This window comes from Electrona antarctica, assembly GCF_951216825.1.
Source record: "Electrona antarctica genome assembly, chromosome: 3".
NCBI classification, from domain to species: domain Eukaryota; kingdom Metazoa; phylum Chordata; class Actinopteri; order Myctophiformes; family Myctophidae; genus Electrona; species Electrona antarctica.
The window spans coordinates 37,728,255-37,800,343 of record NC_136808.1 but is presented as its reverse complement, the minus strand read 5'-3'; the positions used below and the strand labels follow the sequence as shown (position 1 = coordinate 37,800,343).

Sequence of the window (72,089 nt, the reverse complement as noted above, 5' to 3'; positions counted from 1 at the left end):
TGCTGAAGAAATTAAGACTGCGTCGGAGGGAACCTAACTGGGGGATCCCGAGGCCTTCCAAAGCCAGCGTGTTGATAGAATCTCCCCTATCTGTCCCGTGGTCTCCTTCCAGCTGGCCGTATTCCAAACACCTCCCTAAGGAGGTAATCTGTATTTGTATGACAATTATTTGTAAACTACAATTTCATGATCGTGAGAACCCTAGTGAAACGTTGCTCAACTTCTGCCAGTTGGTCATTATCTTATCCAGCGTGATGTATTGTTCAAGGCTACCTTATAGCCTAACATATGGCTGAGACCTTTGGGTTACACGATGGCATGCTAGTATATCTCAGAGCTTTCCTACTATAAAGAGGACAGCTCTGTTTTAAATATATAGTGCTATCATGTCTGTGTTGCTCAAGGCCTTTCTCACACAGCAGACCACCCTGCTGCTACAAGACAGCGTTTGTGTCAAAGAACCTTAATTCACTCAAGACCGTTCAACATGTGACTCCCAGCATGTGGACAACATTTAGACACAGATGGTGTTTTGGAAGAGGTTTTTGCGCTAAAGGGGATTCCTCTGATTCCAATCTTAACAAACAGCTAATTCAACACTGACTTGTGTAATATTTCTGGACATCCACCGGAGGTGATGTAACCGCCATCCGTTGTTTCATTAAACTAGGATGAATGCCCATGCGGAAACCTTGGTACTTGGTGAGTGTAGGCTAACAGTATAGTACAGAAGAGGGAGAAGGGAGGGTGAATGAGGGCAGGTGTGTCACTCACTAACCACATGAACGCCAGCTTCCCTATCTGGGCATGGGGGGCATACGTTAGTCGTACCAGTAGTACGACATGCATGGTCGGTTAAGACTCATCCGTGGCTCCGACATGCGTGGCCGGTTAAGACTCATCCGTGGCTCTGCCATGTGTGGCCGGTTAAGACTCACCCGTGGCTCTGCCATGCGTGGCCGGTTAAGACTCACCCGTGGCTCTGCCATGCGTGGCCGGTTAAGACTCATCCGTGGCTCCAACATGCGTGGCCGGTTAAGACTCACCCGTGGCTCTGCCATGCGTGGCCGGTTAAGACTCACCCGTGGCTCTGCCATGCGTGGCCGGTTAAGACTCACCCGTGGCTCCGACATGCGTGGCCGGTTAAGACTCACCCGTGGCTCTGCCATGCGTGGCCGGTTAAGACTCACCCATGGCGTGTGCAGTTAGGGTTGGGTTAGGGTTTGGGGTAGGGTGTCGGATTATTGCGTGTCGTACTATTAGGATGTCGGACCAAAGATATGCACCCTCTGGGCATGTAGTAATAGGCTAACATTCAGCAAAGACAGTCGATCTAAATGATCACAACATGTTATGACGCGTTGTGATGTTGTAGATGGCTATATTCGGCGAAGAGATACAGAAATAAAGCTGGATAAGCCCAGGGCAGGGCTGGGGGACCTCCGACAACGAAGTACATAGGGGCCAGGGCTTTTCAGATGGGGAGCGACACAATGCCTGCGTTCTCGCTTGGATCAGCGGGGTCGCAGCAGCAGATCATTCGATTAATCAAATTAATCAAAGAAAGTAATGAATAATATAATGAGAAACGAATCGATAGTTGCAGACGTTAAACGTTAAATACGTATAACCATGTTACAAGGCAAGTTTTGAGTGCCTGCACACATATTCATTCATTCTTCCTCTTTTTTCCTATTGTCCATGTCCTTGTTAATGGTTTTGACAGCCTCCGGTAAGCTTTTCCTGAGCCTTGAGCCCTGGGCTATGAGACACCTCAAACACATGGCAGGCCACATCATCACACATTACAGTCCATGTTCAGGGTGTTGCCTGTCTTTTGACATCCTTGTTTTCGCTTCTCAAGCATCTGCTCTTGTACATATCGAGCAGGCGTGGGGTGGGTAAGCCTGTCACAATTATTACATAATGGCCTAATCGCAATTATTTGAGACCAGTAAGACGCCTTAAGGCGACCGAAGGGCTGACACAGTGTACCGGAATAATGTCACTTCATTATGTCAGCAGAAGTTTGATTTTAAGTTGTCTCAAATAAGCAGGGGTGCACAGGATTCGGCCACCTACTGTAGGCTTTCTTGGCCTACCCACCACTACCACGATGTTGTCACATCAGCAAACTTGACATGGTGCCGGAGATGTTTTTTGTTTGCCTTAGGAGGCACTTATTGCAACACTTTCACTCCATTTCTTATAATGTTATATTCTTCAAGAGATGGATTCAAACTTCATTCATTCACAGCATATGCAACCTATGGTTTTCTCTTACTACTACTATTCATTAATTCACTACTAAAGCCAAAAATTTGAGAACCGCTACTCTAAGGAGATGTATATTAATTTCTAGTCTTGTCAAACCTCTAATTCACTACCACAATCAGAAACGCTATAGTCACGTGTGAGGTTCCCACATGGAAAATGATTTGGCATTAAACAATCAACAATTAACCAGGACTGACATCAACCTACATGGACTTAAATGACTGAACAGGACTGGTATACATCAGGACATTGTATAACAGTCATCATATCAGACAGTAGACTACACAACAGACAGTGGACAATCACACAGCTTCACTTAAGTTAAGGTTTCCATTGTGAAGATCGGCAGGGGAATTCAGCATTCAGGTCTCACATGGCATAACAACAAAACTCAAACCACTCCTGTGGAAGTCTCACTAAGATCATGAATTGGTACCTGGTGCATTTCCCTGCACTAATGCTCTCATTCAGCAGTAAATACACAGTAATTACAAGGCTGACACCACATTAGATATCCTCCACCATCATTAAATGAGGGGGTGTGCTCACATGATAAATTGACTGGGTTAAGCCTGGAGCCGGCGGGATCCTTCATGGTAATTTACAGTGATTCTAAATGGGAGGCCAAGTCCTCTTTCATTTTTGTCTCAGCGCTAGAGCTAAATACATATTTCAGAGCTAGGGACTTGCTTGCAAACTGAGCCCTAAACTTAACCGGGAGTGACACCGAGAGAGAAAAGGACCTAATGAGCCTTTTGTTTGCTTGGAAACCTTGTGTGGTCCCGCCTCGCTAATCCCTTTGTTTGTGAATAAAATATTTATGTGTATGAATGGAGATGGGTTGCTTGCAATGTTGGCGATCAAGCTTCTTAAGCGTCATACTCTAGAGGTGCACTCCTGGTAACCCAAATCATTTGAGACATGAGGATGAGCTGCTATCACTCTAAAACAGAAAATATGTGTGCCTGTATGACAGCCTATATAGCCAAATCAGTGGGTCGGGAGTGGGACCTATTTTTGGGTCTTTGAGCCATTTTTATGGGTAACTATGCCCTTTTTTCCTTTCCTACATTTTGTTTAATTATGATTTTTATAAGATTTTATAAGATATTTTAAGATTAAAAAAGAAATCCCCAAACAAAAAAGGGATTCCAACATTTTTCAAAAGAATTTCATAAATAATATACGCTAAAAAAATACTTAGTACCCAGTGAAAATAGCAGATCTACATGCTGTGTGAGCAGCTAGATCAGCTATTTGTTAGTTGCTGTCCCAGGGAGACATGACATTTATCTTCTGGGTTTCAAGTTAATTTCAGAACAGCATTGGCCTAATAATGAACATGTTAACACTTTTACATTTCCATCTGGTGTGCAGGTCATTGTGGCACAGAAGACACACAGAGGGAGGCAGCCTGGATTGACCTGCCCTACATTCTCTGGAGACGAACAATGTCCATAAAGATAACACGACATGGATGCTTCAAAAGCTCCACCCCACTACCATGACAGCATACATTTTTACAGTGGGAATTGAGTGGGAATGGAACCCCTGACCCTTGCTGTGTTAATGTTACACTTCAGAGCCACATCGGCAAAACTGAAGTTTTAGACCCAGTATGATTGGGAACCAGACTATCACTATTGAAAAATTCCAACAATCTCCAAGCCTAAACATTCTCAACTCCAACTAACACCGTGACACAGACCCACAGCATGGCAACCTTACAATAGGCCATTTTATGAACATGACAATAGGCAATTCTACTGCCGTCACAATAGTTTCTCTCACGGAGCTATCCGTCGAACGCTTGCTGTTCAGTTGTCTTTTCAAGTAAATATATTGCCACTGCATCACTGCCAACTATTGGATGAAAACATGTACAAATCAAATCAATTAAGTTAACCTTTTTAACTGCTATTGTTAATTCTGAACATCACATTTGGATAAAATAATACTTTCTAATTGCAGTAAGGTGGTTCCGTTTTTTCCGGTGTCGCTTTCTTTTGGTCCCCCCAGTTTGTTTTTTAGTCTAATCAGTTGCTATGAGTTGGAATAAAAGATGGACATACCAAACTAACTATACAAGAAGTACTTGAATAAACTCATACGCCGCATCAAGGCTTTTATTTTGGGTAGGCCCTACAATTATGATGCCCTTGATCGCTGGGAATTATTTTGGGTAATTCTGATTTCGGTTTGCAGGTCCGGCCTGATGACTACAACATGACATAAGTTATCTTCCACTCCCGACCGGAACATAAACCCCAAAATAGTATACCTCCCAGTCTACATTTGCACAGACGTGAACTCTGTCCTCTGCATTACCTAACTCATACATGGGCAACTGGCGGTCCGGGGGCCACATACGGCCCCCGGGTAATATGCACTCACTACTTCTGGAGTGAGTGTGGAACTATATAGTTGCCCTCTCCATCGTAGTTGCCCATCCCTGACCTAACTAATGGACATGCAGTGTGGACACTGCTTAGTACAGTCAGTGGCATGGGAGCAGTTAGGGGACAAGGGTCTTGCTCAGGGACACTTTCACACACGCTTTGATTACCGGACGTCCTCGCTAGTCGATACCCATTCAGCTATGGCCGTCCTCTAAAAACCTCTCAACTAATGTTGCTCCATAACCGCACAAGTGGAGTGATGATTACATCACATTCTGACTTCAGAAGCAGAGGAATGCTGCATAACATAGTTTTCACTGATGCTCTCATATAGGTATTATAGTAACTGCTGCTAATCTCAAATAGCACAGGGGATTGTTAAGCCTTCTTTATACTTAGTTGGCAGTTGCACATTGTGTTGCACCAAAATCAGAAGCTTTACAAGCTCACAATGCGTTGCAGCACGATGTGTTGTGAGCTTTTACAGTATATATTTTCACAGCAAACAAACACACTGCACAATCTATTATGCATAAGCTATAATATAATAATGACATGTAAAATTGCAGTGTACAGTTTTACACTGTACAAACTACATTAGTTACTTTTCACAATCGATCAAAAGATCTGCAATTCTGCATTATAAAAAGATACAAAAATAAACTAATAAACAATAAAGTGTGTGCACATGTGTTGAGTGCCTCATTGGCATTGGACATTTCTGCATCCACAAAATCTAGAAAATGGGTCAGCATCACCCTTAAACCTCCCTGCGAGTTTATTGGGCCAAGAAGTGAAATTGATATGGATTCATTTCAGTTCATTTACGCATAATGTGGGGCACTGGCACTGCATGGTGGCACTAAACCCCACAGAAACTTGAGACGTATCTACATATGCATATGCCCACAGTAGCCTTTCTTTACCTCAAACACGTCACTGCAGCAGCAGCAGCCACAAGCTATACAGCCCAGCTGTCACACCGAAAACGGTTACTTATATAATCATGTGACTCCAAAGGTCGTTATTTAGAGCTGTATTGCGCAGCGTAACTGTGTGAGTGTGGTATCATGTCACCTGAACATTTTCGTTTGGTTTTAGGTTTATTTATGTCACATTATTCTTCTGTTAGCATTTATAACGGCCAACGGTGCCATGTTTTCCCAGTTACTAGTCTACAGTAGTACAGTAGGTCAACACTTGTGTACCTTGTAAGACCGAAAGGGTCTTAATCTTATTATAATGTATAGCTTTATGACATGAAATGTGGGTTTCCCATGCAATAATGTGATGCAATGCACACACAACCCCAGCATTGTACCTGAGATGTAGGCTATCTAACAACATCCAAGCTTTCCTACACAGTAATTACTGTGTGCGGAGTCATGGCTCTGTTACTGTGTCTGTGTAGGGCGTCACATTATTCGATAGGTTACCAACAGCGGTGAAACACCCCGGCAACTACGGGCAAACAAGTAGCCTCGCATTTAATGGTTCCCATGTTATGTTATGTATCATTTCAACTTAATTGTGTAAAAAAATAAAAATATCTATTCTGTAGTATATTCCATGACACCATAAGCGACAGGATAGTGTTTTGTACTTACCTCGTTCAGACTTCAGCCTCACTCACTCAGTATGCGCCAACAGTTTTAGGAAACAACATTGCCTCCTCCTCCATGCAGTTCAGTTATCCTCTTCCACTATTCTGACTTTTTGTTTTTAAAAGGCAGCCAACGGCGGGTGACAACAATACTTTACAAACGCAAAGGCATGGACAGCGGTGGGCGCGGGTGTAAAATAAAAATAAATGTTTGTTATTCTTCTCGGAGCTGCTCTGTTTTGGAAACATGCAGAACGAACACTTCAGTTTGTTAAAGTTGTCTCCCTGGACAACTCCGATGGGCGGGGCTTTAGCACTCAGGTGGAAAAGATGTTTTTTTTGTCCCCGTGGGCGTGAGTTCATAACCTCGCATCACCAGACTATCCACAGCGAGTTCATAGAAACATGACAACTTTCCTGCAGTATATTATTGTTAATTTATTTAAATTAACCATGATATACTGCAGGAAAGTCTAGCATGTAAAATGTGTGTAGTCATTCTACAAACATGTATATATTGAATCGGTGAGTCTGGACTCTGGAGACCCAAAACAAAAGTATCTGTGAATGTGTGTTGTTGTTAATAGCCCAGAAAGAACATAATGTCTGGAATATTGGATTCTGACTTCATGATCTCGTGAAACCAATTAAGAATCAGTGGTCTGGTTTGACCGTTTAGCTCTGGTCCACGTGTATATACAGTATAGCTATAACTCTATGGGTTTGGCACTTTACAAATTAGAACAAGATTGCCTGGCCTATTAACAGGCTAAAACATATTGTTTTGGCTTTAATACCTAAAACATTTTGGCTTTAATACCTAAACATTTTTTCTCTGTTATCTGTTTATGTTGAAATGTTTCACATTCACATTCATTTTCACACAATTATGTTCTGCATTTATGATGAATTCCTGTTCTGTTCTTTGACTATATAGAAGTGTCTATTTGTACGTCTCTAAATGTTTTGATGAATTGAACATGGTGGACCCTCTTGTAAACAAGTGTAATGCTTAATTGGGTCGTCCACTCACAGTTAACAGTCTTTGTATTGAGTTTGTGCTTGAAATGTACTGTAATTCTGCAAACTGTTAATAAATATTTCAATCAATCAATCAATCAATAATGGTATCATGTTATTTTATAACTAGATTATTTTTATGCAGGACAAAAACCTGTTGTGGTTTGCACTGCCCTCTTGTGGTACAGGGGGGTGATTACATGGTAGTGATGGTGTCTTGAATGAGAAAGAGAGAAGAGACACTTTCTCCATTCCTGAACACTTGCTGATTGTGTGGATGATGGGGCAGAATTTGCAACTCTGCCCCCTCTGGCACCCCAGATTGTAATTTGTGACACATTTTAATATTGTGTGCTACTTTTTAATTATTCCAATTCTATTGGCGTCAAATCTCACATGAATCTCTGCCAACTTTCCCTGACTAAAGGAAGGTCAGAAAAGAAATGTGACCTTTAAAATACAGACAAATAGTTATACTGTTTGCCTTTGTAATGCATAACAGCACACTCGCTCAACGCTGTCACAGATTTGGAGACAGAGAAGACAATATAAGTCTAACTTATGCTTAAGTTGTCCCTTGATGGTGTCACTCAAAATAACTGATTTACAAGCAAAGGTATAAATTAGTCAAGATACTAGAAATACTGAAAAATAACACAATGCATGACTCACTTGTTTATGATTGCGTGCACGCATCCGCCTGGGTGACGGCAGACTGCTGGGCTAGCACTGGCACTTTGGCATGGGGGGTCAGATCAACATATGGAATGAATTCTGTACTGGCCATATATAGAGCGTGTCTTGAGTGTACAGGGTTTGATGAGGTCAGATCAACATAATGGAATGTCAGAACAGGTCAGCTCCATATATGGAGATCTAAGGGTTTGAGGTCAGATGTAGAGTTGCTGGCCGGCTCCATATATGGAGATCTAGGTGATGATCCAGTCTTCTCCATGTATGGTTGGTTATCCAGGGTTAGATGAGGTCAGTGTCGTGATCTTCATATATGGAGATGGCCATATATGGTGGCGTGACGTGTAACAAGGCGTGATGTCACGAGGTATGACCATATATGGAGGTGTGTGTCACGAGGCGTGACCATATGGAGGCATGACTAACGGGAGACGCAGGTTTTACCTATATGGTTGCAATTGTTTATTGCCCCAAAGACCATGCTCCGTCAACTGACACTAACAGGAAACAAGAAATGTTGAGAATGACATTGCTTTTTATATTGTTTAACAGTCAGTCAGTCAGTCAGTCAGTCAGTCAGTCAGTCAGTCAGTCAGGCTGTCTGTCTGTCTGTCTGTCTGTCTGTCTGTCTGTCTGTCTGTCTGTCTGTCTGTCTGTCTGTCTGTCTGTCTGTCTTTTGCATTTGAACAAAATGTGGTATTCATCCCTGATGCAGTTGGCATAGGTTATAAATCCTCTCGTCCCTATACACTAGAATGACTAGATCTTTACATTTGGCAGGCTACTATTTGATGACCCTATAAGATTACTGGCTTATCTATTATTTACACAATAAATAATTTAAGTTTAAACTATTGTTTGAATTCTCCAGATAGATAGATAGATAGATAGATAGATAGATAGATAGATAGATAGATAGATAGATAGATAGATAGATAGATAGATAGATAGATAGATCAAAATAGTCAAAAAAGGCAAAGAAGTTTAGGGATAAGGGGTTTAGCGGTGACGAAAATGGAGCCCATAGGCTCCTGCCCTATGGGCATTACAATAGGCTAGAGATACAGTATTATAATATTGTGTTGTAGAGACAAGAATGTGTTGTTCAGTCACTAGGTGGAGTTGTCCCTGGATGAGCAGGACAGGCATGCAGTTCAGTTGATCCCATCAATAGGGATTTACCACACACGCACACACACACACACACACACCACACCAGACATGAGTGCGTGGGTGCATATATGTGTGCGTGTGTGTACACAAGCATGCTCAATCACGTGTATATTTATGTATGTCTGTATGTCTTCCCCTCAGTGTACTATCCGTTTCAATAAAGATAAAAAATGGTGGACTGTACTCTGCACTCACCTCTAACAAATCCCTTGTTAAAGTTCAAAAGCAGTACACTAGGGCCTAGGGTGTCAAGCTACCGCCACCTTCAAATCCGACCCCACCTTGTTCCTTTTTACCCTCTGCAGTGCCTTCCTGAACTGTCATATTTCTAAACTGGACACATAAGTGCAAATGGACATAGGAAATAAAGCATTTCCTAGCCTGAATTTAATAACAAAAACACCAGAACTTGGAGGAACACATCAACACCAACCAACTCTAACTCATCACTACTTCCCCATAATCTTGCATAAACTCTGCAAAATGTCTGGATATGTGCATTAGAAGGCTATGGGATGCCTCATTGGATATTACTTTGCAAGGCCACACCCAACTCACCCTGACGTGGGCCAATAGGCACAATGAAGTGTCTGTAATCCCAACATGTCCAGCGTGACAAAGGCACATGGATGAAGGACACAGACAAAAGGGGACAGTCACGGGAGTCATGGTTAAGTTACAGAAACACGCACGACACGCATAAAGCTTAATAATAAAGACAATAATAATTGAAAAGGTATATTTCGATGGACAACTTAAATTGTCTCTCTTCACATTCACAATCATTGTTAGGTTAAACATATTAACAGAATGAGGCTTGGCTGGTCCAACAAACAGCCAGCAAACGTGTGCTGTGGGAACCAGAACACGAGCATCAATTACAAGGGCGTTTTACCTAGCTGTACTAAAGAAAGATGCAGTAGCAGAAAGTACTTGCGAGCTAGCCAGATGTATGGAGGACGACCTAGAGGTCTGCCCATTAAAGTCAAACAACAGGAACTCATTTGTGTTTGAAATGTCATAGCTCATATCAAGGGTTTACATTGGCTTCATATTCTGGATTATTGGTTTAAAAAATACCAGAGCACATGATTGGTGGGTGGAAGTGATGGACAGTGTGACAGGTAAGAGGGCAGGACTCTGGGAGGAGGGGTTACACCGAGAGTGGTGAAAACAGAGAGCATGAGGTCTAAATTTAGCCAATGGCTCTGTTGGGGTGGAGCTAATCCTCTTTGCACTCAAATTATCTGGCCTTGGGATTAGGGAGCTTTGCGTCTATGGAAGACATCTACTCTCTAGAGTCTATAATGACGTCCAGTTACAGAGCATACCAAGTACACTGTTTGGGGGGGCAAGAAACTGTGCTACGGATGTAACTGTATTTTTGAGGGGTGGTATCCCCTCCGATATTCAGCTCTAATGTAGATTTTTGTCCTAACACAAACATTAAATGCCATTGACAATGAATTGAGAATTGACGTCATAATGTGTCTGAGCAAATCGCCAATTTGTGCTAACACAAACATGAAATGCCATTGACAAAGAATGGAGAATTTACGTCATATGGGTCTGAGCAAATGATGATGTACGATGATAAGAGCGTCCCTCACTTCACACGGGTGTGATTTTTTACATATATTACGTATATTACACATATACATTATCATAAAAACTAATGATTTGTATTTATTTTATTTTAATATTTTGTAATTTGAGTTTTAATTTTTTTATTTTTTAACATCCTACAGAAATGTTGCTTTGATTTAAAATGTTCTGTATATTAAAGCTGCACTGTGTAACATTCCTCTTCTACCCCAGATATGAACCTGCATGTTTCCTGCGAAAGTGCTGACATTTTCTACCATTGTGCTAATTGAGCTGGCCTGCTTGCTCAGGGGATTGCTCAGGGGATTAATTGAATCTTGATCATCAGGTCAAAACTTTTGTCAGATCCTGTGTCTAGTTGAGACATGACCTTTGACACGATCAAAATGTCTCAATAGAAGAGCAGGGAAACAAAATATAACCACCCCAATTAATAAGTTATATTGTTACTTAACTTATTATTATATTATTATTAACATATTAACATACTCTATAATACGGATTGGACAAAATTACATTTGATTCATTAAAAAAGTTACATAGTGCTGCAATAACACAGTAATATGAAGCCCCCTGATGCACACATGTTCCATATAGCCAGCCATTTCACCACCAAAGCAGCTGTCCAAGACACATGGGTGTGCACTGTGCAGAGAAAATCTGGCCCTGGCTTGGCATCATAATCTTCCACCCTGAGAGGGGTTCAACAGCAGTTTTCCATGGAATGTCGGGAGACTGGCCAGTGGTTACATGCAGCCATCATGGAAGAGTGACATATTTATTCACAAAATGTGTGAATTTATCCGTAGTCGGGTCGCAGGGGCAACAGCTCCACCAGAGAGCTCCAGATTTCCCTCTCCAGAGTAACATTAGTGACTTCCACCTGGGGGATCCCGAGACGTTCCAAGGCCAGTGAATCGATGTGTTTCCTCCAACTGCGCCATGGTCTGCCCCAGGGTCTCCTCCCAGTGGGACGTGCCTCGAGGACCTCCCTAAGGAGAGGCCCGAGAGGCATCCTAACCAGATGCCCGAACTACCTAAGCTGGCTCCTTTACAGGCGAAGAAGCAGCAACTCTACTCTGAATGTCTCTACTCTGTGTGCATTTATTGATAAAGACATTTGCACTTTAGTTGTCCCTGCAGAATTGGCTTCACATTATGCATTAGTTCAGTGGTTATCAACCTGTGGTCCGAGGACGACCAGTGGTCTTTGATGGGGGTTCCAGGTGGTCCGCAGCTAAATGATGGAGAAATGGACCCTTACAGGTCCATTTGGTTTGGTTTCATTTTATGGTCTCAAGAGTTAAATTATTGTTAAACATCTGCATTAGCCTACTGAATTTATAAGAAGTCTACACAATTTCAGAATTTGGAAGAATTATTATTTTTGATCAACGTCTGTTATCTCTCCTTTAGCATGGAATTGTGGATAAAATCCTATCCAACGATAACAAAATATTATTGTTTTGGGTCTGAGAGGCTAAATCTCATCAAATGGCGGTCCGTGGCTCAAATGCAGAATAAATAATGCACCCACTGATTATTAGTTAATAATCTATGACAGGGCACTATCAAAGCGTGTCCCCATCCTCAGTTTGTCGTCAGCGGAAGCCGGTTGCTTTTAAAACCCTAGTGGAGCATACCATTAGGTGTTGTAGTATGGGACAGTCCTGCAATACTTCCTGTGGGGATGAGCCTAGGGATGGTGGTGGTGGAAGGGTAGGGGGGGATCGTGAGGTTGAAGCCTAATCCAGCTCTCTCTCAGCAGCACCGTCGGCCCACAGGCTAAACTACACTGACATGAAGGCTCTGCAAACACGGATTGGATTTTAATCTTTTATTTATTTTATTTAGTATTTTATATTTGTGGTGTTAACCATAGATGTTTTTACACCCCATTGCAGGATATTTGTTTAATTTTTGACATCAAGGGAATAACAAGAAGTTGGGTAAGTTAGATTTGTTTTAGTTGTGCTGCTGAAAATGACAAAATGTTTTAGTTACAACCATACTGTTGTTCATCAAAGGACAAATTATAAGTAAAAGTAATCCCGTCTTCATGATTTGTTCTTTGGATAGACAGATTAACTAATATTTGTGCTGAAAATCACAGAAAAATACCAAAATACCAAATACCAACCTTAATAAATTATGCACCAGCTCGGTTTGTGAGATATGGTTGCATAATTATTTATGTTAATTATGTTTATTTTATTCATTCATCTCCAGTCTAAAATAGTACATACATGCAAAGTATATGCCACTTGTTAATATTACATTTAACAACAAATATCTCTTTCAAAAAGTATATTAGTCAGTTAAGGACGTTATGATGACACGAAGGTATTTTATGTTATTGTATTTTATTGCATTGTTATACCATACTGTACATGTACAAGTAGGAGTCTGCAACCAGACTTTATAATACAGGATTCCACATCCCAAACTCTAGACTATCTTGGAAAATGTAATCATGACCTGAATGAAGATTTATTCAATAGCCCTAAAATATAGGATTCAGAACACTGTATTATAATGTAATTTTGTCAATGAAGGACTTTAACGGCCATTCATCAAAATGTGCAAGCAGGTGTCTGTTCCATTTGATAAGAGCAATATTATTTATGTTCAGTGGTAGATATAATTGTTTGTTATTGTGGTGGTGGGGGTGTTGGTTGTTGTTGTTGTTGTTGTTGCTGCTGCTGCTGTTGTTTAAAACTAAACTGTGAACTGTTTGATTGTACCGTTCAATAATCCAAACACATTGCCATTCTGTGCAATCCATCGACCAGGAATATGTTTAGGGCCCTGAATGAAAGGTACTGTAAGGCCATCTTACTGCATGTACAAAACTAAATGAAAACTGGGAGGATTGTCCCTGGATTACATTTTGTGACTGTTAGTTAAATCAACTATCTCATAGTTGGTTCTACCATCACAATTTATACTGTATAGCGGCTAGTCTGTAGCCTCTGTAGCTCTGACCTTTGTACTCCATATGATTTATACTTAGTTACACGCCAGTGTCTCAAGCTGAAAATAGCCGATCTACAAGCTCACAGTGTGCCGCGCTGCGCAGCGTTGTGAGCTTGTAGATCAGTTATTTACAGTGTGAAGTTTTACGTGCTATTGGATTATTGTCTTAAACCCAAACCACACCAAAGGTCGGGTTGGGACAAAACTGTTTTTAAGGTAGACCCTAGACCACACCAATACAACTCATTGAGTTGTAATGAGTTGCATTGGTGTGATCTACTGGGCTTTATACTACTTAATTGTGGCTGATATAATGCTTCAAATGTTTTACCGGTATGTGACATTAGATCAACAATACACGGAGAAGACTGGATCATCACTTAGATCTGCATTGTACATACATTGTCATTTAATCTCATAGAGTCATAGTAGGATCAACAATCTATCTGACCATTGCACAGCCTGAGCAGAATGGTGCATTTCTACCATTATCTACAAATGGTACTTGTTGCACTTTCCAACTACTTTCGACTACTTGCTCTGCCCTGTAATGGAAAGATCTCTGGTTAAACATGTGATAGATATTTATTATTTTAACTTTAAACTGCTATGTTTTACCGAAAACGAAAGTTTGCAATCAATACGTTGTGAGCTTGTATAGATCTGCTATTTCCCCCGGATGTTAGGCCCAGAATAGGGATGCTATAGGGTTCAAATGTGTAGTCAAAATGAAAGTGTATGCCACAAACATTACATGTTCCTTTGTAATTTAATGTATTAATGGCATACTACATACACAATATATTATTGACCCACAGTGACTGAGTGATTACCAAGCAGGTCAGTCACAGAAATCATCAGAGGGATTGACCAATGATCTCTGCAGGCCTTCAGTGGATTATGTCACTATAATATGTTTTATTTTTTTATTTTTTTGGTGCAGTGGGCAGTCTGCGCCCCTTTTTTACTGAGAGAATAGGAAAGCTGAGAAGGAGACAGCTATGGGAGACAGACAGTAGGAAAGCTGAGAGGGAGACAGTGCAGGAAAGACATGACAGTTAGAATGAGGAAGACAGTGCAGGAGAGACGGACAGCTTTGAGTGAGAGAGTGAAGCAGAGACTACATAATTGAATCCTAGACCAGGGTTGTCTGTGGTTCCAGAATTCAAAATCTCATGTTGTCTGTGGACACATTGTTTACATTTAACATTCAGAGTAACTATTCAATGTGTGAGAAGTTGCAGGTCAGTTTACTATTTAACAAGACACATGCCTGCAGCATGGACAGATTAGACAGTGAAGCAACTAATCGATTATTTAAAAAATAAATGACAATTGATTTTGGGGGGACATTTTGTATTGTAGGTGAGAAAATGATTTTGAAAATAACAGATCTACAAGAAAACAACACATGTGAGCTTGTAGACTGATTTTTCCTTGACGCCGTTGTACGATCAACGATTTAATCAACGATTGATCATTTAATCATTTTCTTCAACCCTATTGTCAGTGGAAGAGGTGTCACTAATTTGTCATTTAGAATTGATGATGAATGTGAAGTCTTGAAACCCAAATCTGTGTAGAAGAATTTGTAGTGAATTGACAGTCAAATGGTCTACTATTTCATGAAGTCTTTTGAAATTCAACAAAACCCATGTTGGCAACAATGTATTGGCAGCTGATGCGATCATACAGTATCACTGTTAATTCAAGCAGTGGTGGAAAAAGTACTCAAATCACATGTTTTACTTAAGGAAAGTATCAATACTGCAATGTAAAAGTAGGCCTACTCTGTTAAGTAAAACTCCAAGGTATTGAGTAAAATAACAAAAGTATTGGTGTTAAAATGTACCAAAAGTAGAAAGTAATCATTAGGCAGAATGTCCCATTGTTTCAGGTGTTCAAATGTCTAAAATGTATTTAAAAATATTTTATGAAAAAATAAAAGAATAGCAGATCTACAAGCACACAATGCGTCGAAAATGTGTTTTACATAATGTCTGCCTCCTGGTGGCGCTATAAAGAGCAGATGTGAAAAATTCCAGGCAAAGGTTTTTCCTTGGCCTCTAGGGAGTTGGCATACAAAGTTATCCACAGATCCGTGCAGTTAGAGGTAAAAACACTTTTCTGCCAGTTATAGCGCCACCATGAGGCTGAGTTGAAAATGTTCATGTGGAATTTCTTCCTCGGCCTAGTGGGAATGTGCGTGCACAATTTCACGGAAATCACACAATGTGTTCATGATTTGCAGCATTTTGTTTGAAACTGAGCACTCCTGCTTGCTTTGGAAGCCAATCTTAGCCAATCAGGATGGAGTCTGAGAAATCTGAAAGACCCGTTTCGTTGATTGGCTCTAGAGAGACTGTGTACCAATTTGCGTGATGTTTGGACAAAATCTGTAGGTGTACTGTCCAAAAACTTGTTTTGCACAAAGCGGCCTCCTGGTGGCGCTATAACAGGCCGTTCTGGAAATTTTGGGGCAGAGGTTCATCGTTGGCATCCAGGGAGTGTGTGTGCAAAATTTGGCATCGACCGGGTTAACGGTGCCGGAGATTAGATGATCACAGACGGACGGACGGACGGACACACGAACACACGGACGGAGTGCAAAACATACTCTCTCCCCATGCCTTCGGCCTGGTGGAGACAAGGAGACAATAAATATACAGGATACATTTCATATGGCTTCTCCAACAGCCGAACAGTCAGCGTCATTATCTTTCTAGCCAGGACTAGGGTACTAACCGCAGATGGAGGAGACCTCAAAACAATAAAATAAACAAATAAATTATATATGTAGGCTAAATTTCATATACCGTGCGGGGGAGAAGAGAGAAGAGAGAGAGAGAGAGAGAGAGAGAGCATTGCGTTTAAAATCATTGAGGATACAGGTTCGGTTTTAGGACAGATAATTTCCCTGTCCTTTATAATTGTGCTGAAAACCTTGACCCGTCCGCCTGCCCCACGGGTCAACCCACGGGACTGCCCAGTACTACTCTTCTATACCTGTGTCTATATTGACCCATTCCACAGAGGCATTTGCGTTGTACAAAGATATTATATGCAAAGTAAAATACCACAGAATTGATTTGCCACTCCAAATATAGGCCTACTTGAGTGAATTGCTTTTCTCAGACACAAAGGTGTTTGGTAAAGTCATTTGTGAAATTGCTGTTTCCTTTCCTAATTTGCAGGATGGTCTATTTGTTTCATGTTCATATTGATTTTTCTAGGTCCAGTGGCACTCTTTGACTTCAAATGTGTTCAGTCAGAGTATGAGTAGACCAGAGAATGACGTATTCAAACTTATTTTTGGGGCGCCCGCTGGCCAAGTGGTCCAGGCACATGCCACATACAGGCTCTGCTGGCCTGACAGCGCGTTGCGTGTTCGAGTCCCGTTCATGACGACCTTTGCTGCACGTCTCCCTTCTCTTTCTCCCTCTTTCCTGTCTGTCTTCACTTACTATCAATAAAGGCAGAAAGGCCAACAAACAACAAATCTTTGACTTTAAATGCATTAAGCCAGAGAATGAGTAGACCCTGACCTATTCAAATTTGTGAGTATGTACACACAGTGAAATCCTCAGTGAAATGTCTTTCTTTGAACTTTGAAATATACTGAAGTACCACAAAATTCATATGTATCTATCCATAAACACAAACAAAGAGAGAATCAGAGATTGACAATTTGACAATTTGCCTAGCTCCCTGTGCATAAAAATACACCCCCCCCCCCCCCCCCCATGACAGAACATAAGCAATTGCCTAGCTTGCCTGTGCAAGTGTCCTCACTCCTCACCCTCAGTCAGAACTAGCCTGCGGCACGACAGTGTGATATGAGTGTGATATGAGTCTGGACAATAAGCCAGGCTACCTCAGAACACCATCAGTGATCATGTGGTAGAAGTTGTTTACCTTTGCAGCTTGATTGATTGTACATTATCCTTCAAGTTCACGGTATCTTTTTCAGCCAGTCTGACTGTAACTTTGTACACACACTCCCTGGATGCCAACGATGAACCTCTGCCCCACATTTTCCAGAACGGCCTGTTATAGCGCCACCATGAGGCAGACATTTTTTACCTAAAACTGCACCGATCTGCGTGAAACGTTGCATGCACACTCCCTAGAGGCCAAGGACAAACATTTTACCTGCATTTTCCGCATCTGCCTTTTATAGCGCCACCAGGAGGCCGACTTTTGTAAAACACATTGTTTGATATTACTCCTCCAGATTCTGTCCAAAAATCTCACAAATCGTTACACAGTATCTCTATGGTCATGTGCTGAAGTCGGATCTGTCCCATATTTCATATTCCATCCTAATTGGCTATAATTGGCTTTCACAGTTTGCAAGATTGAACAAAAGCCTCAAATCATGAACGCAGCATGCAATTTACGTGAAACCTTTCACACATTTTCTTACTAGGCTGAGGAATATATCCCACCCTTTTCACATTGGCCTATTATAGCGCCACCAGGAGGCCACAACCTGACCTGCCCTGGTGGAGACCTGTGCCCTGAGGGGCACTTTTTCTAGTTTCTTCTTTTTTGCCGATGGTTCCCAGATTGATAAGACCCCCATGGAGATCCATGCCCAATCTGGCTATAAGCAATACCCATTGCCGTTCCACTTCCACCCATCTGTCTGATTGATTGATTGATTGATTGAAGAATTTATTAACAGTTTGCAGAATTACAGTACATTTCAAGCACAAACTCAATACAAAGGCTGTGTCCCTTTTATGCCCATATGGAGATTTCTGTATCTGTCTCTCTGTGTCCCTCTGGAGTTCTGTGTCAGGCATGCCCAAATATGGAGTGTTGTGATGTCAGAACAGGCCAGCTCCATATATGGAGCCTGGGCACTTGGGCACGTTCCCGAGTTCCGTGCATTACAGACGTACGTACAGACGTACAGAGACGTGGTGCATTTATAGATAGATTATTATTATTAATAGTATTATTATTATATTTTTACGAATCCAACAATCTATATTAACATACTGTAATTCTGTAACCTGCTGCTGGTATGGCAGTTCAAAACTGCTCTTTCCAAAAAGTTACCTCAATGACCTGACTAACATCCTATCAGTCAGCAGTAAAGTAACCTCAATGACCTGACTAACATCCTATCAGTCAGCAGTAAAGTAACCTCAATGACCTGACTAACATCCTATCAGTCAGCAGTAAAGTAACCTCAATGACCTGACTAACATCCTATCAGTCAGCAGTAAAGTAACCTCAATGACCTGACTAACATCCTATCAGTCAGCAGTAAAGTAACCTCACTGACCTGAGTAACATCCTATCAGTCAGCAGTGGTGGAAAAAAGTACTCACATTCTTTACTAAAATTATCAATACTGCAAAATAGAGTCTGGAATTCAAAATGTACTTGAGTAAAAGCTCAAACGTATTGGCATCAAAATGTACTTAAAGTACCAAAAGTAGAAAGTTCTAATTATGTACAGTAGAATGTTCCATTTCAGGATTTTAAATGTATAGAAAATGTTATCTTTTGAAAATAGCAGATCTACAAGCTCGCAATGTATCGCATTGGATCATCTATTTTCAAATGGCCGAAATGTATATACGGCTGAAGTGGTTAATCAATGTATATTTTGTAATAATTTTCAATGTACAACGTAACTAGTAACTAATGTTTTCAAATACATGTAGTGGAGGAAAACGTATACAATATTTGGATCCGATATTGGAAATTGGAAATACTCAAGTAAAGTACAAATACCTCAATATGGTACTTAAGTACAGCACTTAAGTAAATGTACTTAGTTACTTTACACCAGTGCCAGCCACCCACCCTCTTCACTGTGAGATTGTATATATTCTGGCTGCTGCATTTACTATGAAATCCTGCGTCTCCTGTCCGTCACACCTCCATATACAGTATTGTTGCCAATCCATCATGCCTTGTGACATCACGTGACATCATGGAGACCTTTAGATCTCCATATATGGATCTGACCTCACCTCATGACATCACGTGACATCATGGAGACCCTTAACGCCTCCATATATGGTCACACCTCATGACATCACGCCTCGTGAGTCGTGACCAGTCACGACACCATATATGACCATCCCCATATTATGAAGTAAGACCGTCTCCTTTAGTTGTTTTTGGGAGAATATTGGTGACATGCTGAACTTGTAAATGATGTCCTGAATTTTTTTTTTTCTTGGATTGATTGATTGATTGAATACTTTATTGGCAGTAATCAGTACAGGGTACAGTCAGACAGAAATGTAATCAGTACAGGGTACACTGGTACAGTCAAACACACGTCCAATGGAATCACCGGAAAAAGTCCTTGCGGTCTTGTTTCCATTCAGGTCCTGGGTATTCAATTAATAATCATGACATGAAAAATAACAACAAAAATCAAATCATCATAAAAGGTAAAAATCACACCTGTGTGAAGTGAGGGGCGCTTTACCAACCCTTACCATCTTACATCATCGCGATATCATATAATAACATCATATGCCGATTTGCTCAGTGACAGACAAAACAAACATTAAACTCTGTTCATTGTTAATGGCATTTAATGTTTGTGTTAGTGACAAAACAAACATTAAACTCTATCCATTGTCAATGGCATTCTTAATGTTTGTCTAGGAAAGACAAAAATTAAAACTGTATAGGAGGAGCTAGCACCCCTCAAAAATACCAAAAATATGTACAGGTTGGGGAACAAAGAAGGGGTTATAAGGAGATGGGTGTAGTCACTAGACTAAGGGAGGGGTGGGGGGGTAATAATTTCCTCTCCCTTTGGCATTCTGAAAGGAGGATTTTTATGCCTGTTTTAAAGGACACCAGGGATTTGCATTTTTTGAAAGAGGGAGTCAGGGCATTCCACACTTGGGTGGCAGTGCTGTAGAAGGAGAATTTGCCCATGTTTGTTTTGAAAATGGGTGGTACCAGATCGTTGTTCTCGCTTCCTCTTGTATTGTGTCACTCACTTTTTTGAGGTAGTGTGTCAGGTATGCGGGTACAGAGGGCATAGAGGGCAAAGCTGCATTTCAATTTTAAATGTCAGTCCCAATTTCAATTGCTTAACTCTGTTTTCTACCCCGTGCCACCCTAGACTATCAAAATGGGTTGCAAAAAGATGGGTCATGGGCCTCAGACCGAGGAGTAATCGAATTCGTTTGTTTTGGGAGGTTTGTAGCTTGGCCTTTAGTGTCATAGGGATGTTTGAGAACCAAGAGGTGCAAGCATAGTCAAAGTAGGGCTGAATTAGGGCTCCAGCTAGAGTCTTAGAGCACACAAACAAAGACATTCTGCCCAGAAATCTTGTACTTTTTTGATTACCCTTGTTGCCATGCTTTCACCTGTCTGTTTGTTGTCAAGAATTGCAGCCAAAATATGTAATCTCTTCTTTGCTGGAGATTGCTATGTCGTCAACTCTGACCTTGAAATCATTTCCATTTACTTTACTGAGAGCATGTTTGGACCCACAAAGAATGGATTGTGTTTTTCCGAGATGTAGTGAGAGTTTGTTATCGGTAAGCCAAGTTTGGATTTTGGATTTGGTTCTGAACTGAGAGCCTCCTCAACCTGCATGTTGTCCTCCCCCGAGATCAGGAGTGCTGAGTCGTCAGCAAATAGGAACAATTTGCAGTTACAGGCAGCATTCATGTAAAGTAGGAACAGTAACGGCCCTATAGAATGCTTCCTTGGGGAACCCCACAGTTCCCTGGGAGGGGAGGGGACATGGTTCCTTTGATGTCACCCAATTATTGTTCTCTTCCCTCCAGGTAGGATGTCATCCAGTTTAATGATGCACTATCAAAACCGATCACCTTCAGTTTGTCCAGGAGAATTGAATGATTTACAGTGTCGAACGCTTTTGGAGGTCCATGACCATGCCACAGTATTTGCCTGAGTCTACCTCACGTTTAATGTAGTCGTTCAAATACAGTAGGCATGCGTCAGTGGAGTGGGATGTTCTGAAGCCAGATTGGAATTCAAACAGCAGTTTATGCTCGTCTAGGTAGCTGCTGATTTGTTTGTGAATTAATCTCTCTATAACCTTTGAGGTGGAACAAAGGATGGAAACGAGGCGGTAGTTGCCAGGTTCTAGTTTGTTTCCTTTTTTGTACAGAGGGATTACTCGCGCCACTTTGAAATCCTGTGGTACGTGACACTGACTGATGGATACATTTGAAATGTGGGCTACTATTGGAGCAATAGAGGCTGCCGCATCTCTGAGGAATTTGGTGGGGACGTTGTCATGACCGGTGGCTTTGTTTGGCTGAAGGGCGATGAGTTTTCACAAGTTTAAAAGAGAATGCATCTTTTTTAGCTCCTATGCAGAACTTTATCCAGCACTTCAGTCTTGTGTGCAGCATTCATTATTTTATTTTTGTATGAGATTCTAGAATTATAAAGTCAACTTGAGACCACTGTTGTTTTTCCTCAGTCTGAGTCCGTTTGATGTATGTAGGCTTTTTGAACTTTATCATCGCACATCTGCGTCTCGCTGCAAAAGCAATTGCCCTCCGGCGACATATAAGACGGGGAGAATTACATTAGAGTTATTTTAATCAAAATATAGATAGAGAATAGAGATGGAGAGCGTCAGACGATCAAGTGAGACAGAAAGAGAGAACGAGGAGAGGGAGTGAGCATGCAGTCTACAGTGTGAGTTATGTAAGCTCCATCTGTGCCTGAGTAGTCCTGTAGCATGGGCAACTGGCGGCCCGGAGTCCACATGCCCTCACCTTCACTTAATGCGGCCCGCAACCGCAAGTTCATATCAGAATATTGATATATTATTGATTTCAGCTGTTAAAATTCCAAACATGGTTTAATTACTTTAGCTTAATGATAGTATTACAATCTTAGTCTTTTTTATGTCCAATGCAATTTGCATTTAAATTCATAAAGTAAAACTAAATGTATTTTAAATTAAATAAAAATGTTACATTTCAGGATTCCATTTCCAATAAAAAAATCACACCTGTGTGAACTGAGTGGTGCAACTCCCCTCTCCCCCTGCCTCTCTCTCTCTTTCTGTGTAATTAGCACTAGGCAACAGTGCAACACTATCTCTCTCTCTCTGTTTCTGGCACAACAGCGCCACTTTTGCCCCTACCCTTTAGATCAAGAGTTATGAACGTTTTGTTTTAAGATTTTCGGTCTCATCCACTAAAACGATTTCCAACCAGCATCGAATGTTGCCCAACAGGCCTGTGGAGCGATGCGCTCTGTTATGATATCATTAAAGTTCCATCCTTTTATTAATCTCCGTCCTGAGCGTCGAGCGTTACTATGTGATAGGACGGAGACCTCTGTTTATGCCACTCAGGGTGTTAATGTATGTTTTGTATTAATGAAAATCTATAAAATAACTAGTAACTAAAGTTTTCAAATAAATGTAGTGTAAGTACAAGTAAAAGTACAATATTTGGATCTGAGATGTGCAAATACCTCAACATTGTACTTAAGTACAGTACTTAAGTAAGTTTAGTTAGTTACTTTCCACCACTGCTTACTGTTATGTAGAAATACTTTGTTACAAGTAAAAGTCCTGTATTCAAAAATGTACTTTTTGTTACAGAAAAAGGCCCATTTCACAATCATGTGAATTGTTAGTTATGCCTTAATGTTCTCATTTATGTCGCAGCTGATAAATGTTAGGCTGATTTTAATTAGGCCTACTACTATTTATCATTTAATTTACCATTTAATGTATGTTCTGAATTAATACTCTAAATCTGCAGCCAGATTTGACAAAGTTTTACTTTATATAACATTCGCAAGGGGCAAGAAACCTGAGTGCACGCATCCGCCTGGGTGACGGCAGACTGCTGGGCGAGCGCTGGCGTTTGGCATGGGGGGTCAGATCAACATATGGAATGAATTCTGTACTGGCCATATATGGAGCGTGTCTTGAGTGTACAGGGTGTGATGAGGTCAGATCAACATATGGAATGTCAGAACAGGTCAACTCCATTCATGGAGGTCTAAGGGTGGCAGTGTCTTGAGTGTACAGGGTTCGATGAGGCGTGATGTCACGAGGCGTGATGGACTGACAACCATATATGGAGGCGTGACTGACAGACGGATCAATGGACAGGTTTTTCAGGTTTTCCTACGGTCGCAAAAAGATATGTGAAAACAAACACAGGGAGGTACTTCCTTGGCCCACTGGCAGTGTGCACAAGAATTTTACACGGATTGGACTATATAGTTTAGCTCTGGACCCCGATGTCAGACTCAGACTCATGACTGTAGGACTGTTATACGTCGGACCAAACACATGCACCGGGACACACAGAGACACAGACAGACTCACAGACAGAAAGAGGCCTAGATGTCTCCCCTCCTATATGGAGGCATGGAACTACGCCATAAAAAGATCATCTGAATCTACTTTATCATACATTACATATACTGTAGTACCATATTCATACATGATCCTTCTGATCTCCATGGCTGGGATAACTTATGCTCTTTCTATTTGGTTGACTATATTGTTGGCGATGTATGGAACTAGGAATTCTATCCTCGCACCTATATGTTATTCTGGATGAGTGACTATTGTAGTGGATTATTTAGAATTGATGTCAGTCTTTAAGAAATAATCAAGGTAGAGAGTGGAATGAAACATTTAATACAAAAGCTTCCGGATAGCCCAGGGAGACTGCGTGCAACGCAGCCTCCAGAGCTGTTTACATGTGTCCCTCTTATACACAACAAGAGACCATAAATGCACTGGAGGTGTGGTTAGTGGACATGGTCAAACAAGGAGCTATGTAAGAATACTTCATCTGACAGGCAGCCAACAGGTGAAAGCCTTGTTTCATATTCATAATTCCCATTACACTATGAGGTAAATACATACACATTGTGCTTGCAGTGTACAAAGGAAGTTCACATTAAAACCCCATTAACTGCTGTGATTGTCACAGACACTCTGCAGTGCCATACAGTATGTCCCATATTATTATTTCGAGTGAAAATCACTTTACTACACATTATACTTCAATGGATTTTGCATTACTGTTTTGGGAATTCAATGCCACTGTCTTGTCTGGACTTGTTTTCTGTCCTGGGAGCATTAAATGGAATCCCACACTCCTCTCCAAACACCATAATCCATCACTGCCATTGCCACACCGCTTTGCTTCAACAGAAAAACAAGCTCTCTCAGTCTTTCAGTCATTCAGTCAGTCACCTTTGTGAATTCCATCGCGTGGAAGCAATAAACTGAAGTAGGGAGAAAGCGAGTGAGAGAGAGTGAGAGAGAGAGAGAGAGAGAGAAAATTTCTAAGCTGGATTAAATTCGCCAGCACTCTTGTTAGCCATATGACAACAGGAGGGGTTGCCCCCGGTGTAGGCCTAAACTAGACTTTCTGTCTGTCTGTCTGTCTGTCTGTGTCTGTCTGCGTGCGTGCGTGCTGTCTGTCTAGGTACCAATGTGTTGAGGATGCAGCTTGGTTACAAATTTAAACTGCTTGTGTTCATATTTGGAAGCCTCATGTAATGTCCATAAATCAGTTGTGAGAGGCACAGGCCTGCCCAGATTGCAGGAATGCCCAAGCCAAGAGCTGCTAAGGCATTGGCAAAATTCTGTTCAGTGTGTGTGTGTGCGTGCGTGCGTGCGTGTGTGCGTGCGGTCGTGTGTGTGAAAATTCTGACCAAAGCACACCAAACCTAACCTGACTCCGCCAGATGGGGCAGGCCACAAAACGGCATGGCCAATCAGCAGCAGCTATCCCGCCTCTAGCTGCTGCTGATTGGCCAGGCCGTTTTGTGGCCGGGCATCAAGTCTGCCTGAGAGTTCCCAGATGGGAGCAGGAGGGGGGAACCCAGTGTACTCTCTGTGCCCCATCTGGCGGAGTCAGGTTACACCAAACCCAGGCCGAACCAAATTAAACCATGTCAAACTAAACTTAACTGAACTTAACCCGCTATTGTGGAAGTTGCTCAGTGGCGTTTTGAAGCACCTGCAAGAACGCTCTACTTCCGCATTTGACCACCAATAGTTGGTGGTCAAATGCAGAAGTGCAAACAAGCGCATGTTAAACCCAAGCTGTGCTGGGTTTCCTTGTGCGAAATGCACAGGCCCACCTGCAGTTCCAGATTTGAACAGTAGGCTTCACAGCTTCACTGTTGGCCAGCCGTTCTGGGGGCTTGGCCAAAACTAAAGCAGAACAAACATTCCTTCTGACGTCCTGTCTGCTCACTCCACATCCACCGAAGAGGCATTTCCACACTACTAAATCATACTGAAACCATACACATACTGCATACCATTGAACTTTAAAGATATGTATGACATTATCCTGCGGCTGCCCATAGCAATGCGTGGGTATTGTAAATGTTATTGTATGTCTGTCTGCCTGTCTGCCTGTCTGCCTGCCTGCCTGCCTGTCTGTCAGTCTGTGTCCAGAGCTAGTCTCACAAACCACTGGATCGCTCAGCGCCATATTTATTTTGCATACTTCCAGAAGGTCACAGTTTTCACATGTTTCATTCAGTTTTTCAAATGTCGTCTAACATTAATCTTATAATGCAAACCAAGATCAAACCAAGTGCATATTTGGAGTCATACATCACTACGTCATAGTTGACATAACAGGCTGGCGACATGAACTCCAAGATCCATATTAGAGATACATGTATTGCATATATACCGAGATCCACACATATATTTAATATATATATATATATATATATATTATCATTATTTTTAACAATTAATCTATGCCAATGATCTTAAATCCCTTTTAACCATTGGAGCCTGAAATGAGAATTAAATAGGTGTGGATCCCCTAAATATATCTCATATTGTCATGGTTTGTAAAACTCAATTAATGATCGATAAATAGACAATACAATAGTGATAGCAGGGTACCTCTGAATCACTGAATTGTGTTTTCTGATGACCTAATGCAAATGTTATTTGCCTGGAAGCCCCTTCAACCGCTGCACACACCACTAACTGATTGTGCACATCTGGTTGAAATACCTGGGTCTTGATTCATTAGACGTTGCACTAATTTCTACTACTCTTGGACTGAGGAACAGACCTGGTCAAGAAATTACAGTAATCTCTCTCTGGACAAGGAGGATTAGTGTCTTGTGTGTGTGTGTGTGTGTGTGTGTGTGTGTGTGTGTGCAATATACTCCCACATTATATTCTGTGAAGCGCATTGGGTTGCACAGGTATGTTGTATGTTTGTGCTACATAAATAAAGTTGGATTGATTGATTGATTGATTGATTGATGTCAGCTTGCGACGCAGTCCCGCCCCCTTTCATGACGACGCCAGGCCCAGAAAATGATTCCCCAATGCATTTTTCCCATAGACATTTCAAAAAGTATTTATTTAAAGACGGTTCGCCACGGACAAAGCCAACTCGAGTCGTGACAACTCATGACAACAAACACGATATTTTGGACCAAACAATTACAAAGAAGAACAAAAAAAGTGTTGTAACCTGCCGTTTTCTTCTTTCTAATTATTTGTTCGGCCCAAAAAATGTTGTTTGTTGTCATGATTTGTCAGGACAAGAGTTGGCTTTGTACAAGGCTTAAAAGGTCTTTAAATAAATACTTTTTGAAATGGCAGGAAAATGAACGGAGAATAATTTCCTGGGCCCTGGTAGGGGGCGGGTCTGCGACGCTCTATAGGGACAATAATGTATTGCTGTAGGCTGACTGTCTGCAAGATAATTCAGAGACCTGACATGCAGTACAGCATTCTAGAGTGGATTCTGGAATATCAGCAATATGCTATGGAGACTGTTCCAGAATGGCGTGTGTGTGTGTCATTGTAGAATAAAGCAATAAGCCACAAGGTGTCAGGTTACCGGGTATTTTATAATGGCTGAGAGGCGTAGTGGCGTAGTCACGGTGTGTGTCAGGTTGGGGACCCAGATGCAGAACAAGCAGGCAGGCAGGTAAAGTCCAGTATTTATTAGACAAAGAACACTTAACAGCTTACATGGTGACGAGGCAACAGCAGGACAAAACAGGCAGGAACACACAGTAACATCAAACTTGGATCTGGCCATGTGAGAGCAGAATGAGTCCAGTACTAGTGTCATCAGGCAACTGCAGGCTAATGACAGAATGGAGACAGGTGTGTAACAGGGGATGAGGTGAGACAAGACAGGCAACAACTAGGCAAACAGGAAACACTAAGACAACACTACAAAATAAGGGTATACAGTAAACAGTTCACAGTAAGATCATGACACCGACCCTCTCAGACAAATGCCTCAAATGCCGAAAGAATAATGGGCCTTCATATGAAAAAGGTTGAAAACCACTGACATAATATGATTAGACTCAGAACTCCTACACAGATCTTCCCTGTTCTTACTCTGTGTTGCATACACGATACGGTACAGTATATCTGATAGTTATCTCAATATTAAAGTATTTGCAGCATGTATTGATGTAGCCACGTTTGTTTGTTTTTTTTAGGTTCAGCATGCTGCTCAATTTAGACCAGAGGAACTAACGCTGTTTCACTCCAGCTGTTGAGGCTAAACTAAATAAACTCATCCAGACACCATAACAGCTGCAACCTCTTCACAACTGGAACACACCTGTAGAGCAGCTGCAGCATTAACCCTGTGAGTATATAGACAGAGTGGGAAAACGGTCTATCACATTTACATTTAAAGGCATTTTCTGATGTTAGTCACTAGAAAGGAAAAACAACAGTGGTGGGAAAAGTACTACATGTTTTACTTAAGTAAAAGTATCAATACTGCAATATAGAAATACTCTGGTACAAGTAGCCTAAGAGTCTGGAATTCACTTCACTTCACTTTCAATGTTTTATTTTGGTCTTCAGTTCATGTACAATTTACAATTTACAATTTAGGCATTTAGCAGACGCTCTTAATCCAGAGCGACTTACATTAAGCAATAACAAAAAGCATGGCATACATCACATGTATAAAAAGTAGTTATCATGAATCATGCGTAAACTAAGAACGTAACAGTGGAGTATCTACTATACATACTATACTATATAATATATTATACATGTGTACTATAAAGTGCTATGACTACATAAAGTGCAATTCTAGAGCTGTCTACATAACAAGCTATAAGTCTGTTTAAAATACTATCTAAGTCTACATAATGTGCTATCTAAGGGGGCTAGGCTAGGGCAAGTGCTACGGCCATGGTGGAGTCTGAAGAGGTGGGTTTTCAGACTACGGCGGAAGATTGGGAGTGAATGAAACAGTATATAAATAAGATACATTGCTTTTACTGAATTCAAAATGTACTTAAGTACAAAAGTTACAAAAGGTATCAAAATGTACATAAAGTACCAAAAGTAGAAAGTACAACTCATTGTGCAGAATGTCCCATTTCAAATGTTTTCAAAAGTTTTCAAATGTATAAAAATCTTTTGGAAATAGTAGATCTACAAGCTCACAATGCGTTGCATAGCAACGCAATGTGAGCTTCTAGATCGGGTATTTTCAAATGGCTGAAACATATATAGTGCTGAAGTCATTAATGTATGTTTTGTAATAACAATCCAAATCTACAAAGTAACTAGTAACTAAAGCCGTCAAAAGTACAATATTTGCATCTGAGATGTAGTGGAGTATAGAAGTAAAAGTATTGGAAGGTTTATGATTAATTAAAAATGGTGGACCCTGTTGAAAACAAGTGTAATGCTTTATAATGGTGTCGTTGATATGTACCCATTCTGCATACTGTTAATAAATCAATCAATCAATCCATCAATCAATCAAAAGACTCAAGTAAAGTCTGTCTTCATAGGGGCAGCAGCACTCCACTGACATCAACACACAGAGACAGCAGCCCTCCACCCCGCCGAGGGATCCTGCCCATTTAGCCAACAACAGACAGACAGACGACTTTCCCCCACACAATAAAAACGGCTACGCTGTTGAACCCCCTCTCCCTTCCGGCCCTACACTCTATGCAGAAGCTATGGATGACGACCCCTACCAGAACAACGTCAACCAGCAGGGGAGCGTGGAGGGTGGTGGGGAGTACACGCCCGTCGTAGAAGGCAGCGGGCCGGACGGATACCCCTACCAGACCGACTTCCCCCAGAAGGAAAAAGACGAGGATGCCGTCAGTGGAGACACAGAGGGACACGATGAGGACGATCAGATGTACGAGGGGGAGTACCAGGGCGTCCCCCACCCCGACGAGATCAAGGAGGCGAGGAGGGCGGCACGCATCGAGGCCAGGTGGGTCATCATCATAAACAGGTGTCATCATGTTGTTTGTACACGGACAAAATGTGTCCGTGCTGTGGCAAGACTTGTCCTTGTACACGGTAGATTCTAGATTTTGTTTTTACATGCCTTATTTTGTTCACAAGACCCAATTACTGAATGCCAGTCTCCAGGTTATATTCAAGATGGCGTGCCATGATCTCCCCCCCCCCCCCCCCCCCACCCCAAAAAAAAACATAGGAAGATTTTTTCAAAAAAGTGTACAGAAAGTGCACCACCAGTTCATTAAGAGTATACCTGGTTTTCACCTTAGCACCACCCACCTGAACTTAAGCCTCGCCCACAGCAGTTGTTGTATGATAGGGGGAGGGGTTAGGGTTATTAAAGTGGTGTATTTCGACAAATTCCAATCCCCCAAATCTCGGCAAACTCGCTCACTCACACTCGGTCATGGTGGTGTTACGGTGAAATGCTGAAATATGTGACAATCGTGTTGACATCACATAACGTCAGTGTCTGAGCGTAAATTATTGTGGTTTGTTTATTTGTTCTACCTAGCGGTAATTAGGCCACATATTAAAGACCTCCATGTAAGTTATGTGAACTCTGCAAGAGGGTCACATATGTCGGCAGGTCACCAATTTCACCGCAACAACTCCATGCTGGAGTGAGCGAGTGTGAGTGAGCGAGTCGCCGATATTTGGGGGAATTTGGCTTTGGCCTTTTGACTCAAAGGCTTTCAGCTTTCAGGAAGAAACCAAAAATACACAGGGAAGACATTTTAACCACTATTCTAACCACACCTGGATACAACAACCGTATCAGTGAGAATAAAAGGCGGTTAAAAAGACCTCCCTATACAAATTTCCACTTAAAAATTGTTAAGGAACTAGCAAACCTGAGGTCCAGTGGGAGGCTGTTCCAGAGTCTGGTACACTCGGAGTTATGCAGGCCCTTGAAATAAATAAGTTTGACGTGCACCACTGTTCCCATGCAGGAGGAAGGCCAAGGAGGCTGCGAGACAACAGGACGAGGAAGAAGATCTACCAGAGCAGTATGAGACCATCATGGAGGATTGTGGTCACGGTCGCTTCCAGTGGATGCTGTTCGTAGTTCTGGGCCTGGCGCTGATGGCCGACGGTGTGGACGGCTTCGTGGTGGGCTTCGTCCTGCCCAGTGCAGAGAAGGACATGTGCATCTCCAACGCCGACAAGGGCATGCTAGGTAAGAAGCGTTGGTTTTGAGAGCAAGTGAGCAGTTTTTTTGAGGGGCGCTAGTCCCCAACTCAGTTCCCAGCTTTGTGTGTCTGTGCGTTTGTACCACAAAATATGATGATTTGATTGGCTGAGCACAGAATGTGATGATGCATGATGATGATGTATGGTGATAAGAGCACCCCTCACTTCACATGAGTGTGATTTTTAGTTGTCTTTTTAATTAAATGTAATTTGGATTTTTGTAACGTTTTAGTCATCTGAAATGTTTTAGTTTTAGTCTAGTTTTTGTCGACTAAATGTTATCTTAGTCAAATAAATCTTCACGGTTATTTTGTCAACAAAATATTATTTTGGTGGGCCTTGATGGCATCTTAATGGCTGATTGTGTGTGTGTATGTGTATGCATGTATAATATGTATGTATTTATGTATGTATGTGTGCATATATATTATACCTTGTCTAAGTTAAACGCAAGTCGGTCTTCTGTCCATTATCTCCTTATGTTCTTTTCTTTCTCTCTCTCGCCCTCCACTTTAGTCTCTATCTTGACCAAATGGACTACTTGAATGTACTCTCGATCAGTGTTATGTATACATTGTGTGATATTTATTTTTGTTTCATATTTTGGTGTCAGTGTGTTGGCACAGGAGTATTGAAAATTGTGTCAGAATAATCCTGTGAGGGATGGGCATTCATACAAGCTTGGTGAGCTTGTAGCTGTGAGCTTTTTCATCATACCTTTAGTTGACGAAATCAACACTGTGGGGTAAGAGAAAAATGTAACTGAATTAATTGAAATCCAAGCTGGCCAAATTTATTTAAATGATTTGAAAGCCAAGCTGTTGTGATGCAAATATTTAGTGTTGTGCAATTTTGCATCATGGAGGTCTGAGTGTTTGCAGGTTTTATTGCAATGCTGAGAAAGGCATGCTGTGTAAATGCGATTAAGGGCGTGTGTGAGTGGTGGCCACTTTAGTTATAGTGTGGGGATCTAACCTGTAACCTCATGCATATCAGAAGCCTTCAACCACATGGTCACCCTAGTGTCATCTGACAACTCACACATTTTAAGAGAGATGGATTAGAATGGCAATTTGCACTTGCAGTATCCCCATACTGAGTCATCAATGGAGGTGTACAGTAGGTATTTGTCCCCATCTCTCAGCTCCCCTGTCACGGTGTCACCCCTGCCTACACTGTCTGCGGTCTGCCTTTCATCTTTCCAGGCTCCACTGCACTTTCTCCTTCTCAGCTTTCCTACTGTCTGTCTCATGGGACTAAATACAGCTGCAAGTGTTGTGTTCACTCACCCTTAAGAAAGGCAATAATACAAAATCCCAGAAGCCTTGAACAGCTCACAGAATCCCTGGCATTATTTCAAGGCCTAACATTTAGCTACAGATAGTTGCTATGGCAGCTTGCACATCGCGTATCGTCTCCGCCAGGCCAAAGGCACATGGCCAAGACTATTGGCCCTATCTTGGGGGTGCCTTTATCCCGAAACTTCTTTGCCATATTTTACTATCTTGAAAAGCATTTTAAAATAGTTCAACTAGCCGATCTACATCGACACGTTGTGAGCTTGTAGATCGGCTATTTGAACTATTTTAAAAGGTTTTTCAAAAGAGTCAAAATGGAAAATAAGTTTAGCGATAAGGGGTACGGGTTGGCGCAAGATATAGCACTGTATGTTTTTGCCCGTATGTCAGAATTATGGGCAGTATCCATGCACACACACTCCCTGGAGGCCAGAGCAGAACCTCTGCCCCAAATTTCGACCTATTATAGCACAACCAGGAGGTCGATTAAAAAAACTAAATGTGATCAAGACGAATCTGTCCAATTCTTCATATTTCATCCTGATTGGCTAAGATTGGCTTCCAAAGTTTGCCGGAGTCATCTGTTTCGAACAAAATGCCTCAAATCATGAATGCAGATTGCTGTGGAACTTTGCACGCACATTCCTACTAGGCCACGCAAGAAATCGCCACAAATCTGTGTCGCAGTGCGATCCGAGTGGCACACACACACTTGTTGTTTGCCCACTGACCGTTTTCCGTGCTGGGACGGTTGTGTTGTTGTTCCGACTTGAACTGCGCACAAAGTGTGCACTCACAACTTGTTACCGGATCAAACATATAATATAGATATTATATTGTGAAAACGTTGGCCTATTGGTTGGTCTAGAGAAGAAAGGCCTTGGGATCATCATAAGATTCATTCTCCATGATGGGGCACAGCCAATATAGCAATCCAGCCAGTCGTGTTTTTGTTTTTTTTGGCTAATGTGTGTACAGGAATAAAGTGGTGAACCAGAATGATGATATGAAAAGAAATTAAGACTCCAGCACTGTGAAGACCTTTTTTCTATTTTATAGCACACAATGCCTTTTTATGATTCATAAAACAGCTCAGCTCACCCAGGGTTCACACAGCTCCAGGTTTTGTCTCTTTTATATCATCCTACCATTTACTCATGATCACACACTTTCAATTGGCTCAGGATAAGAGGGTCTACTAACTAAATTACACACATTGTATAATAATTGTAATCCCAAATTAGATTGTATCTGCATTCTGCAATTTATTTCTCAAATACGATCTTTAGTAGTGACTTAGAAAATACATTTTCAGGTGGGTTGCCAATTTCAGTAAATCAGGAGAGAGTATACACATTCATCAGCTTCAATGTTATAGTTTCAGAATTCCAATTTTGTCTGCTTATTCTCTCCACCAGGCCGAAGGCATGGGGAGAGAGTATGTTTTGCACTCCGTCCGTGTGTGTGTGTGTGTGTGTGTGTGTGCGTCCGTCCTTCCTTCCTTCCGTCCGTCTGTTACCAGCTAATCTCTGCCACCGTTGGCCCGATCCATGCCAAACTTTGCACACACACTCCCTGGATGCCAACGACGAACCTCTGCCCCAAATATTCCTCAACGGCCTGTTATAGCGCCACCATGAGGCCGATTTAGGCAAAACACATTTCTGTAGATTACTCGTACACATTTTATCCATACATCACACAATTCGGTATACACTATCTAGTTTATCATGTGATCAACACGGATCTGCACCATTTCCCATCTTCCATCCTGATTGGCTAAGATTGCCTTCCAATGCTCACATGATTGGTCCGTTTCAGCCTCAAGGTGGCGCTATAACAGGCCAATTCCTGTTTTTAGCTATAACTGCATCGATCTGTATACAACTTATGTATGCGCACTCCCTAGAGGCCATGGAAAAACATTGTCCCTGCATCCCTCCACATCTGCCGGTTATAGCGCCACCATGAGGCCGATTTCTGCAAAACACATTGCTTATGTTAGTCGCACAGATTTCATCCAAATGTCACGCAAATCGGTACACATGATCTCTGTAGTCATCAAGACGAGTCTGTTGGATTTCTCAGATTCTACACTGATTGGCTAACATTGCCTTCCAAAGTTTTCAGGAGTGGCCCGTTTTGTACGAAATGCTGCACATGTCCTGCTCATCCAGAATTCTATCCTCATGCTATGAGTGATCTGGCTCTGCATTTCCTCAACAAAATGAAGAAAATTGTTGCAAAAAAATAACAAACAAAAAAACATGTTTATATTACTCCTAAACATTTTGCCAAACATCTCACACAGTCCTATCCTCCTGGTGGAGACCTGTGCCCAGAAGGGCACTTTTTCTAGTTTGATGTACATTGGTGGCCATTTAAATTTTTTCCCCCATATCAGCATATTCAAAACATTTGAAATCCAGTTAATTCCTCACACAGTATTGATTTGATATAGCAAAATAAAACAAAGAAAAAACAGCAATTGTAAGACATTCCGATTTTGGCCATTTTGGAAATTGGGCAAAAAATATATCTTTTTTTAATTTGTAGACTTGCCACTCGAACAAAAAATTTTCTATAGGCCATTATCTACAAATTAGAAGTGAAAGTTAAACTTTTACATGAGTTGTAAATGACGGCGTGTCTAGGGACCCCACTAAGTGTTGGTGGCTGAGGTGGCTATTCAGCGAAGGCTTTCTCCAGAATCTTTAGGAGGGACCTGCAGCGGAACACGTCCTTGAAACCCTGACTGAACACGTACAGCAGCGGGTTCAGGCAGCTGTTGAGGAGAGCCATGGTGAGGGTTATGGGATCCCCGTAGATGAGCACAAGCTGAAGTGTGTCACTGGGCACCATCAGACCCGTCTTAGAACACATAGAAATCAGCCGTATGATGTGGAAGGGGATCCAGCACAGGAAGAACGCGGCGATAACGCGCCGTGATTTGCCGGCCCGCTTCTTTCCATTCCTGAGCCGGTAGATGATGACGGAATAGCAGGAGACGATGACGGAGAAAGGAACCACGAATCCCACAATGAAGTTAGTGGTGACGCCTGTGGTGGTGTATACATAGTGGTCGAAGCACAGGACCATATCACCGTAGGTCTCTGTGCCCCTAAAGATGAAGTAAGGGATGCTCAGAGCCAAGGCCAGAACCCAGACTCCCAGACTGACCCAGGATGCCTTTTTGACGGTGGCGGTGGTGTGGCGGTGGTTCCGGGTCCACACTGGACACATCAGACACACACAGGCGTCCACACTGATCAGCACAAGAGTGAAGATACTGGCATACATGTTCATGAAGAAAACCAGACCGTCCATTTTGCACATGAACCAGCCAAAAGGCCAGTGTAAGTCCAGAGCGCTCTTTGTTATTCTCAGCGACAGGAAGGCTGTAACCAGGAAGTCGGCCACAGCGAGGTTGAGGTACCAAACGGTGCTGACGGTTTTATTCATCCTGACGCCCGTCACCCAGATGACCCCACCGTTCCCCAACACGCCGAGCACCAAGACCACGCTGTAGATGACCACGGACATGATGCGGATGGATTTGATGATCCCCATCGTCCTGAAACCCAAAAATAAGAAAAATAATGAATATGAGATCATGCTTTGTTTTAACACGCCGTGTATTATTATTATTTTTATTATTAGTATAATAATAATAATAATTATTATTATAATGAACACATTTGCTACAAGGAGATTTGATGAATACGCACGCACGCACGCACGCACGCACGCACGCATGCACGCACGCACGAACACACACACACACACACACACACACACACACACACACACACACACACACACACACACACACACACACACACACATGAAATGTTTATTTATGTCCACATAATGAGAAGTACAGGAATAAAAGCATAGTTACCTGTTTCAAAGTGTTGAAGAGACGTCAGCCAGAGAAGAGTCTTGGTAGAAGTGTGGCCAGTGAACAGTGAGGAGGCAACTTTATACGTGTGTGTGTGTGTGTGTGTGTGTGTGTGTGTGTGTGTGTGTGTGTGTGTGTGTGTGTGTGTGTGTGTGTGTGTGTGTGTGTGTGTGTGTGTGTGCGTGCTCTAAAACAGCTTTCTGACAAGTAAACATTTAATATCCCTTATGAAAGTATCTTTTAAGTATTTTTAGTAAGTCTGTGTTCTAATCTGAGGAACTAACCTTTGGAATCTTTAAGTGAGAACTCACATGCTTGTTGTGTATCATGTAATCTATTTTAGGTCCTTTGTTTGCTCAGTGATGTCTAGCTCTGTCCTAAGACAGTAGTGACTGTTTCTACAGCTCTTTATCTGACCTCATCAATCCACAGACCCTCATGTGACATCATGTGCACGCACGCACGCACGCACGCACGCACGCACGCACGCACGCACGCACGCACGCACGCACGCACGCACGCACACGCTGAACACCAATTACATCAGTCGCGAGGTGAGGGATGAATTAGTCCAATATTATTTACTTCTAAATTTACAGAAAATGGGTCAGTGACGTGACACAAAAAAAAATGTTTTAAAAAAAACTTTAAATAACATAAAATGATTTACTTGTGTTCTACTCACTCTCATCTTTATAGAAACACATTTAGTTTTTAGATATTTAATTGGAATCAGAGTTTATTCAGCATTTTGTTGTACTTCATGGTGTGACATGACAATAAATGGTGCATTTATATAGCGCCTTTATCCAAGGCGCTTTACATAGATGCATTACATTCACACATTCACACACCGATTGCGGCGGAAGCCATGCAAGGTACCAACCAGCACATCGGGAGCAATTTGGGGTTCAGTGTCTTGCCCAAGGACACTTCGACATGTAGACAGGAGGAGCCGGGATTCGAACCGCCGACCCATGGATCATTGGACGACCTGCTCTACCTCCTGAGCCACAGTCGCCCGTCAAGTTTAACGTCGTTCAACGTCATCTCATGCAATCGGATAGGACGTCTCTGTTTGGATGTATCGGACTGTCAGTCAGATAGGACATTTCTGATTGGATGTATGGGCTGTATGGGATGTATGTAACTCTTATTAGCCTGTTATAGCGCCACCAGGAGGCCACAACCTGACCTGGCCTGGTGGAGACCTGTCCTGTTATAGCGCCACTAGGAGGCCACAACCTGACCTGGCCTGGTGGAGACCTGTCCTGTTATAGCGCCACTAGGAGGCCACAACCTGACCTGGCCTGGTGGAGACCTGTCCTGTTATAGCGCCACCAGGAGGCCACAACCTGACCTGGCCTGGTGGAGACCTGTGCCCCGAGGGGCACTTTATCTAGTTTATAAACTGTATCTCTCCTGATTGGGTGAAACTATTAGTATCCTGACCTGAAAATTAATTTTGTATTTACTAAAGAACTGGAGAGACCGGGAGACCCATGTTACAAACACTCTGGCAATGATTTTTATCAGAATGTATTTAACACTTATTTTAACAAAAACAAATATCAATTCCACCCAATTTAACCATAGCACCGTTTCAGCAAACCACCCCTACATCCTTCTTGTCAGGTAGCCTACTTCGGAACATGCTGAAGAGATGTAGAGAACTGATTTTTGAGTGGTTCAACCACTCCCTTACGGAGCTATGTGTGTGGGTGGCTGGCTGGCTGCATGGTAGCTGGCTGGCTGGGTATGAGCCAACATGGTTGTTTTTAACCACATGTGCGCAACCTATCGCACACACAAACATACACGCACATATTAACTGTATATATGATGCTTTTGGGTGTGCCAGTACAGTACAGTGACAGTACAGTACAGTACAGTATAGTAGAGGGACCGCCGCACGGTAACTCTGTCATTTCTCAACCATTTCGGACGCGGGGCGACACGCCGGAACCGGCCCGGCCCCGTGGGTGCGTTCCTGTGGGTCTGGAACTCACTGCACCACTCACTTCACACGGGTGTGATTTTTTTAAGAAAGAAAGAAGCATTTCATATTATGTAATCTTATTCCACAAGAGCGCAGCATGTGAAAGCAATGTTGCATTACAGTACATGGCCTTGCATATTCCTCTGTGACCAATGGCTCTGCTCTGTTGCTGCAAAGGCAGAGAATGTAGAGACTGCATAGTTTAAAAAAATGATGCAGTCATAATGTGTATTGCTTGAATACAAAGACAGTGATTCCTTAACTTGACAACATATAAAATCCTGTGAAGGTCATTCAACATTCTGCATTACTATTGTCTTAAACACAATCAGAGCAGAAACAATAATAATCCTGAATTATATTCTATATTCTGTTACATACTGACAGTAAAACCTTCATTTATTCATTAACTCTGAGTATACAGAAACAGAACCAAAATGGACCCTTTTCACGGCTCTCAGGGTTGTAGGATTTCACTGTGTGTGCCTTGTTGAATGACAGTGGTGTCGTGCGGTGTACAGCCAGCCTAGTAATCCAGAGGGGAGGTGCACGCGTGCCCGTAAGCTCCTTACTGCCGGTGTAATTAGGGCTGCGTAGTAAAAACACAACGCTGGGTGGTATGAAGCAGTGGTGGAAAGTACATTTACTTAAGTACTGCATTTAAGTACAATTTTGAGGTACTAGCGTATTACCAATTTCCAATTATGACGATTATGACACGGTAATAACCATCTTGGAGGTAATCATGTTATTGTTATGTGCGGAACCAGATACCAATTTTCACCGCTGCAGTTCATTGGAGCGACTACTGGCCAATCATAGCTTGCAGCTCAATATGGCGTCCGCCAGACGACACATGCCGGAGAGGCGTCTATACTGTTTTTATGTCTCTGTGTGGACCGTGTCACACTGTAACACTTGAGGTGCACGGGAGCTTAATGCTTCTTCACAATCCAGCTGGCGCTGTGATGTCACCAATCCTGTGAACCTATCATGGTCCAATATGCAAATTAGCCACTTGCACCTTGTTTTGAGCAGTGCACACTGCATATAGGCTGGCATGGCCTGTGATATTTGCATATATCACACTCACAGGCCATGTTTTACTCAGCAGTGACAGACAACATGACAGGAGTGATGTGTTTTCCATCTAGTCTAAAGTTAGTCACGTTCCTACTCTCTATCATAGCCGGACTTAAGGAGGCTGAAGGAGTCTCCTGTATAGTGTTGTATTGGTATACTGTACAGTGGAGTGTGAGATCAACTGTCTTCATGTTTGGTTGGAATGAAAACTCTGTGCATCATTTGGACAACATTATGTATAAAGGACCGGTGGTGGGTCACACACAGTGGCAAGAGTGAGTTGTTTTTCTTCGATTTTTTCTTTTACATCATGTCACAAAAGAGACAAACGTTTCCGCTACCCAGCCTTCCTTGAAGGTCTGGACTGAAGAATTTGACCAAGTTTGAGAAAAGCTTTGTCACCCGAGAGCAGTGACACAGCAATTACTGTAAACACAGAGTCACTGACGCATCACTGCATACGCGTGGAAGTACAGGATTAAAATATAATGCACAGTTATATGGCACAGTTCAATCATTTAGCTGACACTAATCCAGCTTCATTTACAGTGAGTAGGCCTAGACAGCGGTGGGGACAGTGGTGGAAAAAGTACTATAGACTTAAGTAAAAGTATCAATACTGCAAAATAGAAATACTACAAGTAAAAGTCCGGAATTCAAAATGTACTACCCTTCACATTCAGTAGATCCCGTGATCTTTTGTGGTCAGATGTAATTTCCTTGGGTCTAGTATAGGACTATAGTAAATAACAATAAAGAAACCGCCGTAAAAAAAATTATATTTTTTTTCTTTTACATATTTAGCCACTTTTTTGAATGCTCCCGCCTCCCGCCCCTGTCAAATAGGTAAAATCGCTAAAACGAAAGAAAACAGCAAATGAAAACAAATTAACACTCATCTTTCACATTCTCTAATAACGACCTAAAACACGAACCTTGGTTGAAACAAGAAATTATCACTATTCACTAGTGATATTTGTCAGGTGAAAGAAACGCTGTCTCCGCAAGCTCACAATGTGTCACACCGTTACGCATTGTGAGCTTGTAGATCAGCTATTTTCAAATGACCAAAATGTGCATAGGCTGCAGTGTAGTAACCAAAGTTGTAAAATAATTTTAGTGGAGTAGAAGTGCAATATTTGTCTCTCAAATGTAGAAGTCCACTACAACACATGCACACACTTTGAAAAAGCCTGTGTGCTCGGCCGTGAACAGCGCTGTACCCAAGGTCCAAGCCACCCGCCGACAAAACAGTCCCGGGGGGCACAGATATGGGTCGTGGCACCACGAAGGGTTAATCTGGCACTGCGACCCTGCCAAGCATTTGGAATTGTAGGAGTTGAGACTTGTATGACATCCATGTAGGACTCGTTTCCACAATTAAATATTGTGAAAATAGCAGATCTACATGCTTTTTTGGGGGGGTGGGGGGGGGGCACTTTAATGGCAGTGTCCGCCATTTAAAACCTCTTAATCCCCATATATATACATTGTTGATCGGGGCCTAGGGCTCTATACTTAGTCCGCTCCTTTCCCCCCCCCCTTTTCACTAAATCTCTTCGCCCCACAATAGAGATAATATGGGGATCATGTGTGGCTAAAGACTCAAGTATCCTTCAGCAAGGACTTGGAACTGCATTGCAGGAGTGTACAGTTAAAGTAAAATCACCAATAAATAAGTCATAATTCATCATAATCATAATTTCACGCAGTATAAGACCCAGGGATCTTCTCAACAGCATTCAGAGCCACTTCATATGCCTCATTTACTCAAGTGTATGCTTTCTTTTGACAGCTGTTGAATTTACTGGAAGCACTGTGTTCAGTTGTCCTTTTGATTGTGTGAATGATTGATTTACTGAATTACCTTTTTCAGTGGTGAAAGAAGTACTCAATTGTCATCACATAAGTACAAGTATCAATAAGGCAATAGGCTATAGAAAGTATTGTATTCAAATTTGACTTGAGTAATCAATCAATCAATCAAACTTTATTAAAGACACAAGGTCCATAGTGACATAAAAAAACAAAACATACAAATACAGAGACAAACAAAAGGCAGACATTGTCTACATAAAATCACAAATGCATACTATACAGGCTTACACGCCAATGGTTCCACAGTTTAGAAACAAACCTGACTGAACTCAATAAAGGGTTAGTCAGAATAACAATAATGCTGTTGGCAGAATCAGACAGCCTACACATACATTTGTACATGAGGTTCCTCAGCACAGCTGAGCAGGTGGGTACGCCGATGCTGACAAACATTTCGCTTGCACTGCTGCACCGTGGCACTTTAAGCAGCAGTCTCATGGCATCATTATAAGCCACATTGTTGAGTCTCTGCATACTGCCCTTTTTGTAGCGCCGCCACAAGTGGGCAGTATACATAGGTGTGCAAAAAGATTTAAATAGTGTGGACTTCACAGAAGTTGAACACATACTAAACTTACGAACAATCATGTTTGCTTGTGCATATAGCATTCTACGTTGCCTGTAGATGTCCCTATCATCAGATAGGTCATTTGTTAAATAGTGGCCTAAGTACTTGACCTCATCACAGACTTTAAGGGCTGTGCCAGACAGAAAAAAGACTGGAAATGACAGTTTACTGTCTTCCTTGGTTCTTACAATCATGATGTTACTCTTCTTCGCATTATAAATAATGTCACAGTCTGAGCCATATTGAGAACAGACCCTCAGTAACTGCTGAAGGCCAGCACTGTATGGGCATAGGATGACCAAATCATCTGCGTACATCAAGTGGTTGATGACTGTGTTGCCGACCCGACACCCTGTATCACAGCTGTTCAGCTGTTTAGATAGGTCATCCATATATAAATTAAAAAGCATAGGGGATAAAATGCTTCCCTGTCTGACGCCATTTTTCACGGTAAAATGTGACGACACACAGTTACCCCATCTAACACACATTGTTTGATGTGCATACCAAAAGGCCAGGATTCTTATTAAAGAGGTAGGAACCCCTCTGTTCTGTAATTTATTAAACAATTTTTCGTGATTGACACGATCAAAGGCCTTCGATAAGTCAATAAAACACGTAAAAATAGTGGTATTATGCCCGTTATATAAATCTAAAATTTCCTTTAGGGCAAGGATACACATATCGGTACCATGTTTAGGTTTAAAACCCGAACTGGTTGTCAGACGTCAGGACAAACTTCTCCAGTCTGTTCAGTATAGTCCTCTCCAAGACCTTGGATACAATACTGGCCAGGGCTATTGGTCGATAATTATCGGAGCTATTCAGCTTCCCAGACTTGTCTTTAATAACGGGCACTAATAAGACTGATACAATGGAACTTGGTAAAACACCATGTATTAAAAACCCAGTGAAGCAGATAGAGAGTAAGGGACAAAGTTTTCTGCTTGCAAATTTTAAATGCTCGGCCGATATTTTGTCCATACCACATGCCTTATCTTTAAGTACTCTGATTCCATCGTAGATTTCTTGTGGGGAAATGGTAACATCCTCACTGTCAATGTTGCCCACTATTAAGGCATTACTTTGAACGCAATTGAACAGTTCATAATAATGTTTCTGCCACAGTTGAGCAATCTCCTCTGAGCCAGTAGCCTTATCAATGTTGGTTGGCAGCGATGTTTTGCACTTATTTAATACCTTGATTTCTTTCCAGAAGTCATTTGCATTATGTTAAATATGTACTTTATATAAGTCAAATTATAAAAGTATTGGCATCAACAAATACCAAAAGTAAAAGTACTCATTATGCAGAATGTCCCACTTTACAAGTTTTCAAATGCATAAAATGTATAAAAACTTGCATAAGTGCAAAAGGTGCATAAGGGCTGAAGAAGGGATACTCTCTCCAACTGTATTCGGTCATAACTAGGTGAAGTGAGACACCTTGTGGAGGAAATATCCCTCTGCCTTGAAAGATGAAAGACAGGCATTTTCTTAGGCAAAGTTACAACAACAATAATCATGTTGCATAATTGACCATAGCTATTGCATTAATCTTAATAATGTTCTCCTGTAGCCTGTTCTTATACCATTAACCTGATGGGTGCATCTGTAATTATTGTTACTAGGGCACAACTAATCATGAGTTGTGTTATAATTATGATATAGTAAAAAAAAAAAAAAAAGCGATTATGCCTTTTCATTAAAATAACTTTTGTGTTGTGCGTGCGTGTGTGCGTGCTTGCGTGTACTAGTCTGTACTAGTGTGTGTGTGTGTGTGTGTGTGTGTGTGTGTGTGTGTGTGTGTGTGTGTGTGTGTGTGTGTGTGTGTGTGTGTGACGTACGTGTGTGTGTGTGTGTGTGTGTGTGTGTGTGTGTGTGTGTGTGTGTGTGTGTGTGTGTGTGTGTGTGTGTGTGTGTGTGTGTGTGTGTGTGTGTGTGTGTGTGTGTGTGTGTGTGTGTGTGTGTCATAAAGTGAAAATGAGTATTGACTACATGTATTTTGCCTGGTCTGTTGGTGAATGTGTCCATGATGTTCTATGTATTTTGTCTTGCAGGTCTGTTGGTGTATGTGTCCATGATGTTCTATGTATTTTGTCTTGCAGGTCTGTTGGTGTATGTGTCCATGATGTTCTATGTATTTTGTCTTGCAGGTCTGTTGGTGTATGTGTCCATGATGTTCTATGTATTTTGTCTTGCAGGTCTGTTGGTGTATGTGTCCATGATGTTCTATGTATTTTGTCTTGCAGGTCTGTTGGTGAATGTGTCCATGATGTTCTATGTATTTTGTCTTGCAGGTCTGTTGGTGTATGTGTCCATGATGTTCTATGTATTTTCTTTGTCTTGCAGGTCTGTTGGTGTATGTGTCCATGATGTTCTATGTATTTGCTTTGTCTTGCAGGTCTGTTGGTGTATGTGTCCATGATGTTCTATGTATTTTCTTTGTCTTGCAGGTCTGTTGGTGTATGTGTCCATGATGTTCTATGTATTTTCTTTGTCTTGCAGGTCTGTTGGTGTATGTGGCCATGATGTTCGGAGCATTCGTATGGGGAGGTCTGTGTGACAGGAAGGGCAGGAGGAAATGTCTAATCTACGTTCTAGCCATCGACGTGGTTTTCTCCTTTCTTTCCTGCTTCGCTCAGGGATACGGCTTCTTCCTCTTCTTTCGAATCTGCTCCGGATTTGGGTGAGACACATGCACATGCACACACGCACACACACACACGCAGATCTACAAGCTCACAACGTGTCACAACATTGAGGCCATAGGCGAGAAAAATGACAAAAATGACGTAATATATGGGCCATATAATGAGCCTGAAATTGTGGGCAGTGTATGCAATCATATACAGAGATGTTCACTTAAATGTAACGAAAAACCAATAGCTATTCTTTTTTTTTTTAACTTTGTTTTTATTTCAAAAAGTGAAACACGAACAATGAAACAGAAATCAAACATAAATGTAAATGCAAGAAAACAAAAATACATAACAAAAACAGAGACAGAGACAAAAACAGCTTGACAAACTTCAAAAACACAGCATTCTTCAGACAGTACAGGACAAGGCAGGGAACAGCAGGAGACATGACTCGTAATATAATATGATAAACCAATAGCTATTATTACAGTCATCAAATCAATTTCTGTAGACCTACTTTTAATAATAATAATCAGGGCACTCAAGGTCGCCGTACAACAGGTTAAAACAGTTTATATAAACATATTTAAAAGCAAAACATAACTAAGGTACTGCAGCAGAGGTCAGCCATATGCCTGCCTGAACAGGTGGGTTTTGAGGTGAGTTTGGAAAAAAAGTTTTTTTTAGCATCTTAATGGCTGAAATTGTACCCATAATTTTTCAATTCTAGTAAAGCAACCCTGATATCAAACTCCCCAAATCAGCTCAGGACACGAATATCTCCCTCAGAAATGTCTTCCACTAGGAGACCTAAAACATTTTTAAAAAATTGGGTCCCTGGGTTCTCTCTGTTCCCCACCCCGCAAAAAAAGGTTCTTTGTTCCCCGCTGACAATAATAAACCTTTAGCCCCCCCTAACCCTAACCCTAAGTTAATGGGGAACATAGAACCCGAGGAACATAGAACCTGGGGAACATAGAACCTGGGGAACATAGGGATGACCCCATAGAATCCTGGGTATAAGACACATGCACTGTAGCCGATCTACAAGGTCACGCATCGATGCAAAGTGTTTTTTAGCTTGGTTGGAATCCGGGGTGGTTCTCAATTTCTTCACTGTACTCTGTGTTTCTGTCTCCACCATGCAGAATCGGAGGCTCCATCCCCATAGTGTACACCTACTTCACAGAGTTCCTGCAGGTGGATAAGAGAGGAGAACATCTCAGCTGGCTCTGTATGTTCTGGATGCTAGGAGGACTCTACGCTTCCTTCTGCGCCTGGGGAATCATACCGCATTATGGTACATGCACACACACAATCATCATCCTAGTACCATGCGCAGCAGGGCTGCGACTATTGTTTGTTTTCTTTTTAATTAATACAATTGAGAAGCCATTTTATTTGAATAATTTCTTGAAATTACAATTACACACACTGACTCATTATACACTGAGGTTGTGCTCCAACATTCCAATGCTATGGCATTATGCACAGTGGTGGCGAAAAGTACGCAATGGATTTACTTAAGTAAACGTATTAATACTGCCATATAGAAATACTTTGTTACAAGTAAAAGTCTTGGAATTCAAAATATACTTGAGTAAAAGTACCAGAAGTATTGGCATCAAATATACTTAAAGTACCAACAGTAAAAGTACTAACTGTCGCATTTTGGAGAATGTCCCATTTTAAGTTTTCAAATGTATACAAATATTTTTGGAAATAGCTGATCTACAAGCTCACAATGCGTCACATCGTAGATTGGCTATTTTCAAATGGCCAATTTTTTTTGGCCATACTACACTGCAATTATGTTTCAAATAATTGCAGTGTAGTAAAGTAGGCTACAATATTTGCCTTTGAAATGGAGTAAATGTATTGGAAATTGCAATTACTCAAGTAAACTACAAATACCTCAAAAATTTTACTTAAGTAAATGTACTTACTACACCACTGTGTGTGTGTGTGTGTGTGTGTGTGTGTGTGTGTGTGTGTGTGTGTGTGTGTGTGTGTGTGTGTGTGTGTGTGTGTGTGTGTGTGTGTGTGTGTGTGTGTGTGTGTGTGTGTGTTGTGTCTCATGTTCCAGGCTGGGGTTTTGCCATCGGGACAGAGATCCAGTTCCACACCTGGAGGATGTTCATACTGGTGTGCATCTTCCCTGCTCTGGCTGCCCTGGTCGGGGTCGTCTTCATGCCCGAGAGTCCCCGCTTCCTCCTGGAGGTACTGGAAAACTATAGGGGCAGCGGTGGCCTAGGGCCTCACTCCGACCTTTAATGCATTGCTGCATGCTTGCTGTATGAATGCTGTGAGTGTCATGGCCGCCCCAATGCATTTCCAATGGAAGTCACATGGTTTGAGGACTACATTTTGGACTACAAGCTGTTGTATGGCTTTCGGCTGTGTTTCGACTGCGCCCCTCCCCCTCATACAACACAAGTGTTGTGTCAGACCATGTGACTCCCATTAGAAATGCATTGGGGAAAGCTGTGTCACACCCTTTGTATACAGCAAGCACAGAGCAATCTGCAGCGACCATGTGAGTGAGGGGGAGGGGCGCATTCGACTGCGCCCCTCCCCCTCATACAACACAATGTTGTGTCAAACCATGTGACCTCCATTGGAAATGCATTGGGCGGCCATGACACAACACAGCATTGATCCAACGAGCACGAGAATTGCATTAAAGGTGTGAGCTCAGCCTATGAGCGACTCACACCTTTCGATCTAGCATACAACAGTATGCATTATTGCAGTGCAGTATTAGTAGTGCAGTATTAGTAACTTAGTATGGTTCAGGCATATAGTCTGTTCTCCGTATATGATCTAATATAAGCAGTGTTGGGCAATATTACTTATGAGAGTAATATGTTACTTATTACTTATTACTCCTTAGAAAAAGTAATAATATTACATTACTTATTATACTTGGAATCAAGACTAATATATTACATATTATATAATATTACATATTACTTTTGCACCCCCCCCCCTCCCCACCCGCAAAAAAGGGATGTACAAACACAATCTGTTTAGTCAGCTTCTTTTAGAACTGAATCCAATTGTTTTGAATAATAATATTAAGAAGAAGAGTCACCAATCAGCCAAAAAGGCAAAAAAAATAAAAATAAAGCAGTGATCTCTCTCGACCTTTTAAATGAAATGTTTAAAAGGTCGACAGCCAACAAAACAAACACAAAAAAGTAATATGTAATATGTGCTATTTTTACAAAGTAAATAGGTATAATATTACTGTTTTGGCAGTAAAAAAGTACTGGGAAAAGTAATAATATTACAGTAATATATTACTAGTAACAAGTTACTGCCCAACACTGAATATAAGACAAGGGTACATCGTCCTCTCCACTGTCATACCCCAGCAAGCACGGTCAGGACCTGGACGAATTAGTGGCGTCTCGATTGGGGCCAGATCAAGTCAAACCAAGGCTAGTCAGATCTGGCCCAGAATATCACCTGATTTCAACCAACATAATTTCTGCCCACTAACGGACGTCCCTAGATGAATCAGAGAGAGTCCAATCGAGGCCAGATCAACTTAATTCATATCATAACTAGTCAGATCTAAATAAGCTAACCCAGAATAAGCTATATTATTTAAACTGGTGAAGACGTCCTGGAAATTACATAAAGATCATCCCCATCTGTGTCTAGGCCAGCTGTCATCTGGCCTAGTCCTGAACGTCCTGAACGCCACTGGAGGACGTCATCATAATGTCATCATGACGCATGTGGCTTGCTGGGACTCCAAGAGGGTCGACGCTGCCCGCTCCAGAGTCAGCGAGTCCAAAAAGTCCTTCATCCAATTGTCAATACTGAAACAGTTTGGCCCTTTCCAGTTTATCATAATGGTACCTTTAACCGATTAGAATCCTAATTTAATAATGTTCTGTTAAGCGATGACTGTACATGTTCTACCTTGGTGCATAGAATACAGACTAATAATGGTCACTGGGGTATTATTGCTCATCCAAAATAGCAGACAGTGTACATTCTAAAAAGCTTTTATAGGGGGGCAGTGCCTCATTAGACACCCTGGAGTCGTTTTGATGTGCAATGGTGTATTAACTTTGTATTTAGGGTTTCTTCCTGGAGGCTGAACCCTTGACAGTCAAACGGGCCAATGAAATAAACAGTAATATAGTGACATCACACTATCAGCGGCACTCCATCTTTAAGTTAAGTGTACTGTAGCATCAAGGGACACAAGCTTATATAGTTCCGAGACAGTACCTTTCAGATCTATTAATGATCTAAATTAATAAACACTGTCTTCTTTGACATGAATGTTGTTACAATAGCTCTTAATTGAAGATATTGAAAAAAGTCTAAATTTCTTGAATGAAACGTGTTTCTCAATTCATTAAACGATACCATAGTATGTCAATAATTGTTGTATAGTGTTCTGCCGCCAACAGAGAATACGGGGTTAATCTATATGGGGCATGATGGTAAAGATGCCCCATTGAAGACGTTTCTGCAAGGATTTAACTATTTAACGATCACAGGAGAACGTAATGGGTTATCTAGTATTCAAGGGTTTGTTTTGGGGTAAAACCATTTTGGTTACCCATGAACCTGCAGTAACATAAATAGTAATAGCTATCCTCAAAACAGATCATGAAATATAGACATCATGTACACAAAAAAGGAGCATATTTCTTCAGGCAATACGACTACATAAATGCGCAATGTAAAGCCATACAACCACATTTGGTGTAATACTATTTTAATTGTTTATATGCTGTTAATGCATTAAAGTGTGATTGGATATAAACATGATGATTCATGTGCCACCTGGCCAGTGGCCTGTGAAAGCAGTGCAGCATGACACCGTTGTGTCACAGTAACACTGGGTTGGCAGCATGTCACCGAGACAGCTTCTCCATTGTGTCTTCCATATGATACAGTCAGCACTTTAACCACCTGTGGTATTGTGTGTGTACGCTATAGTGCTAGGTACAGCATGTTGTTTTGCTACACTGATCACTGTGTGTGTGTGTGTGTGTGTGTGTGTGTGTGTGTGTGTGTGTGTGTGTGTGTGTGTGTGTGTGTGTGTGTGTGTGTGTGTGTGTGTGTGTGTGTGTGTGTGTGTGTGTGTGTGAATCTGTGTGTTATTTTTTTTGCCCAATGCAGCATAACAAAAAGAAAGTGCATTTTATTTTCATTGTTTGGAGTGTTGCTTTTTCCACTTGAATACACTTTCCTTGGTGTTTATTTATACTGAACCAGTGGCGGGAACTGGTATTCACATTACTCATTATGCAGAATGTCCCATTTCACAAATTTTCATATGCATAAAATGTATAAAAAAATCATTTGAAAATTGCAGATCTACAAGTTAGTAGATTTGCATTTGAGATGTAGTGGAGTAGAAGTACTGAAAATTGGAAATACTCCAGTAAAGTAAAAAAACCTCAAAATGGTACTTAAGTACAGTACTTAATTACTTCACACCACTGTACTGAACCTCTTTGATCTTTGTGTGTGTGTGTGTGTGTGTGTGTGTGTGTGTGTGTGTGTGTGTGTGTGTGTGTGTGTGTGTGCGTGTGTGCGTGCGTGCGTGCGTGCGTGCGCAGAATGCCAGACATGACGAGGCATGGATGATACTGAGACAAGTCCATGACACCAACTGGAAGGCCAAAGGAGAGCCAGAGAGAGTCTTCACCGTAAGACACTATGTTCACACCAATCATATTCATATTACTGCTGCACTCAATGTGCTTCACATTTCAATAATACTTCATATTACGGCTACACTCAATGTGTTGCACATTTCAATAATACTGTACACATCTGTGAGAACTCTGTCTAGGTTATAGAATATAAAACAAAATATGCAAGACAAGTACTTATTTTTCTAGACAATATATCATTTTTATGATTTATTATTTATTTTGGAGCATAGTCTACTATAGCCAATCAGCATGTGAGTCATGTCAATGTTCATTGCAAAGCATGAATGAAATATATATGAAAAATATAAATGAGTATAAATGAGTATGAAGTTACAATTGACAAAAAAATATATATTTAATTTCTTTCTTTTATGCGTACTCTAAATAGTAATGACGATGATGAAGATAATAATAACAACAACAATAACAATAATAAGTGTAAATCTCTCTGTGTCCAGGTGGCCAACATAAAGTGCCCCCAGGCTCAGGAGGATGAGTTTATAGAGATCCAGAGTGATACAGGGACCTCCTTCCAACGCTGGACCGTCAGAAACACGGCTGTGGTGCAACAGGTAGGCCTATGGCTATGCTAACCTAAAACATGGCTGTGCTGCAACAGGTAGGCCTATGGCTACGCTAACCTAAAACATGGCTGTGCTGCAACAGGTAGGCCTATTGCCTTCACACTGCGCTGTCATCCACAGCAATTGGAAACGCCAGCAGAGAACTTTATCAATGTGTTCAATTCATAAACTACACAGTGAAATCTATGGTGTTAAAATTACTTTGAGTAATAGTTAGGAGTCAGGACGTAATATGAGGGTAACGTGTGTTAGGGACTAGTCTAGACGTCTCTCTCTGACTACAGTGTTTTTTATGTGTTTCCTTAAAGGTATATTCAGTGATTTCACTTCATTCAAATATCACTTATTTTTTCTTTTTTTTGGGATAATCCTCCCTACTATAGAGTGTGCTGACCATATAAGGAGTTCCTCCCTGTCCCCAGTGAGCCCCTGGGGTCAAAAAACCCTAGTTTCAGTTTTGGTGGCGGGTGGCAAAGCCTTCATCCAATCAGGATGAGAGGGGCCTTCCTCCAATCATGTGTGGGGGCGGGCCATGGTGCACATGCTGTTGCACTTCCCCCCACTGTATAGCGTGTGCATGTGCACATTTTGTTACCGGGCGGACTGGGTGGTTTTCCAAATCACCCAAATCACTGAATGCTCCTTTAAGCCCTCATATTTCAATGAGGGCTTCAGTCTCCTTATTTGCCCACATCTATCCACGGTTAAATGGGACATCATTGCGCTGCGTAAAATGAATATCCCTTCTCCGTCTCCAACTGTGTTTAGCTCCTCATCCGCCACATAGTTTGCTTCATTTCCTTTATTTGCTGCGGATTGCATTCCCACCTGCACCTGAGTAGAATGTGGTTCTTTTATGCGCATTAGGATTCGAATGAGGCTTCACACCTGCCAAACGAAGGGCACTTTCTGACAATGTGCAACAGGATTCGTTTTAATCGCAGTAAAGCTTTCTGGTGTGAATATGACCTAAGAAGACTCCTTCGATCGATTAGTCGACTATTCAAACTCGTCGACTAATCGAGGTCAGGCCTAATCCATATGTCTGCCTTCCTCTCTGTGACTGGCTCTCTGTCTCTCTGTCTCTCTCTCTCTCTCTCTCTCTCTCTCTCTCTCAGGTGATGGCTAATGTGATGTCTCTAACAGCTCCAGAGCTCAGGCTGCAGGGTCTCTTCCTGGCCATAGTCTGGTTCTGTCTGGCTTTCAGGTATAAACAGGTCCCCAGACCCTATTTTGAGAACCACTGATCTAACGAAAATTTGACCAATGTGAATCCACGAAATGCTCTCATATACAGCATCAAATAGAAATGATTCATGGATAAGCTTGTTAAATAAATCAAATTGTGTTTGAACTGAAGTAAAAAAAAATGCACCTCTTTCTTTTAAATGAAATGGTGTAAAATGGGACAGATTGTGTTGTATTTCTTTCAGCTATCATGGCCTAGGCGTGTGGTTCCCTGACATGATAAAAGTACATGTGTTATATTTATTTCAGCTATCATGGCCTAGGCGTGTGGTTCCCTGACATGATAAAAGTACATGTGTTGTATTTATTTCAGCTATCATGGCCTAGGCGTGTGGTTCCCTGACATGATAAAGTACATGCAGTATGAGGAGTATGAAGCCAAGGTCAAAGTGTTCCACAGGGAGCGTGTGGAACGCATGCACTTCAACTTCTCCCTGGTCAACCAAATCCACCGCGAGGGAGAATACGTCCATGACAAGTAGGTTCATCATTAGAAATAGGAGGCCGATTCTAATGGAAAGTATACAATTGTTATTAAAGTTATTAAAACCCCCAACACTGCCATCCAGTGGCCAGCCGTTGTAACTGCAACATAATCTTCTCAACATCCAATATATGGCTGATAGAAATGTAAACAACCCCAGCAGCTCAGGAATATCTATCAATTTATTCTAAAGTAGGAGACCCTTGCAAGTAAAAAAAAAATTGGACATCATCTAATAAGCACTATAGTTTTGAAAAATTCCAAGTATTGATTTTATATTGGTAGGAAATGACGATTGATCATCTGTCTGACTATATGTGTCACTGGCTCTATTTCAACTACAATTCATACTATTGCTGCCACAGTTTGCTCTTGAAAATGCTTCATCTGCAGTAACATTTTTGGAAAAAAAATCCATGTATTCATGTTATTAGACAGCAACCTGCATTGTTTGTATGAAAATAATGTTTTATGCATCATTATTTATATTTACATTATGCAAGTCATTTTGAGTGTATTTATATCTTGTAGAGCTCTAGTGCAGCAGATATAGAAAGACCTAATGGATAGTGGGGCAACTATATGACTAAAGTGAGGATGATGCTGACTGCATGGGGTTTAAGATCGCATGTAGGTAAAGAAAATGATTTACCTGAACTTGTGCTTTGCTAAGGCAGAAAGATTAGAGATTGGCCTATAATTGGTCACCCGCCTTGAGGAGCAGAGAAACGTAGGCTTGCTTCCACTCCATGGGTAGGCTTTGAGAAATTAGCGAAAGATTGAAAATTTCAGTTATAGGTTTAGCAATAACTGCTGCAGCTAGTCTCAAAACATAGGTCAAGGCCATCAGGACCAGGAGACTTTTTTGGGTCCAGCAAAGACAACGCAAGGAGAACATCGGAGGCCATTATAGGAGAAAAATTAAAATATCCATCAGCATCAGCAGTTGAATATGCCACCTCCTGAACACCTTGGTGAGAGGAGGAGGCATTTTGTGTGTCAAATATGTGCCCAGCTCTTTTGAAGTGGTCATTAAAAGCATTTGACATCAACGTTTTGTCACTTATAATGGATTCCCCAACCCGCAGCTTTACGGGGGGAGATTTAACTGCTTTCCAAAAGTTTGAATGATTTCCGGACACATCAGAAGTACGTGATAAGTAGTACTCTGCCTTTAATTTCTTAGTGAGAGCTGAGCACTTATTTCGAAGAATGCAAAACGCTAGCCTCAGTTATGCATATAAAATCAAAACATCAAAACAATTATGCATGTGCACCCAAATGGCAACAAGACATGACACAGTTCAACTGACAACGACGAAAAATCAGGAATGATCAAAAGCCATAGAAAAAAGATGAGTCTTAAGAAGAGACTTGAACAGTTCAATGGACGGAACACTTTTAATATAAAAAGGGAGGCTATTCCAGAGCATGGGTGCTGCAACAGCGAAGGCACGATCACCTCTAGATCTTAAATTAGATGGGGGAACAGTCAAAAGCAGCTGGCCAGCAGACCTCAAAGGTCTGGCTGGAGTATAATCCTCCAAGAGGTCAGATAAGTATGAGGGGGCCAGCTCATGTAGAGATTTATAAACAAATAAAAGTACCTTAAAATCAATTCTGAACTTGACGGGGAGCCAGTGCAATCTAGCTAAAATGGAGGTGATGTGGTCACATTTTCTGGTGCAGGTAAGGAGGCGAACAGCTGCATTTTGAACCAGCTGCAAGCGCCTAAGAAAAGACGCCAGCGATGCCAATATACAATGCATTGCAATTATCCAGCCGTGATGAAATAAATGCATGAATGGCCATTTCCAATTGTTTGGGAGGGAGATATGGTTTGATTTTGGATAGGAGTCTAACCACGGAGCTAATCTGGTGAAATTATTATCAAAGGTAACGCCTAGGTTTTTGACGGCTGAACGAATATTAGGGTTGAAAGGGCCCAGGGTTGTGGAAGATGGAGTGTCATGGCCAAAAAATATAATTTCTGTTTTTCTTTCGTTGAGGTTCAGGAAGATGGAGTCCATCCAGATTTTAGCTATATGTTAAACATCTTATAGTTAGTTGGTCAGTCATGCATTGACTTCATTGAATTAATCTTATTCAGTAATTCCTTAAAGGTATATTCAGTGATTTCACTTAATTCAAATATCACTTATTTTTTCTTATTTTTTGGATAATCCTCCCTACTATAAAGTGTGCTGACCATATAAGGAGTTCCTCCCTGTCCCCAGTGAGCCCCTGGGGTCAAAAAACCCTAGTTTCGGTTTGGGCTTTGGGTGGCAAAGCCTTCATCCAATCAGGATGAGAGGGGCCTTCCTCCAATCATGATCGAGTGGGGCGGGCCTTGGTGCACGTGCTGTTGGTCTGTTGTACTTCCCCCACTGTAGAGCATGTGCTGATGTGCATGTGCACATCTTGTTACCGGGTGGACCGGGTATTTCTCCAAATCACCCAAATCACTGAATGCTCCTTTAATTCTGTCTATCAGTTTGTTACTGACTGGGGAATTCATTCAATGTAAGATTATACAATATGTATTATTTATGATGCCTGTTTTCTTGTTTTATAGGTTCATGAATATTGAGATAAAGTCCGTGAAATTTGAGAATTCTCTGTTTGAGAACTGCTACTTTGAAGACGTCAAGTCCACAAACACTTTCTTTGAGAACTGCACCATTAAAAACACCGTCTTCTATAATACAGGTGGGTAACTACAGAAATTATAATAATTATTTTGCTCTAAAATAAACAAAATTAAATAAATAACTTTGGACCCTATACACATGTAACATAATTTATCGATGTAAAGTTCAGTCAGATGCCTCACGAATAGATTTAACCAATATTTATTATAGAATGAGAATAGTGTGCATATAATATTTTATCTTGGCGTTCGGCTCTGCTACATTTTCTCCCTGCAGGCACTTGTTAAACACCATCATTAAACATTAAGAGCAGGGAGATTATAGATATACAATAACAACCCCCCATGGGGAACAGAAATAATAATAATAAATAAGAGCCCACCGGTGGTGCTGGGGTGGCGGTGGGAGCAAACATCACATAACAACAATCAGGAACTATAATGCAGAAGGAAGGCAGGAAGAAAGCATGCAGTCTACTCTACTCTAGAGCTTAAATACCCCGCCCAATTGGTCAGCTGACTGCTACATCAGCATATGACATGTGGGCCTGTATGCACCCACATAGTAATGCTGCATATTAACCCCTCAAGTATATGCACCCTTAAGCACAGCATGAAGCCGCTCGATTGTATCTGACTGAACTAACTCTGCAAGCTACGTATCATTTCATATACACTGTACTCTGTACTCTGTGTGTGTGCGCGCGTTTGTGTATTTGTGTGTGTGTGTGTGTGTGTGTGTGTGCGCGCGCACACACATACGTGCATGCGTGCGCGTGTGTGCGTGCAAATCTGGTCCTTCTTGACACCTACAATTCACCATAGTCAACATAAAGGATATCTGATATCATAAAATCTGCTACCATTAGTTTTATTTCACACACAAAAGTAAAAAAATAAATAAAAAAACCTTTGGGACAATTAACTACATAACTAATCATTATTATTATTATTATTATTATTATTATTATTATTATTAACTTAATTATTATTAACTACATAACTAGCACTGTAGCCATTAGCCAATGTGTTGCGTTCCGGACTATGACTGTGTTCCTTATAAAAACCTCAATAGAATTAAAATTACAAAGGGTGAATGAATGTGTCAATCAAACAATCAGGGGCGGCACTGGCTCAGAGGTCGAGATGGGAACTGCAAGGTTCCCAGTTCGAACCCGGGCTCCCCCAGGCCAGAGTTAGAACCCCTAATTGCTCCCGATGTGCAGGTTGGTGCCTTGCATGGTTTCCTCCGGCATCAGTGTGTGTGTGAATGGGTGAATGTAATGCACAATCTCTGTAGAGTGCCTTGGATAAAGGCGCTATATAAATGCACCATTGGCATTTACCAATTAAAAAGTAAAAGTAAAAAACTATTCTGCTTTTCTTTTCTCTCTGTAATCTCATACAGACCTGTGGGAGGAGAAGTTTAAAAGCTGCTACATGGAGAACACCACGTTCCTCCACCCAAAGAAAGGCTGCCATCTTAACTTCCAGGAGGAGAACGACATCGTCATCTACATGGTCAGCTTCCTGGGCAGCCTGGCCGTGTTGCCTGGCAACATTATCTCAGCAATTATGATGGACAAGATAGGCCGCATCAAAATTATAGGTGAGAAATTTGCCCGAAATGTGCATCCAAACTTTAGGTAGGTTAAAGGTGGTCTTTGGTTAAAATAAGTGTTAAAAACTCTATGCTGTTATAGAATATAGAGTGTTTGTTCAGTAACAGGAGTCTCCCCAGCTTTTTATTAAACAGAAAATGCATTTTCAGTTCGCTATACCAATTTTATCCAATTAGGATTGCGAACTCAGTCAGGATACAGATGGAATTGTAAGTGATGACAAAGAAATGAGTAGACAAAAATGGAACTGGAACACTATAAGAATTAAGCTGATAAATGGCTACTTTCTCCTGATTGGCTGAACTTTTGTCACCTACCTGAAAATGTATTTTATGTTTATTAAAGAGCTGGAGACCACTGTCAAACACTGAACAAACACTATATAGCATGCAATGATTACTATCATAATAGTGATTTAACCTTTTTACAAAAAAACGTTTTGTTAATACTTTCAGCGCCATTGCCGTTGATTAAGGCCAATTGAAGCCTAATTTCGATACTAACGCTTAACGCCATTGCCGTTGATTAATGGCAATTGCGCTTTTATAGTGCATTCCGGCTACTTACGTTAGCCGGTTAGGTAGCTATGTTGTTAGCACAGCACTGGATCATCCATCTTAGATCGTCGTCGCCATAATAATCCATTCTATCCGTTTCTTTCAATTGCCTGTATCTCCTATTCCTTGTCCCAGATGGCATTTTGGTCAAAACAGCGTTTCTTTGACAGCACAGAGCCGGCGATGTGGAGCTCTCCAGTGCACCAACATAGATCGATCTTGTAAACAAGGCCTCCCCAGGCTCCGTTCAGCGTCCTAGGTTAATACTACTACGGTAGACCCGAAATGTGGCTTTTCAAAATAAGAGCTCGACCGGAAAAAATGCTGGCGTGAATTAGAACCTAATTTTTCAATAAATGCTAGCGCTGAAAACGGAAAACGGTTAATATCACTTGCCCTACCTTTAAGGGGATAAAACACTATCTTGCACCACCCCTTACCCCTTATCCCTAAACTTATTTGCCATTTTTTACTATTTTAAAACATTTTAAAATAGTACAAATAGCCGATCTACAAGCTAACAACATGTCGATGTAGATTGGCTAGTTGAACTATTTTTAAATGTTTTAAAATAGTAAAAAATGGCTAATAAGTTTAGGCATAATGGATACCTGGATAATGGATACCTTACCCCTTATCTACCCCTTATCTACATATACACGTTGTGAGCTTATAGATCAGCTATTTGAACTATTTTAAAAGGTTTTATAAAATATTAAAAAATGGCAAATACGTTTAGGGATAAAGGTTAAGGGGTGGCGCAAGATATAGCCCTATATTTTACAGTGTGGACACAAAACTCTGCTTCTCTTGATACAGTTATGTTTAGCGGGGCAGATAGCGGAAATAATCGTTCACTTGCGGATACAAGCACCAAAATTGGTACACATACTCCTTAGGGATTGCTCTTTTGATAAAACCATTGTGCCAAATAGAATTTCAATATGGCGGCCATTTTTCAAGATGGCCGCCATTGAAAATACAGTAATATTGCATTTCGCAATAAAATCCCATAGACTTGTGCTATTTGAATGGTCTTGGTGTCAAATCATACATTGTTCACTATGTAGAATCCAAATTTGGACCCATGGACTTACTCACTGGCTTCCTTGTACAATATATCAGTCCCGGAATCCTAATATTCTGCTAAATTAGAGGTTTGTGTTATGTATGACTCAGGTAAAATGGATGGTAGTGTATAACTTAATATTGTTGGAGGTTTAGTGTGTGTGTGTGTGTGGGGGGGGGGGGGGGGGGGTCAACGTACAGCCAGGGCACACTGGTGGCACCGCTCCTGTGAAACTCAGCATGGGGTTCAGTATCAGCTGAGTAATTTGTTGGGTGTAGCTAAATAATGACTTCAGTGTCCCAAATGTTGTCTAATAAGGCCTGCATCTTTTAGCTAGATTACATGTAGTGTACCATGTATGATGTTCAGTTAGACAACCGTGCCTGAATTGACAGGGTACCAGCACGGGAGAGCCGAGCCAATGGTAAGGGGGCTATACATGACTTATTCATGGTCTTACCAACATGGTGTACAGATCGCACGGGACTTAAATTATACTGGATGGGCTAGGTGTAGATTTTATTGTCGAACCTAGTCGTATCCCATACCTTATTGTGCATGATGGCGGTAAAAGGATAATCCCTCTTCACTGAATACAGATAATGATCATACTGTGATACCTTGATTACCATTCACCAAGATGTCTAATATGGACCCAGGACCGCCTAAATTCAAGACTGACTGGAGCAAGTGTTGTCTTTGCAAAGAGAAGAATAGTATGAGCTCTCATCACCACATGCAAGACAATCACAACAACAACTAATTCCCCTGGTGGTGACATTGAATAAACTCTGAGGAGGAACAAGGCGCAATATCACGAAGGTTGTCGCATTATGTTCAACAACACGAAACTGGAGAGAGTGAGAACCACAAAACGAAAAGCAGAGAGTGATCACCCAGTGGAATGCCAGACCAAGTGGAGTAGAACCAGCATTAAAAGCCAAAGATGTTTCAGATGTGACGCATACTCTGAACTCACAAGAAAGCTATGACGATGAATCTCAATAAGAGAGTTAATGAATGTGCCCAAACTTTAAATGACGGAAAACTTCTTGCAAGACTCAGTGGTGGAGATGTTATTGCTCCAATACCTGCATGCTGCATGCTTGGCAGACCTGTACAATAGAGAGAGGTCGTACCTCACAACCACAAAGAGACTGGAAGAGGAACATTCAACCGAAGAGGATGCCCAGTTGCCCACCTACAGGAATTCTCAGAGCTAGTCACATATCTAGTGGAGACCATCAGATCTGGTGAGGGTCCTTCAGTCCTCTGACTTGCAGACATAGTTCACCTGTACGCCCAGTGCCTGGAACAGCTGGGTGTTGATGCACCTGCTGTCAACTCCACAAGACTGAATGAAAAACTGCTGTAAGAAATACCTGATTTGGAGGGACTTGTGGTCCAGCATATATGTCTTCACAAGATGTTAGCTGCTTTGCTAAGGACAATAGCTTCACTATAAGAGTCAGAGGCTTCTGACAAGCCAAGGAAAGCCAAAAGAACATCCCTAGGCTTACCTGCTTGTGAGCCTCCAACTCAGGTATTTCTGACAGCAGTTTTTCCTTCAGTCTTGTGGAGTTGACAGCAGATGCATCAACACCCAGCTGCATTCCACTGGCTGAGTGCACTCTGCTTTTAGTTTTGTGATTCTCACTCTCCAGTTTCGTAATGCAACAACTTTTGTGATATTGCGCCTTGTTCCTCCTCAGACTTTCTTCAATGCCACCACCATCATCAAGTCTGTCTGGATACATTGTATTAATATGCATCTCATTCATTGTGTGAAAGAGGGGAATATTAGTTGCAATCATAGTGTAGCCATCATGTTGTGATTGTCTTGCATGTGGTGATGAGAGCTCTTTACTATTCTTCTATTTGCAAAGACAACACTTGCTCCAGTCAGTCTTGAATTTAGACGGTCCTGGATCTATATTTGCAATCTTGGTGAATGGTAATCAAGGTATCACAGTATATGACCATTATCTGTATTCAGTGAATCAAGGCAGAGGGATTATCCTTTTACCGCCATCATGCACAATAAGGTATGGGATACGACTAGGTTTGACAATAAAATATCTGATCTACACCTAGCCTGATCGTTCATCCAGTATCATTTAAGTCCTGTGCGATCTGTACACCATGTTGGTAAGACCATGAATACGTCATGTATAGCCCCCTTACCATTGGCTCGGCTCTCCCGTGCTGGTACCCTGTCAATTCAGGCACGGTTGTCTAACTGAACATCATACATGGTACACTACTACACAGCTAAAAGATGCAGGGCTTATTAGACAACATTTGGGACACTGAAGTCATTATTTAGCTACACCAAACAAATTACTCAGCTGATACTGAACCCCATGCTGAGTTTCACAGGAGCGGTGCCACCAGTGTGCCCTGGCTGTATGTTGACATCCGCTCTGTTGAGCTACTACATTGACCCCCCCCCCACACACACACACCACCACACACACACACACACACACACACACACACACACACACACACACACACACACACACACACACACACACACACACACACACACACACACATACACACACTAAACCTCTAACAATATTAAGTTATACACTACCATCCATTTTACCCGAGTCAGGCATAACACAAACCTCTAATTTAGCAGAATATTAGGATTCCGGGACTGATATATTGTACAAGGAAGCCAGTGAGTAAGTCCATGGGTCCAAATGTGGATTCTACATAGTGAACAATGTATGATTTGACACCAAGATCATTCAAATAGGACAAGTCTATGGGAATTTATTGCGAAATGCAATATTACTGTATATTCAATGGCGGCCATCTTGAAAAATGGCCGCCATATTGAAATTTTATTTGGCACAATGGTTTTATCAAAAGAGCAATCCCTAAGGAGTATGTGTACCAATTTTGGTGCTTGTATCCGCAAGTGAACGATTCACCTGTAATTTGCATGTTATCTGCCCAGCTAGTTCCCCCTCTCCCTCACCTCTCCTTTCTTCTCATCTCTTAATTTTGTCGTCTCCTTTACAGGTTATTCTATGCTAGCGTCATCAGCCTGCAGCTTCCTGCTGTTACTGAGTTTCAGTCAGGGTGCTGTGATCTGCTGGCAGTGTATGTTCTGCACTCTCAGTATAGCCGCATGGAACGGCCTGGAGGTCATATCAGTAGAACTGTACCCATCATCTAAAAGGTAGGCTCTTTATCTGGCTGGCTGCCCTGTTTGTTAGGATGTATGCATGGATTCAGGTTGTCAGTTGCCGAGACGTCGTCCGAGGTTAAGAGCACCCTGGCCTTGCAGTACCCAGGCTTTTATTGTCGTTCGCAGGGCAACCAAACTATAACACACACTGTTTAAAGGGAGAAAGGCTTTCATGGGCTTGTTTTCATAGACCCGGTTGCTTGTTCTCCTTGTGATGATGCCAGCTGAACCAGCTCTCAAAATTACTCAAGGACAGAGTGTGACACTCCTGTAAAAGCTAATCTGGCAACCCTGGAAGCAGTACACAGGGCTTTGGGCTTGTTTTCATAGACCCAGTTGCTTGTTTCTCTTGCTAAAGATAACCTGGCAACCCTGGCCGTCATATAAGCTAATGGTCAATGCCCATGGGTTAGGACAGACAGACAGCTCTAAAGTTATAGTAGGATTAAGGTGAAAGAGCATCTGAACCTGCATGGTCAAACTAGCAATAAAGTAGATGAAGATAGGAGCCATCTAATTGCTAAGTTACGCAAACACTTAAGACATAAGTTATGCGTTATCTGCTGTCTGTTTTTGGTTATAGAACACCGGCAATTTAACTAAGCCATGCTAGGCCAATTCTCAAGTGATTTTTATATTCAAAATTCTCTATAATTTGTGAAATGTCTATCAATCATGATTTTTATTATCCCTCTATCAAACACTATGAAGCGAAAAGCAAGTGTTGTATAGACAAATAGGGAATTTTGGCCTAACAAACATGATATTTTATTTTGCTTTCATTCAAGTGTCTGTCTGTCTAACTTCCCGTCTAACATCTCTCTCTGTCTCTCCCTGAATCCCTCCCTCTCTCCCCCACCCTCTCCCACTATCTCTCCAGAGGGACAGCATTCGGCATCCTGAATGCAATCTGCAAGTTCGCAGCTGTCATCGCGACCTTCCTGTTCTCCGCTTTCATTGGTGTCACCAAGATCATCCCCATCTTCATGGCTTTCGCTGCGCTGGTCTGCGGTGGTCTGGTCGCTACCAAACTGCCTGAGACACGCGAGAAAATCCTTTCCTGAAACTCCTGAGTGAAAACCTCCCCCACATGAAGCCCCCAATGGCCAAAACAAATACAAACTACAGTAATGTACGTGTAAAGCTTTTTGTGTTTTTGTTGTCTGGGGGGTGAGGTGGGGCATTGTGGCATATAGCGGTCCACTACGTTTTTCATATTTCTTTCTCAGTTTTTTTCCTTTTTTTTTGAGGGACACAGTAGAGGCGTGGTGGAGAAGTGGTTGGATTTAAGCCTAAACCCAGAACTAGGGTACATGTGAAATCCAGAGAATAGTGTTCTAATGGGCTCTATGCATTGCACACATGCCATTTTGGAAACAACATTCCCTACTTCCTTCACAGGTGTTACCGATTATACTAAATGAAGGCTCTGTTCCATTCTGATCTGTGCTCACTGGAAACACTGCTACACCAGGTGGGTCTCAAAGTGTCCTTGAGTGGGTTCTAAATGGCCCGTACTGGTCTGTAACTCAGAGAGTGTATATGGAACCAAATGGACCCTTACAGGTGGTTACATTTGTACACTCTCAGAGACAGAGTTATGGGGGTCCTTGAAATCAAAAAGTTTGAGAACCACCGTACACTAGTATCATCTGTAACACCTAACCTTAAGTAGGAAGAGTTATTCTGTGTGCATAGAGCCCATTGTGAGCGTGTTCAGCACAGTGTGCTGTGTTCTCTTCAATATGAGTGGAGATCCCATGCTGTGATTCATACCCTTAAGACAAGACAGACGAGAATCTGCAACTTTTTTCAGTAATACTGCTGTCAGCAGTCACTTGTTTTGCGGGTAGAAAACAGCCTTCAATGTGAAGGAGAGGAGAGGCTGGTATTGTTATTTGAATAGAACTGTCTTGTTGCCTATTGAAACCTCCCTTGGTTTCTCCTATGTTCCCTCTTCTATGGCTGCCAGTGTCTATTTATGTCACTATACACATACTGTATGTCACTTGTGAATGTCAACTCCAGTACTCCCCACCCAAAACGTTGCTCCTATAGATCTGTTTGTTATACATAGCACACACAATATACATTTTGATTCTGTCTATTATGAACCCTTTCCTGTGACAAATGTAATAAATTGTTCTGCTTTTCTTCAAACAAAAAAACAATCAAACAAGATAATTAACTATGATGCTCTCCTTTTCAAGTTCAACAGTTGTCCAATGTCAGTTAAAGCCAACGCAAGGACATGTTACGTTTGCGGCAAGAGCTGTGTGTGAGAGAGTGTGTGTGTGTGTGTGTGTGTGTGTGTGTGTGTGTGTGTGTGTGTGTGTGTGTGTGTGTGTGTGTGTGTGTGTGTGTGTGTGTGTGTGTGTGTGTGTGTGTGTGTGTGTGTGTGTGTGTGTGTGTGTGTGTGTGTGTGTGTGTGCGTGCGTGCGTGCGTGCGTGCGTGCGTGCGTTGTGTGCGCGCAGTACTATAGTTTAAAGACCAGTCTTGTTTGTACATACTTTAGACCTGTCCATATTAGTTGTACAATACAATAGAAAGAAATCCTTCAATTATGTACATTGTACAGGAACTGGCAAATGTAGGACATGAAAGCAATTCTTCTGTTTATATGGTCCATTCAATGTCAAATTCAACGTGATGACTGGATCAAATGACAAAAAGTGATTGAGATGATAAGTGTTCTGTATTTTTCCTTTTTACATTTGAATGTTTGGTAGCTTACTGTGTACTGTATGTCAGCAGTGATAATGGGATTCATTTAATGTGTTGGATGCCGACACAAAAATCACTTTCAACGTCACCACTATACAAAGCCAAAGGGCATGTGAATGCCCATGTGCTAAAACAAAGAAAATGATCACTTCTTTTCATCAGTTCTTGAGAGAGAAGTGTGGACATTATATCGAATGTTAAATCCTTGACATGGCCTCGCTATGTGAACACTGAACACAAAATGAGGGTGCTCTTGGCCTTTTGTAGGGCAACATATTTTACAAATAAACGTGAACAGTTATTATAATTGCTTATTAATCCATAAGGATTAGCAAAGTGTGAGTAGCATGACAACCAGATAAACTTCTGATAAGGTGTGATGTTTTTGTTTTTAGTCCCCCCGTAAATAAATGTTAGACAGCCTACATAGCAACTTGGTACAAAACAACTGTTTGTCTATTTTTTTTAACAGCTAAATATGTGAGACGGTAAACAGATGACCCTGATACTTTTATTTTGTTTTGTGATGGTAAAACAATATTAAAAACAATAAAACAATATTGTGTTTTGTGTTCATTGCTGACATAATGAGTGGCTCTGGTGACTTACTGCGTAGTAGTATAGGCTATTTGAAATGCTCAAGTAAAAGGTTTTTGCTCATTGTGTTTTCTGAAGGAGTTGTCTTGCAGGGCTTCTAGTTCCAACACCTTTTTTGCAACTTTATACGTTTTCACGTGGCATGAATTTCAAAGTTTCGACTATACGTCCTGCACTTTGGCTATGTGAAAACGGGGCTTAAAGGGCGGCTAGTGTTGTCATAACAATGGACATTAGAATAGCAAAGGAATAAAAGTCTAACCTCAATTATGACAAAGAACAAAAGCAGAGATATATGCGTGAAATCCGAAACATTGGAAAATAACGTTTTCAAGTACAAAACCAACACAACTCACTCAGACATTGCCTAAAATTATTATTTAGTATACAATACATCCTTGGTCATTTCTGCATCTCAATGGTCTGTAAGTTAAAGGGTTGACCCCCCCCCCCCCCCCCCACCCCCAGGTGTTTAGTGACCTGACTGGAAGACCAACTGGCAGCCAGAACAGCAGGGGACCTTCCTTAAACTATTTAGAATGGAAGTGTTCACTTCACTCTGCTTGACACCTTGTTGTTGGTGACAATGGGGTCACTCAGATGACTTGTTTAATCAGCGCTCCCTCTTTGTAGTTTTGTTTAAGTACAAGTCAAATATGACACATTAAAACACAACCTTATGTTATTTATTTATTTATTCACAGGTGTGTGACTTAATTAAAAAGGTAATTTGTCCTACTAAGCCAAATCTCAAAATATTGTCCATCCTGAAATATAGATAATTTATTAGCATTTATGCATGGGTCCGCTATGAAATTGTAACCCTACATCCACTGTTAAGATAATGAATTACTTAAATAATATATTTTCTTTCTTCTATAAAGCAGTGGTTCTCAACTGTTTCTGGAGCAGGGCCACCAATCTGACCACTTTAAAACGGCAGTTGAAAGGCTTCCGTTCAGTGGGCAGGTGGGTGGGCTGTGTGCAATCAATCGATTGTGTTCGGCTTGGGACTGGAACTAACACAAGCTTAGTACTACTAGTATAGTACTTCAAGTTGCTATTTATCGGTTTCATAATTAATTGATATTTCAAGATTTTAAAGAAAAAATACTAATACTATATATATATATATATATATATATATATATATATATATATATATTACATTCTTTGGGGACCTGCTTGCAATATCCTCATGGCCCACATGGGGCCCCGGCCCACAGGTGGATAATAATGCACTGTTCTAAATAATCCCTCACTTGGTTTATTCTTTGCACAAATAAACTGGCAGCTTTTGTAAAGTGGGCTCTGAAATCTGTATTGATAGGAAGTTATATTGATTAATTAAAAACATTTAGATATATAGAGATATAACAGATAAATATAGATTAACAAGACAAATTGTTATGATAAATACATTTTTATTTTGGGTTACCAACACATTGTAGAAAAAGTAATAAATATACATTGCAGTAAAAAAAGATATATAAATATATATAGGTACAGAACATTTGGTTTTTAAATACATAAAAATAGAATACTTTATATAAATTAACAAGAACACGTTTTGTTCTTGTCCTAATGTCTTTCATGAGAGTTCATTGTTGCAATTAATGTTGACAATTAAGGAGCCTGTCGTCCTGAGACGGGAAATGTCCAGTAGCACTGTTCAGAAAGCATGGTGTCCACTGTCTACTGCAGGTGTTGCTGGTTGAGTTGTGGTAGCCAGTACTGCTGCTGGTTAACTGGTCCAGTATAACTCGCCGGATAAGAGTGCTGTAGAGGGGAGATGTGGCTGTACTGATGACTGTAAGCTTCTTCCACGGTACCCATGCCATTGTAACATGCCGCCTGCTGTGGGCTGTAGCTGGATCCCAGAGAATGACCCTGGAGAATCTCGCTGAAGTCCTGAAGGCTGGAGGAGGACTGCTCCTGCTGCTGTTCTTCGGCAGAAGAGGAGCTTCTCTTTGTCTTCTTCCTCTCGGCCAGCACCTCATCACTGAGCCCCAGCTGGTCCGACAGGTCGGAGATGTAGTTGATGGCCAGGCGGAGCGTGTCGATCTTGGTGAGGGTCTGCCCGGCCGGGACCACGGAGGGAGGCAGGTAGTTCCTCAGATGGTTGAGGGCTTTGGTCAGGTCCCTCATCCTCAGCTTCTCCCTCTCGCTGGCACTCTCGCGCTTCTTCCCCGGGTATTTGGACCTAGACTTCCTCGTATACGTGGTAGCGGTGCTTGCCTTATTGTGGTACGCCGTTGCAGAGCTGTCCGCTGGAATGTGGCTCGGGCCGGCTCTCTGAAAAATGTGGACCTCCTGCATCTCCTGTTTGAGCGGAGCTACCGTTTCGGGGACGCCGAAGACAAACTGGTCCAAGACCTCACCAAGGCCCTCCTCGGAGAAAGTGGCAGTGGCTGTGGCTGCGGTGGTGGTGGTGGTGGTGGTAGGGGGTGAGAAACTGAAGGAGTCGACAGAGGAAGTGGGAGACAGACTGCTGTAGGCGCTGAAATAGCCAGAGTCTGAGGCAGTGTCGAAGGCTTGAAGGTTTTGGTCACAGAAGCTCTTCTCGTCCAGGAGCAGCTCATCAAACAGAGAGGGGCTGAGGAGGTTCCCCTGGAGGTGGAGATGAGGAGCGCAGTAGGACACATCCATACTGTAGCTGCTGCTAAAAAAGGAGCTGCAGTAGCTGTAGTAGTTGTAGCGGTTAAAGCTGGTTCCTGTGGGGATAATAATGTCCTTTTCTCCTGCTTCAGTGTGCTGGTAGAAGTAGCAGCAGTAGAGATGGTTCAGTGTTCTTTCTTGTCAGTGTGTGTGTGTGTGATAAGGCAGGCAGAAGACAGTGTGAGGAGGAGAGGGAAGGCTGCTCCTTATATATGCTGGGAGGTGTGAGGAGTAGGCACCTCCAGCAGCAGTCCCCCCGCCCCCCCCCCAGTCCAGATGAAGCTGTCCTGTGTGGCAGCCAGGGGGTCCATGGGAAAGGCAGCAGCTCCAGGACAAGGTGTGAGTTGGCAGCTAAAGCGTGTGCTCCCATAATAAACTGGACCTTATTCACACTTTTAATTCTTCCACCCTGGGAATGTGATCTTAACAGGAACAGGGTTCAAGGCTGGCATCAGTGGGTCTATGAACATGGGTCATTGGGTCACAGATATGTGGTGTCATCTAGTTGTTGTTAAAATGTCAGGCGACGCAAAATTAGGCGCGGACAGGACAGGAGTAATAGAGCTAAACTGAGTACTTTATTTTCTGGGTGTTATAATTATATCTGTCTTAATACTGCTTGTGTTGTTGTAAGGTGAATTTCCCCTCATGGGATCAATATTGTATCTATCTATGAATTGAATGATGCCCATACAAATTATTGAATAGATTCACTCTACATTGCTCTAGCATGAGCAATTACAGTAAGTTATTATGAACAGGGGAGTTTGATTAATTAGTGTCTACTTATAGTATAGGCTGTCACATAATTGAGATGTCACATTGTCACTACAGGTTAGATGGCCTGTTCCTGTCAAATGCACTTAAGAAATACTGAATGTCCTCTCTACCTCTTGCGTACACTGAAAATGAATCTGGACAACAGCATCACTGCACATAGTGAAGTAGCCAAGAGGAGAAAGCAGGCTGAAACCCCGGGCGTCCATCATGGGAATCATGCTCTGTGCACAAGGTGTGAGCTGGTAAGGGCTGAAGTGCACGGACCATAAACATCACACTGTCTTCTCTACCCCTGAGAAGGAACGGGGCAGATTACCTGAGCATGATGAGAGACTTATCTCTTGGCATGTGGCTCATAAGCTAAGTTTCAATCAAGCTGAAATGAAACGTCAATTCTGTGAACATAAGGAGGAAAATGTTTATTATGGGCTGGAGTGAAAGAGCATGCTCCCTGAACATGACCACTTCACATCAACGTATCTGTGTACTGTACGAGTATAGTAATAGTTGTCATTAGAGGATTATAAAAGTTCAATATCGTCAGAGTTCAGAGCTCACTTGAACCCTTGACATACCGGTAAATAAACCAGTAACGAGTGTTTCACCTGTCTGCTGGGTGTCACTTCTGATGAAGACCAGGAGTTAAATGTGACACGCTTGCCTGTGGGAACAGGGCTCATGGACCTGATACACACTGCCACTGCGTGCGGGCCCCCACACCTACACAGCCTCATTATAGGGGCCATGGAGCGATGATGGAGGAAAGTTAGAACGAATTATTATCCAAAATAAAGCAGGGGACTTCAACTTAAGATGGGAATTCTGGGAAATTGAGAAATTGTCATTTTCAGAAAATAAACATTGAACTATCAAAAGGTTAAAAAAGCATTAATAAAAGAAGCTGCAAATTAAATGTTTTAAATGCTGGAAATGTTTTTATTTTATTGCATTTGTATTTGTATTTTTCAACAAAGAGGATGTGCTTGAATGGAAATGCCATTTGAATCAGATGATGTAAATGAATGAATCATTACTCTTCACTCCCAGTAATACCGCTTTCATGCATGTTTTTCCTGTGATTTCCTGATCTTGTGACTTCCTCAACACAGAGAAGTGTGCCAGGCAGCTGCAAGGTGTGAGTAATTAGCACCTCTCTTTGTTTGGACAGGAGCCCCCACAGGCCACACCGTTGCCCTGGGAACCTCAAAGCTCTGCTACCCACGGTGTGTATAGTACTAAAGGCCAGCTAATACACTAGCTCAGTGATTCCAAACCTGTGGAAAAGGGCCCCACTGATGGGACGCAAGGATATTGCAAGTTGGCCCCCAAATAAGTGGGCCCCCCTTGATCCAGAAAAGACCTTGGCTTGCACTCCGTCCGTCCGTCCGTCCGTCCGTCTGTGGACAGCTAATCACCGTTGGCTTGATCGCAGCCATAATCTGCACACACACTCCCTGGATAACAGAGCTGAACCAAATTTTCCACATTGGCCTGTTGCAATACACATTTTTTCACAGTACCTACAGATATTGTCCAAACATCAAGTAAAATTGATACACAGTCTCTCTATATCCATTAAACAAAACGTGTCTTTCAGATATTTCATACTCCATCCTGATTGGCTAAGATTGGCTTCCAAAGATTGCAGGAGTGCTCCGTTTCGAACAAAACGCTGCACATCATGAACACATTGTGCATTGTGCAGTAATGGAGTTTCATGTACTGTACGTCATGCAAGTAGTCTACATTAAAGTGTTAATGTGAATAGGGCGGTGCAACGCTCAGGTGTGTGATGGGCCTGATGGCTACTGATGTGTGATCAGTTGAGATGTAATGTGCTAAAACATAGTAATGGAAAGTAAAAGTTCTTGCTTACTGTAAATCGCTCTGGATTAAGAGCGTCTGCTAAATGCCTAAATTGTAAATTTTCACTTTCCACCACTTTTCAATTATTTATCTATAAATGCACGTCTGTAATCCACGTAACTCGAGAACCGTTCGCCCCACCGACTTCACGTGTTGACACTCACATTTTAAATGAAACAAAAGGGTGAAAGAAAATAGCTGATCTACAAGCTCGGCAATTTTCAAATGGACAAAATGTATATAGGGCTGAAGTGGTTTGATTGATTCATTGAAAATGTTGTATGTTTTGTAATAATAATCCAAATCTACTAAGCAACTAGTAGCTAAAGTGTTTAAATAAATGTAGTGAGTAGAAGTAAAAGTACTGGAAATTGGAAATACAGTATACAAATGCACTTGGTTAGTTTCCACCACTGGTTATGTTGAGTCTACAACTCTACACCGTTTTAGATGGAAGCTTATAGAAAAGTTTAACTTGACCCTCCTCACCTTCGCGTGGCCTCTGTAATTAGGCTGCAGGTGTAGGGCCCCGCAGTGTGTGTATCAGGCCCCAGAGCCCTGTTCCCACAGACCAGCGTGTCACATTTAGCTCCTGCTCTTCATCAGAGGTGCAACACCCAGCAGTCCAACCTCTGAAGCCTGCCTCACATGGCTTTGACCCCCTCAACGACGACACAAGGACCTTTGGAATTAACCACTTAAACCCTATTGACTGGAGACCCTCAAACTAGCGTATTTTCTGTTTTCAGTTATTGTAGACTAGAGAAAGCTTTTCGAAACGTTCTTTTCTGTTATCTGTCGATCTGTTATTTTCTGTGAAAGCTTTCCCCCCGCAATACGGATGCTTGTGGTTAAGACAAAATATCAACATTAATAATAACTATGCTACTCCCAGGCAGCAGTCTTCAGGACCATACTGCCATCAATACGTTATTACAGTGTACAATAAATCCCCTTTTAAAAAAAAATCTGAAATAAAAAAAGATGATGACTATTATTATTATTATTATTATTATTATTATGATACAAGCCGTGATACAAGCCAAAACTTGTATCATGGTATGGTGACACGTTGTGGGGACCTATTTTCACTAGTTTGGGCTAAAACGTTAAGGGATCCACTGTGTTAGACTGTTAGTACATGTCAATACATTGTCTATTCACAGCTTCTTTCATCCTTCATCAGGTCATTACTGTTGTAGTGCTACTTTTAGAAGTGGGAGGACGCCCCATAAGACACATGCACGCTCACATGCACGCACATTTGCATGCAGCCGTGTACGTGCGCAACACGCGCAGACACGCACTATTAAAACATGCAGACATGTATAGCCTATTTAGAAACAGGGTTTACAATGCTTAATAGTAAACCCACTAGGCCACTACACCCCTGGACATTAGTTTGGCATCAGGTGTGTGAAGGGTGTACAGTGTGCAAGGGTAGAAAAAGAAGAAATACTTATTTATGTGCAAAACAAAAACAAAACATATTAATACAGACAGGTAGGGCATATAAAGCGTTATTCATAGTCTGGATTTTCGGTGGTGAGGTGACCACCGAACTACAACATGATGTCACTGAGCCGCGGTGAAGAGCAAACCACCGCCACCGCCCCAGCCGCCTTCTCTCTGTTCAACGTTATTTTAGCTCCGGTGGTCACCTCACCACCGGAGCGGTGGTCACCTCACCACCGAAAATGAATGACAAGGTCAAATACACAGGAAAAGGAAGAAGACTAGTTTGTAATTATTTATTCTTTTACTTTAAAATGTTTATC

The 72,089-nt window shown here is 41.7% G+C and overlaps 1 protein-coding gene across 2 annotated transcripts; it reads left to right on the top strand.

Moving 5' to 3' along the window:
* The first annotated feature begins 29,577 nt into the window (after positions 1–29,577).
* On the top strand, positions 29,578–64,040 carry LOC306920373 (synaptic vesicle glycoprotein 2B-like). Of its 2 annotated transcripts, XR_013789649.1 has the most exons (14): positions 29,578–29,978; positions 30,964–31,190; positions 44,440–44,620; positions 45,722–45,873; positions 46,660–46,793; positions 50,168–50,257; positions 50,725–50,838; positions 51,969–52,057; positions 52,412–52,576; positions 55,158–55,291; positions 56,641–56,841; positions 61,517–61,676; positions 62,566–63,173; positions 63,252–64,040. XR_013789649.1 is itself a non-coding variant. In XM_079497116.1 (13 exons), exons 1-13 carry the CDS (start codon positions 29,713–29,715, stop codon positions 62,747–62,749), a joined length of 2,097 nt encoding a protein of 698 aa, XP_079353242.1. In that variant the 5' UTR covers positions 29,578–29,712; the 3' UTR covers positions 62,750–64,040. The 2 variants fall into 2 exon arrangements, 1 of the variants encoding a protein (XP_079353242.1); XM_079497116.1 differs by having other exon boundaries at positions 62,566–64,040.
* The last annotated feature ends 8,049 nt before the right edge of the window (positions 64,041–72,089 follow it).

Coding starts and splice junctions, on each gene's coding strand:
- LOC306920373 (XM_079497116.1), top strand. CDS start 29,713: ATGGATGACGACCCCTACCAGAACAACGTCAACCAGCAGGGGAGCGTG. Junction 50,258..50,724: donor AGCCAGAGAGAGTCTTCACC/GTAAGACACTAT, acceptor CTCTGTGTCCAG/GTGGCCAACATAAAGTGCCC. Junction 52,577..55,157: donor GGAGAATACGTCCATGACAA/GTAGGTTCATCA, acceptor CTTGTTTTATAG/GTTCATGAATATTGAGATAA.